General features: G+C 42.8%; 3 protein-coding genes and 1 long non-coding RNA gene across 9 annotated transcripts in view; 3 read left to right on the forward strand and 1 right to left on the reverse strand.

Annotated features, from left to right (window-relative positions):
- The window catches only part of asap1b (ArfGAP with SH3 domain, ankyrin repeat and PH domain 1b), a 103,644-nt gene extending 92,597 nt beyond the window's left edge, over window positions 1-11,047 (reverse strand). For all 3 annotated transcript variants that reach the window (XM_080752207.1, XM_080752209.1, XM_080752208.1), the window contains exon 1: window positions 10,231-11,047. In XM_080752207.1, the coding sequence (XP_080608333.1) occupies window positions 10,231-10,356 (126 nt within the window). In that variant the 5' untranslated portion in view covers window positions 10,357-11,047. The remainder of the gene's footprint in view (window positions 1-10,230) is intronic.
- A 5,115-nt stretch (window positions 11,048-16,162) lies between these two features.
- On the forward strand, window positions 16,163-22,548 carry LOC308307086. The gene is made up of 3 exons (XR_013963207.1): window positions 16,163-16,238; window positions 16,351-16,433; window positions 22,329-22,548. It is a non-coding gene; the product is annotated as an uncharacterized lncRNA (long non-coding RNA).
- Window positions 22,549-22,636: 88 nt separating this feature from the next.
- On the forward strand, window positions 22,637-38,190 carry nfx1 (nuclear transcription factor, X-box binding 1). Its single transcript, XM_080752210.1, has 22 exons — window positions 22,637-23,390; window positions 24,675-24,836; window positions 26,000-26,080; window positions 26,850-26,955; window positions 27,061-27,132; window positions 27,526-27,665; window positions 27,801-27,900; window positions 28,026-28,249; window positions 29,143-29,240; window positions 29,904-29,934; window positions 30,021-30,103; window positions 31,378-31,486; window positions 31,595-31,714; window positions 31,812-31,891; window positions 32,285-32,515; window positions 33,935-34,008; window positions 34,677-34,778; window positions 34,951-35,088; window positions 35,365-35,431; window positions 36,729-36,874; window positions 37,005-37,109; window positions 37,957-38,190. Exons 1-22 carry the CDS (start codon window positions 22,781-22,783, stop codon window positions 38,033-38,035), a joined length of 2,958 nt encoding a protein of 985 aa, XP_080608336.1. The 5' UTR covers window positions 22,637-22,780; the 3' UTR covers window positions 38,036-38,190.
- A 29,929-nt stretch (window positions 38,191-68,119) lies between these two features.
- The window catches only part of smarcd3b (SWI/SNF related BAF chromatin remodeling complex subunit D3b), a 66,074-nt gene continuing 64,085 nt past the window's right edge, over window positions 68,120-70,108 (forward strand). For all 4 annotated transcript variants that reach the window (XM_080752211.1, XM_080752213.1, XM_080752212.1 and 1 more), the window contains exon 1: window positions 68,120-68,782. In XM_080752211.1, coding sequence (XP_080608337.1) covers window positions 68,705-68,782 — 78 coding nt within the window. In that variant the 5' untranslated portion in view covers window positions 68,120-68,704. The remainder of the gene's footprint in view (window positions 68,783-70,108) is intronic.

Consider the following 70,108-nt stretch of genomic DNA (forward strand, 5'->3'; position numbering starts at 1 on the left):
GGCCAGGTCAGCCATGACTGAACTGTTTGGTGATCTCTTCAAGGCAAGCTTCAGGTAGGAATAGGAAACAAACCTACAATATTTTTTACCAAAAAGCTTGCCTTGATATCAATATCGTGACCATAATATTGTATTGCGACCATAATCTAAAAGTAATATATAAACAAAAACATTGTTTTAGCTACTTTTGGAACATTGGAAGTATATAATAGGGCTTAAATTATAAACACCAGGAAAAGACAACACTTAGTTCGTGCCTTTGATATCTCAATATCAATGTAATATCGCTTCTGCCATGCCCCATTAGCCATGCCCCATTTCCATTACCGTACCAAATAAAAACTAGTAAGCATGGCTCCAAAACCGCGAAAACCACACAGAAATGCTGTGTACTGTTACACCACTATTGGCCAGCTCTTCAGAAGGAAGGAGCTTCATTTAGGAGAGAAAATAGAAACGCCAGGAGAGCACAGAGGTTGTCTATTTCCAGGACAAAACTCCACCTCAGAGTAGACCAGAAAAAACCCACTCCGTTCTAATAATGACACAGTGTGTTAGCGTGAAGACATCTCTGCCTCTCTCATTACTTACTGTCTGACAGGCAAGACATGTCGGGTCAACAGTTTGACCAAGAGCCCCAAACCTCAAATCTATTCTTAATAATAATCAACGTAAGGTCATCGAAACCCAACAAGATGAAAGATTACGAAAGTCAGGTTTACCAAAACCCCCTCTGACTACATGGTATTCAAAGGAAACGTATCTATATGCACATCGACTAGTGTGTGCTGGGCTGTAGAGGCTTCATTTCAAAAAGATTGAGCCTGCACACCAAAGCAGGTAAAAAGGTAGTGGTACTTCTTTATTACGAAAAAAGATGACCTGAATAAGATCCACAGCGGATCGAAACTTTGTCAGTTATTTTAAAGAAGTACAGTACCTTTTACCAGCTTCGGTGAGCGGGTTCAACCTTTTTGAAATTTATTCAATAGCAGCCGACAAAACATCAGGTTTTCTTTTCCCTGAACGTTTGAAAAGATTTGTCACATGATGTTAATCAGTAACTATACTGTAATAACACAAGGACTATTTTCTATTCACTTTGATCTCCCTTTGATCACTGGCTATTTTATTAACACTTGACTTTAACAAAACACATTTGCAGAGATTGAACCTGTGACCTTTGAGTTACAAGGCAGGCTCTGAGCGCTGTAGTGTAAACCAATGGTTCTCAATCTGTGGGTTGTGACCCCCAGGGGGGTCTCCCACATGAATTTGGGGTCCCCAGATGATTGTTTTATTGCTCAACAGTAAACAAACCAACAGACAATATAAGTGTATACATACAGAGTATCTGCACATTTATAAAGTTGTAATTAAATTACTTTTAAGATCTTTGTAATACCAAATTGGCCAAATTGTCAAATATTATGTAAGAAAGCGGCAAACATAAACAAGGCATTGTGAGCTTGTAAATCTGTTTTTCACAATATTTATCTGTGGAACCGATTCCAACTAAATGTAATGCCTCAACTCCTACATTCTAAGTGCTTATCAGGGTGTGTGTGTGTGGGGGGGACGGGGTGCCAGTACAAATATGATTATTTTGGGGGGTCACTCACAGCCTGAAAAGGTTGAGAACCACTGATGTAAACTGCTCTGCTGCCCCTCAGACAGCCATCAATTTGTCAAAAGGCAGCTTACGAAAGAGACAATCTCGCATAAATATAGACATGTATATCAATATACATCTGATCTGAGTAGAGCCTGCCACCTCAGCTTCCTGACAACCAACCACAGAGTTGAGTTGTAACTTAAGTCATGCAGCCAAAGAATGGAGCTTACCTTTGATTAAAGGGATATTTCACTTTCAAACATGTTTGGGATGATTTTAACGTCTACTCAGGCTTTTGTGTTTCACCCCTGGCAGTTTTTAAGTTGCTTGATTCAGTATTTAGATATTTGATATTCATTTTATCAGACAGACCCCCTTCCTGTACAAACTCATTGTAACTTCAAACTCCATTTCAACCATGTTAGATTCAGTGAAAACACACATTGTCCTAGTCCTTGAGCTCTGTTCCATTCCAGGCCATGTGGCCCTGAGCCCTCTCTGCCAAAGTCACAGGCCACCAGATTCCACTCAGCAGCACTTTACAACATTCCTTTAAGGTCTCTTGCGGACAACGTGTCTAGAATGTCATAGTTTATATGGGATTGTGTTCGGTGAGAGAGCAACGATTCCAAAACCACAGTATGTAAATAGTACAGTGAAGTATAAAACAGTTCATCAACTGAAACATTCAAAATGTGACTGTAAATGAAATATCATCATGTGATAAACGATGTGGTGTCATAATGGCATAGACTGACATACTGGCCGATAGCCATACCAGCATTTTAGGCAGTATTGTCAGATTTTCCGACATTGGAACGACAAGTTATGAGCTTATAGATCTGCAATTTTCAAAGGATTTTTATAAAGTTTGAAAACTTGAAAATGAGTCGCGGTATTAGTGCCAATACTTTTGTACTCTTACTCAAGTAAGATTTTGAAGACAGAACTTGAAACAGACTATTTCTACAATAGATTATCAATACTTTTACTAAAGGAACAAATGCAAGTACCATTTCCATCAGGGATATAAACTAAGCCAACACACAGCACAGTACACTGACTGGACAAAAATCCAGTGCTGCACACTATCGAGGCTTACAGACAAATGATGCACTGTGTTGTTTATACCTCAGGCTAATACAGAGAGAATCATGCATCGTTGGACTACAACCCCACATCTAAAAGTCCTCCAACACAGTTGTGGAAATAATGCCACCGACCGCTGCACTGATAACATGATAGAAGAAGAAAGGAAGGCCTCAATGAATGTTACAAAAAGTGGTCCGTTTGTTTGAGCACATCTAGGTTTCTTTTGTCTCAGCCGAGGTCCAGACACAGATATAAATACGAAACAAAAGAGCAAAAAGACAAACACTGTTTTGCTGACAATATGCATTTTGAGCTTATATACATAGGACTGAAGTGCTTAATGTATGTTTTGAAATAATAAGCAGAATCTACAAAATAACCAAAGTTTTCATATAATTGTAGTGGAGTAAAAAGTACAATATTTGCCTCTGAGGTGTAGTGCAGTAAAAGTAAAAGCATTGAACATTATAAAATACTCTTTAGTAAATTACATTTACTAAAGAGTAGTTCACCCTTAACATTAATTATTTATTTTCTATCAATTACACACCACATTAAGCCTTGAATGGGTGAACTACTAATTTAAGTACAGCACTCCAGTAAATGTACTTAGTTACTTTACACCACTGTTGGTTTGTCTTTTTTCCCCCCCTCTGAGGGAGAAATATGATAATCGGGGCTACGGGCCACAGCTGTTGGCCTACCTTCCTGCCCGCAGCTGCACGGCATATATCATCAACAGGAGCTATTAGAGAGCGGATTACCCACTATGACCAGGATCAGCTCTGCATGGCAATGCAGCTTCTCAGTCTCTGATCCCCCGGCTCTCTCCTGATTTAGGAAGAGAGAGTGAGGGGTTCACATCACATCTGTCTGGGCCCCAGCCTCCAGAGAGATGGATGGTCATTCTGCCGCTGGTGGACAGTAATGAAGTACATTTACTTTAGAGTACTGAACTTAAAGGGGAGAACCACCCATTTTCAACATTGAACTGTCATTAATATATTCTACCTTTGAGTTGTTATGACATCATCAGGGTGTACTTTGCAAGCCAAACCCCAAAATCAATCCTCCAGTTCTAGGCATTTTTTAAAATTTCCACATAAGAACTCAAAGGTATGTTGAAAATGGGTGGTTCTTCCCTTTGGCTTTAAGTACCTCCTGCACTTTAGTTCAAGTACAAATTTGACTGAGCAGATAGCTTTCAGTCATAGTTGGGTAATATATTTGACCGAGAGTATCTATACTCTCCTTGCATCTTAATCTCATGTACAATGAATGAGCTGATAACTCTTATGTACCTTAATGTCTAATACCATGTATACCTGTTGCTATGTTTATGCACTATACTATGTCTAACCCCATGTACACACTGTACTGTACACTACTCGGGAACGATACAAGTTGGAAACGCATGCCCCACCCAGTTATGCAAGGGTTTTTACGCACATGTTACCTATATATGGACATTCCTGATGTCAGCAGTATATGCCCATATATGGCTATACCCCCTTTTGTGCCCATATGTTTGCTGATGCCATGACGACACATTGAGGTTAGACAAAAGACTCCATATTTGGACATAGCTGCATTGGGAACTCCTAATATGGTTATGGCTGAGTCATGGTGACATGAATCAGAGGTCAGCCCGCTGGGCCGGCGCTTAGGCTGGTCTTGCCATGGCAATCAATTGGCTCATTTGGACCACAGCCAGAGGCTTTTCTGGTGGTTCTGGAATCTGGACAACCGCCTATCCGACCCCTCTTTTTCTCTTTCTGAAAATAACAAATGCATTTTATTTTACACCTGTAAACCTGTGATGTGACAATAATATACTTGATTCTGATTTTACTTCCAAATGGACCCTTACACTTACAGGTCTGTAACTTTGAGAGTGTACAAATGGAACCAAATGGAAATTCCATTAATAATTGTATAAGTGTAGCTACAATTTAGTAAAATAATAATGTATGTAAATAGCACAGCAAGCACTATAAGAGAGAGAGTTCTGCAGCTTTTCCAATACTGGTATTGGTATCGGAACAACTCTACTGAGATGTGCCATCAATGGAGCCATCAAGTGTCACTTTAACCAACAGAGTTTGGAGAGTTTGTTGTTTCTGTAGAAAAAAAGTGCCTCAAGGGATGTATGAGTCAGAGCTAAGACAGCCAGCTTAGCTAGCATGTGCATTTTAAATGAATTGTCGTCATGCAGTTCAACTGGATTTGGAAAGACAAAAAGTGAAACTGCATGAACCCAAGTGTGTCCTCGTTCACTTGTATCATACTAGAGGTTCGTGGGCCTTCGGCCCGCTCACATCTAGAGTCCACGCCCGCTTGAGCACATCTGAATATATAAATATACATTTTCAACTCAAATATTTGATTCTGGGGGTCGCTGGAACATAATATTTTGGGGGTCCTTGACATGAAAAGGTTTTGAGAACCACTGATATAGGGAAAGAAAAATCAGAAAACTATTAGGATTTAGAAGACATCTGTAGAATAAGAATAACATCAGGAAACTTGGATCCATTGACTGAAAAGAATTCCAAAAGCAAATGACTGTCTCTTTCTCTCCGCGTGAAGCGAGTGCAACTATGTGTCCCATGGCTGTCATCAAGCTAAGCTTACTGGCCTGAGGTATAGCCTACTCATGAAAACAACCGGAAGCAATTATAATTTACTGTCCATTTCTAAACCCATAGCAAAAGCAAGTTATTCAATGGATCACAAGTAATCTATCTCAGTGGTTCCAAAACTATTTCAAGTAATGGACCCCCAAATTTATGTGTATTTGGCCGCGGACCCATATCTGAAAAGTTTTTTTGCCAGGGACCCCCAGAACACAAGATTTGTGTTGAGAAATTCTACCATATTACAAGCTGAGCTTGCCTTGTACATCTGCTATTTTTGAATAGCCAACGTATAAATGGATGAAATGGTTAAAATGATTGTGATGCTATTGCAAGGGACCCCTGGAACCCCCTCAAGGACCCCTGAAACCCACTTTGAGAACCAAAGATCTACTGTACATAACTGGAACTAGAACTATTTTAGAGCTATTCAGTAATAATAACTTTTAAATAATGTTTTCTTTTAATGACATGGAGATGCTTTGCAACATAAGAGTACCAGGCGTATTTCCATTAGGTCAAGCCCAGGAGTGGTTGAATGAGATGACATGAGAAAAGAAAATGTCCCTGGTCCGGCCCACGTGATGTGAGAAACACACTCAAAGGAATGCCAGTGCAATGAGGGCTTCCCTTGTATTCCTGATATGGTTCTCTTTCTTAGTGTGATTTAAAAAGCAAACTCAGCAACACAAATTACCGTCTCTGGGCTACAGACAGACACTGTCCTCATCACTGAAAAAACACACAAGCGCCTGAAATACAAGGCCAAGTTAGCCCATACTGCATATTGTCTGTGGAAACCGCATTATGTCCACAAACTGTTACTTTTCAGGATTCAAATTAAAAAATAAGTAGCAGATCTTATAGAGCTTGTATATCTGCTACTTTGTAATATGCTTTTGTGTGACACTGTAGTAGTATGATCTAGTAGGGCACTCATTTATGAAAAGAAGTTAAAATATGGAGATACAGCCTGACAGAAATGTTTCAAACACGTTTCTGTTATTAGTCAATTATTTCTAATCTCATCATTCTCCAGCACACTCATCCAAGGTATCGTGTATAGAGTTGTTCCGATATCGATACTAGTATCAGAAAAGATGCCGATACTGTCTAAAAAGGCTGGTAACGGCATCAACTATGCCAGTCTATGCCATTCCCATACCACGATAGTTATCGACATCTCTAATTGTGATATATGTAGTGCTGGATCCAGGAAGAGGGGCTACCTCACACCAGCTTCCATGTCTGCCCGGCAATCCACAAATAATGATGTCATCTCCTGTTTTGTTTTGTAGCGGATAAGTTAGCAACCAAGTGCTGTTATTTTTAACTTTGTGTCTTCCTATTCCTATCTGGCCGTTCATTGTTTTCCACAACTTCTTGTCTGAAAGCAACTGATCCAAATATAAAACAGAAAATACCTCACAGCATTCCATTGTGCTATAATAATAAAAAAAAGGAAATGCAGGCGATATCTTGAGGAGGAAAGGAAAAGAACATGCAGGTGGAGGAACGGAGGAGGGAACAGAACATCTTTGTGTCATTACGCAGTAATAATCAATAATTGATGCGTGGAGCTGAATTAAAAGGCTCTGATGTTGCAGCAATAGCTCTCCCTCTCTCTCGCTCTCTGCACCTTTTGGTGACTCAGAGGAAGCACGCAGGGCATGACAACTCTCCCGTGGGTCAGCTTTCCCATCCCTCAGGTTACAGCATTAAATATTCAGCCTGTACCTTTTGCATAATTTACTGTGTCAACATTACTGGGGAAATAACTTGGAGACATTGGGAGACACTTGGTCATCATGATCATGAACACTCTAACACTGAGGGTTTGGAGTTCTCTTTGATGATGTGAGTTTTGTTTCTAGGTTTGCTGCTGTAATGCAAGAACGATGCGGAGGGGGATTTAAATAGTGTTGTTTAGGGTTGTGTCGACATATAATGTCAACGTCTCTCTCGAGTCTCGATGTCACCCACGTATCTCAATGTCACGTCTCTCTCTCTCTCTCTTCTAGGTTGTGTTAGAAATCGGTGACTACGTTTAATTTGTCTGTGTTTGCTGTGAGGTAACAAATTCGCTTTGTTTTTAGCATCAGCAAAGAGGTAGTTTGGGTTTTTGTTTATTATTTTGCATTGGTTCAAGTTCCCCTAACATTAATCTGCTTCACTATTTTTTTGTAACTATGAAACTAGATATGATTAGCAATACATCACACATCTTCCACTTTTTAGTTGGTTGCACCTATAATTTAGGTGTACATACACACTGTAGACAGACTTGCTAAATGTGAATAGACATCGCTCCCAACATTAGCATTGTCAGTTCAGTTCTTAAAATCATCACAACAAAAAAGAGCAACAGGAGGACAAAATAGCAATAGACTGGCTGATATGCTGCACTTAAAACCACATGAACTGCGCATCTAATGGGGTGGAAACTACTAGTTTTGGATACCAGATAGGCATCCTGCTAAATAGTTAGACTAACATGTTGATTCAAAGGTAACACATTTCCTATCTAAACAGCAAACAAATATATTTGCTGGTGGTTTTGGTCCCAGCATAAATGGTCTTCCTCGTCATGTGATCTCTGCAGAAATTCCAGAGTGGCTACCGAAGCTCCAGCGCACATGGCGGCCTTTTTCTAACAGATGTTTTTCGTTTGTGCTGCTGCACTCTCTGAGTTTCGGAGGCATGGAGCCAGCGAGGTGATTCCTGAAGTGAGCCTTTCCCTTGTTTCAGTGAATGGAAAAAAAGTGCTCTGCATTGAAAATAAACATATCAGGAGTCAAGTACCATTTTCCAGAAATTCCTATTATTACACTATAAATGTACACAGAACTTAGGGATGATTTATAGCACACATACTCTACTCTAAGCCCATAGCATTTGGAATGCCGAAGAGAAGAAGAATGTGCACTGGGCCTGATCCAATGTGCTTTGTGCACTGCATGACTCACAATAGCAAGCTGACATTGGTTATTGTCCTGCTCCTTTGAATGTTTATCTTTTGGCAGAGGACATGATCTGCTTTTGGGGCTTGTTAACAACTACTATCAGCACAAAAATAACACCACATCCTCGATAGATGGCTGTTTAGCTAACGTTTTCATCAAGAGCGACGAGCAATAAAGCCTTGTGGACAATTGTAAATTGTCTACATGAATTTACGGATGGATGGCATGTCACATAGGCCTCCCTTAATTTTCCAAAATCCAATTCAAAAGTCTTTTAGAGGACTGAGGACACAAAATACCATTGTAGTGCTGTAGTGCAGTGGTTTCTAAACTTCTTTTATGTCACTTTTTTCTTTTTTTCTTTTGTGGCAGGGACCCCCAGAAGAGAAGATATTGTAGTGTATATATGTCTAGAAAGAATGTACAAGCTCACGGCACTGTGATGCTGTAGTGAGCTTAAATCAGTATGTTTGCACGTGTCAAAGGGGGGAAAAGGAGGTCACATCCCATTTAGGCATTATAGACAATAGCAAAGGTGCGTGGCCTGCTTCCCGGATTTTACGCCCCACTTAACCATGAGCAGGCAGGGGCAGTGGTGCCAGCCAGAACCATGGATTACAACTGTGTGGTCACTGGTCACCCACCCTACTCTCCCCCACCTGCCTGACCTTATTACCCTTGCCCCACTGATCAGAGGTCATATCAAATGAAGGTTGTGTTCACACACAGCGTGTAGTAGGGTGCTCATGTTTACCCCAAAACCATTTCAGCATCACACGCACGGCATAACAATAGATGTTGTGGGCTGTGACAGATTGCTGTACATTTAAAACACTGTTATGTGCTGGACTGTGAAACTTTTGACTTTCTGAATCATTCCAAATCCTGATGTTAAAAATAAAAATAAAGTAATAAAATTAAATGAAAGATTTGGCAGTCTCCTGTGGTATCACTGAGGAGAGGACCTCCTAAGGGTCCCAGACCCCCTGTTGAAGACCCATGGGGCTAGCTCTCTCTCTCTCCATCCCTCCCCCACTCCAGTGTCCAAAGCCAGCACTTTGCTAGAGCTTGGCAGCCCTGCTTTGAAGCTGGGGGAGTTATGTAATTGTGAACACAGTAAGCTGAGGACCTGAAAGCACATCATCTCCCTATTTCATATCACCACCCACTCTGTTTGGCTACACTTGCTGCTAGAAAGAATAACAAATCCACAGAGGCCATCGTACAGATGCGTGCTCTATGAAGAGGCCATCTTTCTATACCAGTTCAGGGTCATTACAACAAGCCTTCTTCTGATGCATGGATGTATGTTCCTATGTATGCATGTAGTGTAGCTGTTCACCTCTTTCACTGGAGTGCAGCATTTTAACATGAGATATATATTTAATGACGTGCATATAGATAGATAGATAGATAGATAGATAGATAGATAGATAGATAGATAGATAGATAGAGTGTGTGTGTGTGTGTGTGTGTGTGTGTGTGTGTGTGTGTGTGTGTGTGTGTGTGTGTGTGTGTGTGTGTGTGTGTGTGTGTGTGTGTACTCCGGTGTCCATGGACACCCTTATTAAATATTCTCAAACAACATCATCATCATCATCATCATCATCATCATCATCATCTCAGCTTCAGGGCTGATAATCCTGATGATGGCAAACCTGCTTAATTAATGTCTCTCTAAAAATAAATAAATATTCAAAATAAATAAAAACAGGGTCTTTTTGTTTTGTATCTGGTTTACTTCCCTGATGATGATCATCAGTGGATGTTGTTGGGTGCATTGTGTCACTGTCACCACCAGTATACACTCTTTTGAGTCAGTGCACAGACTGCATACATTATTATCATGCAGAAGAGAAGACTGGTGCAAATAGCCTTGCATTCACTGTGGCCTCCCCCCCTCTCTCTCTCTCTCTTTCCTTACCTCCTCCAGAACGTTGACCGTGTTCCTGCAGCTCTGCAGTCGGGTGGTGAAGCTGGACGTGGTCGGAGAGTTGTAATCCTCTGTCGTTTCCGAAAGAAACTCGGACACCGATATTTGATCCGGCATCCTTTCAGCAGCGGCGGCGGCGGGGGGGATGAATAAGCCCAAAAAGCGGGGTGGCAAGTTAAATAAGCTCTAAAAAAGCCAAAACCATATGGTGGGGGAAAAAAGGGCTGTGCGGAGGGAATTGTTGACTGAGCGCGCCGAACGGGAATACGGGTTATCCGTTATTAAACTACATAAAAGTATTGATATGACAAAAGACGTGTTAATAATGTTATCTTCTTCTACCAGTGACTCTTCTTCTCAAATGACTTCACTGTCCCCGAGGGACATGGGGGGGCGAGGGGGGGGGGGGGGACAGGGAATGCGCGAATTTTTACGCACTCTTTTGTACGTATATTCCTTTTAAAAACGGGACGCCATCCTCAAAACAAAAACCTTGACGAATAAACGCCGCTTCGCGCTTTTAGCTGAATGTCCCGAGGAGGAGGCAGCACGAAAAAGAAAAAAAAGGGGGAAAAAAGAAAAAAAACAGCAACGCAAAGAATAGCGGATGCCCTGATTATGTTTTACAGATGTTGTCGTCCCCGTCCAAAGCCCTCCACGATTCACCAGTCGTTGTCTATCGGTTGTCTATAATAACCCATTGTCCGCGTGGATTGTCTTCAAACGCTGCTGCGAAGGAATTCGTGCTTCCTTCTTTTTATTATTATCGCAGTTTGTCGTTTTTAATGCATAACGCTACCTCTGACATTCAGCCCCTCTCTCTCTGTATCGCTCCCGCTCCCTCTCTCTCTCTCTCTCTCTCTCTCTCTCTCTCTCTCTCTCTCTCTCTCTCTCTCTCTCTCTCTCTCTCTCTCTCTCTCTCTCACCCACCCACCTCGTTGGATGACGGACACAACGAGGAAGAGTTCTGCGCATGCCCGATCAACTGCAGAAAGGTACCGAGAGGCTGGATCCCATAGCCCGGAGTGGTGGTGCCGTGGTGGTCGAACTCCGATTGGCTAGCTGGGTGGTTGTCTCATGGAGACGGCATTGTCCATATATTTATAATAACACAACTTGATGTTACAGTAATTGCATTCTCAGCTGTGGCTCCCGCTTGTTTGACACTGTGCCTCGTTTTATTTATGGGAGATCTTTCGAGCTATGGGAGCTAGAGCCTAGAGGCAGCAACACACTGCAGATGCTGCGTCAAGTTCCATTAAATACGTTGCAGTTACACCGGAAATGGATTGATTCTGCCTTTCAAAATACAATTTGGCCTTCAAAATAAAAACTAATGTCATGGATCAGGGAAACAGAATTTTCATATCAAACCAAATAAAAATAAATATGTGGCCAAGGCCAAACCCATTTTTTAAAATTTTGTGCCAGGGACCCAAAGATTAAAAACAAACAAAAAAACAGCAGATTTACGAGCTAGCAGCCCCTCGTGAACATGTAGTTTACTGTAGATTGACTATTTTTGTACACCCAAAATTTAAATAGGGGTAGTTAAAGTAGGCCTATTTTCTATTTTTTTCTAAAGTAAATCTTATCTTACAATAAATGCGACAAATCTCTATGTGAGTATCTGCCCCGCGTATCTCGAGAACCATTCGTCCCACCGGCTTCAGATTCGGCACGCACGTTCCCCGCCGCGGCGTGGAGTGCGGTACCCGGCCTCGACCCGACCCGATGCACGGTTTTCCGGAACCGGGGCGAAAGGTTCGGAATCTCCGTTTGCGGAGATGAGGTTGGCGGAGCTGAGGTTGCCATGGTTACGTATTGAATGTCATCAGTATGACGTGTTCTGATGTCACACATCTAGCTGCTGACATCAGTATGACGTGTTCTGATGTCACACAGCAGACAGATACAGATATCTCCATATATGGGCATAAATGGATGCAGGCAAACAGATGGTCAAAACGGTCCTATGACAACAGGTATAATGGGGTTTGCATTAAAGGGTGGGGCATTCATTCCACATCAGGGTGTTCTGGAACCGGCACAAAAGGCTCTGACATCACGTATGCCACATGAGTCAACACAGACTTTGGCACGCGCGTTCCCCGCCGCAGCGGGGAGTGCAGTGCCCGGCCTTGACCCAACCCAATACACTGTTTTCCGGAACCGGCGCAAAAGTTTCAGTATCTCCGTATACCAAGCTGATGTCTGACATCAAGGTTTTCCGGAACTGGCACTGTGTCTGCAACACAGTCAGAAGCACAGACAGATTGTCAAAACGGATTCTGACAACAGGTTTAATGGTACTGTTAGTCCCACCGGCCTCAAATTCGGCACACGCGTTCCCGTCCGCAGCGGGGAGTGCAGTGCCCGGCCTCGACCCGACCCGATACACGGTTTTCCAGAACCGGCGCGAAAGGTTCGGAATCTCCGTGTGTGGAGCTGATGTCTGAAATCAGGGTCTTCTGGAACCGGAACTGTGTCTGCAAAATAGTCTGACAGAGATCTCCATAATGGGCATAAAGGGACACAGACAGACAGACACAGAGATCTCCATATACAGGCATGAAATGGACGCAGACAGACAGATACAGATATCTCCATACATGGGCATAAATGGACACAGGCAAACAGCTGGTCTACTCTAAACAGTATAATGGAGTTTGCATTAAATGGTGGGGCATTCATTCCCTATTTACATCGTTCCTGAGTAGGCCTGTCCTCGACTAGACGCTCGGCCGTCATAAAATGGACGCAGACAGACAGATATCTCCATATATGGGCATAAATGGACAAAGGCAAACAGATGGTCAAAACGGGTCCTATAACAACTGGTGATCACCTATAACTTCCAAACGGAACATCCACTTCTCACAACAACAGGAGGTACTGCTCTGAAGGAAGTCTTGGACTTCAAGTACCTGGACTCATGGGTCAACTCAACAGAGCAAGATCTTAAAGTGAGGAAGGCACTTGCATGGAGGGCCCTGAATGGCATGGCCAGTGTATGGAACTCCAACCTCCCCCGACAAATCAAACTCAGCTTCTTCTATGCGACGGTAGAGTCTGTTCTCCTATATGGCAGTGAATGCTGGACCCTGAAGCCAACTCTGCAGAAGTCTCTAGACGGGTGCTACACCAGAATGTTACGTGTAGTGCTCAACATCAGCAAGAGTACACATGTCACCAACAAGAATCTGTACGCTGGAATATTAAGGGTGAGCGATAAGATAGCAGCCAGGAGAATGAGACTTGCAGGACCCTGCCAAAGAGTTCCAAGAAAGCTCCAGTACAAGCCATATGTTTGTTATCCAATACCCTTTATTTATAGAACACATTTTACAACCAAAGTTTGCAAAGTGCTGCACAGAAGAATAAAAGCTATAAGGCTACACTGTTAGTGTCGGGGTAACCTCATGTGTAGGGCATTGGCAAATGATATACTTTCATAGCCAACCCTATATGCAGTTCTGTCAGGTTCTCCTCTAGACTGTGGAACCATTGGCAGTTTGGCACACATGTTTGTATGAAGTAGAAACTGAAATTTATGGAAGATTTGACTGTCTCTTTTTACGTTATTTTTCTTTTCTGTATTGTGCTGTTTTTTTATTGGTATAAATATGGATCTCCCCTGGCCCTCGGTCTGAAATAAAGTATTGAATTGAATACCTGCTGGCAATAAAAATAACTGTAATTCCCAATGCAGGACTTGGTTTTGTATCATTGTGTGGACAAACACAGACAACACAACTTCACAATCCATCTTTTCCTTTGCTAAACCAGCTCAACTGAATTCCTTCCATCAAAATTACAGAAGAGTGAATCTTTTTGCCTTTGGTTACCTTCATTATTTAACATTCTTCAGTCCTTTAGGTGTCAACGGGTGTTTGAGTCAGCTGACACTGACATCAATCCTGAACTTCACATTTTCTTCTTTAAAGCCTCATTTTAAAACCCCACATTAACATGTTCGTTTCATTGGTAACATGCTTTCATAGTCTAATTCACTAAAGTCCACTGTTTCCCAAACAGTGGGTCGGGACCCATTTGTGGGTCACAGACCAATTTTTTGGGTCATTCTTTGGGTTTATTTTCCTACAATTAAAAATATATATATATATTTTTTTTTATATAATTATTTAAAAAAATATTTTATACATTTTAAAACAAACAAATTTAAGACATTCCATATAAAAATATAATAATTCAGAAGTAGACTGAGTCTACCATTTCACTTCCATTCCCAGGCCTGCATGAAAGCAGTACACATGGAATAAAGCTAAATCAAATCTCACAACTGAAACATTTTGTATAAATCAAGTCTTAATCTGTGATTTATGAAACAGCATGAAAGGACCCCTCCACCACCATCACCAAAACTAAGCACTATATAGAATTATGATGTTTAGGTAGTTCTAATACCGAAAACAGAAAGGCCTACTGTATTCAACAATCCAGATTTGCTTGCCAGGAACTGTCCACCCCCCTTTTCTCAGACCAGGTGAGTGGTACATTCATCCATCCATCCATCCATCCATCTTCAACCGCTTATCCGGAATCAGGTCGTGGGGGGAACAGTTCCAACAGAGATTTCTAGTCTTCCCTCTCCTGAGCAACATTATCCACTTCCTCCGGGGGTATCCCGAGGCGTTCCCCCCATCTGGTCCTTGGTCTGCCATGGGGTCTCCTCCGTCCTCCCAGTGGTGGGACGTGCAGCGAGGACCTCCCCAGGGAGGGAGCCCCTCGGGAGGCATCCTAGATGCCCGAACCATCTACATTCATATAGACATAATTATTATCATGAACTTCAAATGAAAAGCACAAACATCTTTCCCCTTCTCTCTTCCTCTCTTGTATGTCCTGTAATTTCTGTCCTTTCAAGAGACATCTCAAGCCTCATTTATACTTCATTAGGGTGCATTTTACTATTTAAATTACAGACATTAATGATCAACAATATAAAAGTAAAAATGTACTTATTAACTAACTCTTGCACTACAATTATAACTGTCATTATACCACTTGTGACCAAATTGCTTTATATAGGCTACTACCTCCAAAAAAAAGGAGGGGGGGGGGGCAACAACCAAAAACAGATTTTTTTTATTGGTTAATTACTGCTAATTAACAGTGTTATCAACCCCTGAATAATGTGCACTTGTGTGTATAACACGTTTGTGTTATTAATTCAACCCTCGGCCTCTACTGTTTTGAACCATAAGCATATGGCGTCACCTTGTGGCCATGTATGCCATTGACATTTCTTGTAGTTTCGGTCCCTGTCTTTATTTTTTTAAACTACCCGTTTGAACTACACTATTTTAAGATAATTCAATGTGCTGTTTGTCTGCTACAGCCATCATGGATGAAAAATAAATGAATTCAGGACCATAGAGTTATTATGAGACCTTTCATGATGGGACCTTTATATTGAAACAGGACGGAAATCCCGTCACAGGCCCTTGACGTGCGTCACCCATAGGGCGTCACCGCCATGAGAGGACCAGCGTTGCCATGCCCGTTTATTATAATAAGCAGATTTGGGCTTGTTTTTATGTAAAGTCGCGTATAAATCATTAGTAGTAGCGGGTTGCGGGTTTTTGGGCTTGTTTATAAATGTTTTAATTATTATTTAAAACTGTGGTTCTCAAATATTTTCGACTAATGGGCCCCCAAATTAATTGTAACCTGAGCTAGCTGAGCCTCGTACCAGCTTTGTGTTGTTAGACTAAAATGTAAAAACAAAAACAATCAAAATATTCAAAATTTTATTTCAAGATTATTTTGAAAATATCAGATCTACAAGCTTTTAGATTGGATATTATCAAAATGCTGATGTGTGTCTGTGTCTGTCTGTCTCTGTCTGCTCTGCTCATTCTCGCCTTGCCTTTTCTCTCTCACACAATCTGGCAACGCTGGCGAGGACCTAGCTAGCTGTATCAGCTCCATGGTATGGCGAGTTGGTGGTGAGGAACGTGACTGCTGGCAAAGAGGTGCAGTGACTTCTTTACAGTGTATTTGTATTAAATTAAACTGTAAGACATGTTACACACAGTTAACAAGGTAATATGGATATTAATTAACCCTACGCTTCTCTTATAACAGTCTTCCAAACTTCTCGTTCCCGAAATCCTGACTATTATTGGAGTGTCTTCGCACAGCTGTCTCCATGGCTGAGGGCTGCTCAGGTAATGCACTGTAATGTCGTGTTATTTTAGAATAACGGTATTTAGTGGGAAATATGTATGTTTCTACGCACTGGGGTGTCTATATGGACAGTGACACTTTTACCCTTGTTGAAAATACGACATTACGTTGAGCCACACAGTTTAACGTGGCTTAATGCAACTTTTTCCAAAACAAAACATTCTCGAAACGACATTTACAAGACATTCGCCATGATATCCCCACCGCTGTAACTTTGAGAACCTGTTTTATAACGGTTTGTCCATGTGCCAGCAGGTGGGCTGGAAGTTATTGTTGGCTAAACCTATTAGCAAAACAACATTATATTAACATGTCAGGCTCACACACAGCTAGCAAGCTAACCTGTTTGTCTGTACTTGCTAATGGCTGCATGCTAGCTTTAAGGTTTTACAGAATTTCACCTCAAAGTTAGGGGAATTTGTTTTAAAAGGAGCATTTGATTTCGGATTAAAAAGTTAACCCGAGTTTTCAGACGGATTTAGTTTGCACACATGAAAAGGTTTGTTTTACTTTTTATTAGATTTAGTCGCCCAATAATCTCTCAAGACCGATATGGGTTCCCAGATTGGTCGCCCAGTGGCTAACAAACTGCTTTGTGCCAAAGGCACACGGTTCAAGGTTTCTTAAGTTGTTCTTGAGTGTTACGTCTTGCAATACCTGTTACAGTATAGGCCTACATATTAAGAGTCTTAAGAGCAGTTCCTCAGTCAGATATTGTGTCAGTAATAATAATAGTAAACATACATCACCAAGGAGAGTACCAGAAAATATCATTAAGAAAAGAGTCAAGGGAGAAAAAAAAAAACATTATTAGATCATAGCAGCAGCAATATCAAAAACAGTTTGACTAGCTAGCTTGAAGGTGCTGTGTGCAAGATTGATTTATTCATTGATTGAATGATTGGTTGATTGATTGATTGAAGACTTTATTAGAAGTTTGCATAGGAAAAGGTAGTTTCATGACAGTACAGTTCACTGGTACAAGGTCAACTAAAATGATAAAGCTTTTGGGCTTGTTTCAATTGGGGTCCCTTTTCTAACTCATATAACAGACTCTTAAATTATGAACATCTATCTCTGAGCCAGTGTCTGGCATTTTGGACTTAAAGTTGGCTTTGACCTCACATTGACAGTAGTTGAGTGGGGCGGGGTAGGGTGGGGGGCACACTGCAGGTAAAGAAAGGGAGTCACAATCTCAAAGCATAACTAACATTCTCTTGTCGTCCAAGGTAAATAAAAAGAAGGCACAGTCATCTAGGCCTTTTTCGCTATCCAGCAATTCCAGCCGGCAGATTCATCGTACTGGGAGGCAAACTGCAGCCGTGGAATACAGTGAGAGCCTGATGGACCACTGGGACCAGTTTATGAACAAACACTATTTAAATAACTGCAACCTTTGTTAAATACTTGGCCCAGGAATATAAAAGAAGACATAATTACACATTGTTTTTTGATGTGTACACTGTACGTTTATTGAGCTATCTAAAGAGCACACAGTACGTTTCTGAACGTGCAAGACTGTTCATCATTGACAGCCTGACAGCCAAATCTTGTGATACTGCCGAGCCAGAAACTATGTATGCCGCAATGCCCAATATACAGTAATAATACAGTGTGCAAAAAAACAACAAAAAAACGAGATTAGAAAACAACATGTGATATGTCTTAGTCTTCTTTTATATTCCTGAACCGATTAACTGTCAAAGGTCTCAGTATTTGTTCACAAGCTGATCCAACTGTGCTCTCATTGACTCCAATCTATTTCACTGAACTTCAGATCCAGTTTTGCCTCCCATGGCGCCTGACTGTCCCACGGAACGGCCCTACCTTCTTATATCATAGCCTTGTTGTGGCCTTGTCCATTACACAAGGAAAAAAGGGAGACAACAGAAGACTCAAATTACATCTCAATTTAGATTACACATAACATTATGGTGACGATTCCTCATTTAATGCCAAAAGCTCAACTGAATTCAGGGTGGTAATCCAATAAGCTTTGCTTTTAAGAAGTTTGTTGGTAATGTCTCACCCTGTGTTGATAAGAGAGACCCTGTTTCAATTCCCCAAATGTTAAGGTAGCAAGAGAGCCACTATTATGATCATTATTGACATATTGATGTGCTATTATTACCATATTTTTGCGATGAATAGCAGCGTTGGGTCCCCAGATTGGGTCATAAACAGATACAGGCTACAAGTGATTTATTGACAGGTGAGAGGCAAGCAGTCTATTCCCACATTGTTGGTCATCTGCCCTAAGTGTTGTTTTTTATTATTATTATATAATAATATCTGTAATAATTGTATGTGCAGTTGTACAGTGTATATTTTATTCATCCCTGCAACAGCTAACATTCTTATTGTTTTACTGGCCACATCTTCTCCCTTTATATTATTGGTATTCTACTGTAATGGTGATTCCTCCTAATTCAGTCACGCTAAAGTTAGTGAATCTTCCACGTGCAGAAAGGTGTGGCCATTTTTGGACTTTGGACGTTGACCAATTGAATGGCCTGTCTCTAACCCTCCTAATAGCGTATATAAAATGTAATCTGATATAGGAAAGACCTAATTGTCCTTCCTGTCTTGCACCCTGTTCCATATAGAGAAAGATGGAGTTGCATCCCGTGCCTTCTTTATTCAGCTTTGTGTCTGCTCCTGAGATGCACTGGACCAGCCTGATTTAGGCTTGAGGCGCGATGGAACCTCCCTTTATTCCCGAATAGCAGAGACATTTCAGTAGATAAACAGGTGTACTATTGCAGTTAATAAATAAATTGTCTTGTGTTGATGCCCCCTGTCTAGCAGAACTGTAATGTAATTCATGTTGCATCTTGAATTCTGATCACCCCATAAGGTGTTATATGGCCTGGTGGGAAAAGGCAAACTGTGTAGAATAGACCGTATATCTGACACCACATAAAAGCCCCATTCTATAAGATCAACAATAATTATAATAGGACACAGGCACTGGAATGTTATGCAAGCCACACCCTAGTAACACATTTTTCCATAACGGGTCAAGATCGTGGTGCAATACTATGGTCACACAATGCTGTCTTGTGAGCATCTCATTCAAGATGACGCGTACTGTATCCTGATGTAGATTTGATCTGTGTAGCTTGATGAACATCTAGGTCAATAACAAATCAATGAATAAATGAATGCAGGTTGGGGTGATTATGAAAGCTCATCAGTCATCAGGTAGCTTACAGTATGCATAAGTTGATTGATAGATGGATCAGCTTCAACAATACATGAAAGGACGAAATTCTGTTCCACTGTTACTATAATCTAACACTACTCCCATTCTCCAGAATGCTAAAATACAATATTCTGTTCATAACGAGACAGAAATATTGCACAGCAAGGAGTCCTCGGCAGCATAATAGGAGAAAGGTTAGGGGATATTACACTTAGTGGGGATTATTGTCCTTTCTTAGAGTTCACAAGTCTGATGGCTTTAGTAAAGAAAAACTCAAGGAAAATCCCGTCTGTTCTGCACCGGATGCTGCGGAACATTTTCCAGTGAAGTCCAGATCATCATCTCTGCTTTCCTCACCACTCTGCACAGACTTCCAGTCTGATGCATTGCAGCTTCCAGAACAGACAGAGATGCAGTTGGTCAGGATGCTCTCTATAGTAACCCTGTAGAATGTAGTGAGGATGGGAGGGGGAGTTGGGCTGAGTTGCTAACCGTAATGCCACTTTTCTCGTTTTCATTTTTTAACCCATGCATAGTCTTAGCTTGTTGTTACCCTAGTCTCATGTGGCCAGACTGTTAACTCCCACAATTTGCAAATGCTCCCGTCATACAGTCTGGGAGACGAAAGTTCTGATCATGACATGAGTATGGGATAAAGCTTGAAGCCTCCTCCCCACTTCTGTTTCGTTTTTACCATCACGCACATTTATCCTAAATATAAATATTAAAATCATCTAAGCGTATTTAGCTTGCTGCTTAGCAGAAACTATATTTTCGTGAACGGAAATGCCAGCTTCCATTACTCGGATTTCAGGAGATGTAGTTCCAGACTCTATATAGCATTTGGAGATGGTGGAATAGTTGTCTGGCTACGCAAGACTATTGTTACCCTAACACTGGGTTATGGTAACAACAAGTTAAAGGGATATTTCACTTTAGAAAAAAATACTTTTGGTCTTTTTATTGTCTAATCCGGCTTTTGGGAACACCAAAGACAGTTTTTAAGTTGCTTGATTCAGTATTTAGATATTAATTTCATCAGACACGCCCCCTTCCTATACAAACCCATTGTAACTTCAAACTCCCTTTTAACTACGATAGATTAATCAAACACCTGTTCTTGTTCTGGTAACTCATACGGTCCTCCTAATACTTGAGCTGGCTGTGCTTTTTCAATTACTTTTTTTCAGACTTTTCAGTTTGTATGTATTGGCTGTCAAGGCCAGAAAGTAGGCTTTCCCACATAACCTCCGGGTATGATGATGATGTCACGTTCAAACCCTCTATTCCCAAAAGCCCAATTAGACGATAAAATGACTTTTTTTTTTAAGTGAAATATCCCTTGCGTGTTATAATTGTTAGATAAAAATCACACCCGTGTGAACTGAGCGGTGGTCGTGGAGGCTGCGCAACAGCAAAACAAACATATAATAATAATTATAATTATAATAAAAAAGATTAAATAAATATTTTTAAAAAATATTTAACTCATTGAGTGCCAATCCCGAACTAGTTCGGCTTTATTAGCGTATCGCAGAGTGCCGATCCCGAACTAGTTCGGCTTAAAAAAAAAGAAATTTTTTTTTTTGGACCCCATCAAATCTGGTGAACATGATTTCAATCGCGATTTTGCATGTTCCACCCCCATACAACCCCATCTAACATACAGGGCAGCCATTTTTGTTTACATAACATGTAAAACATAATGGCTATTATCTCAAGAATGCCTGAATGGATTTCCAATCGGATTTTTTTGTTTGAAAGCTGTGAACAAACTGCACAAATCCACTCCAATGCAATCCAGGATTGCATTGGATTTTTTAGAGCTCATTCTTCTCTGTTTTTTTCCCATGCATGAGGTGTGCAAGGTTTAATCGTGGCTAAATTGCAGAAAATAGATCTTCTAAAATGCTTGGTAGCCAATAGCTAACTTCAAGCTAACTTCATCCTCTTCCTGTACATGCACAAAGGAAAGTGTTCAGGCATGTCATGGCTGCAGGGCTTGTGCATATACCAGCACTGTCTAAGTAGAATTCTCTGGTCATTGGGGCCCTCTAGTGGTGAAAAAGGGGGCACTCAAAGAGTTAAAATAATAATAATAATAATATGGGGGGGGGGGGGGGGGGGGGTGCTTGCTTGCGTGTGTGTGAGAGAGAGAGCCATCCATCCATCCATGTCACTCAGGCCACCACTGGTATTGCAGTTGATGCTCAGGGCAGACTAGACTCAACAGCACCTCTCTGGTCACCAGGGGTACTTAGGCTACATACGGACCCACCCACCCACCCACATACATAGACGGATACACACACGGCCACGCTATGGAGACGGTGTGACCACCGCTCAAAAAAACAACAACATAAAACTATACTAAAAAATAACATCAAACTATACTATGACCCGAGTGACTTTATTGGTATTTCAAGGGTTAGCAATGTGACACGTTCTTCAGTTGAAAATACATTTTACATTGAGCTACAATGTCATACGATGTGGTATAAATTAGGCCTTAATAATTACCCAAAGTAGCTCAAGACAACAAAGCAAGACAATTGTGAACACCCCAGCATACTGTATCTATTTCATGTTCAGAGATAAGTTGTGAAAAATTTCATTTTGTTATTATACTTGTTACATACACATACTGTAGCTTTCTTTATTGGTTCCTCAGACCCACCAGACCTCAGCACAGATGGGGCAACTTCACAGCAGAGACGGAATCAGCAGAGATCCGGGAGAGGTCGGCCCAGACAGGACCACGACAGAAACGTGACTGGCTACAGTAACACTTGCGACCCACCCCACCAATACAGACATGTTCCGCACGGGTACCAACCACCTTTAGCCGATGACCATTCAACTTCTGCAATGCATTACCCGCCTCCCTACCACCGAGGGGATGTGGGAAGGGGGAGAGGAAGGGCGGGGGGAGGCAGAGGAGGAGGAGGAAGAGGGGGGTGTTGGTCAAATGGAGGAGGAGACAACAGAAGTTTAAATGGTGGGCCTGGTGGAGGTTCAGCTCCAGGGTACCAGCCTCCCAGGTGGCAAAGACCCGAAGCTGACCGAGGTCCGTACTGCGGCGATGGCAGAGAGGCCGGTGGCCACCGATCAGGTACCCCTCCCATGGAGGGACCGGATAGAAACGGGCCCAGTTGGCGAAGAGAGGCAGGGAGCAGGGACGTGGGGCATGCTGGTGAAGACCAGGACACCCGGCCCAAAAAACCAAGGAAGTTTAACCAGGAGCAAAGGAGAAGGGTACAAAATGTAAGGCTGGAGAATCAGGAGAATGGGGCAGCGGGAGAAGGCTGGAGGTGCGAGAACAGAGGAGAACAACACTACCCTTCAGAAATGAGGGAAAGGAGTCAGAGGGGCAGGAAGGGTGACTGGAACCTGTGTCAAATTGATCCCCAACAGAAACGTGCAGAGCCAAGACATCGCCAGGGACCGATCAAGCCACTCAAGCCGTTGCCTCTAGAAGAAACCGACTCGGAGAGGGCACGGACCGTAGAGCCAAAATCTCGCCACGGACCAATCAAGCCACTGCATCGAGAAGAACCCGGCTCAGAGAGGGGAGCCAGTGGCCAGGATGGCCCGGCCCGTGGCAAGGAGAGAGACCAGGGACGACGTGCACCACCCCCACAGAACAGAGAGCACTGGAGAGCCCCCCACCAAGACCACAGGCCTGGCCAGAGGAAGAGGGAAAACGTGCCCAAGAGCAAGGAGACACAAACTGGTAAGAAAGACTGCAGCTGATCTACTGTGTATTTCAGTATCAGGAAGTAACCTTTGTTTGCAGGCCACAATTGCTTTGTTCCTCAGCCACTTCCACTGATTTATCAGCCAAGCTAGATATTTCAAGCATAATGTTTGGATTGGTTACTGGCAGAATGGCTTGGAAATAAAACTAACAAACCTGTCAGCCATAAACTGCAAAAGTGTTCCCTCTCTCAGTGAATCTAGTTTTATGAAACACAGGCTCTATTATTTCATGCAGGAATCTGTGGTAGAAATTCTGCATTGGATTTGTAAAAGAAAGAAAAAAATACATTGTGTTTTGCAGTATTCTGCAACCAATTATTTACAAGTAGATGGCATAAGTTGCATTTTCTATAGACCCATAAGATCTATCCATAATAGGTCCTGATCCTGCTCATGGACAGTTTCTTCCTACACTCGTCACACACACACACACACACACACACACACACACACACACACACACACACACACACACATACATACACACACACACTCGCATATCGGTATACTTTTTATTCTGATTTGTTTGTTTTGTCTTCTTATTGTTTTTATATCATCTCTATTTCACTGTGTTGAGGAATGCTTGGAGTACAAGAATTTCACCTGCCTGCAATGTTGCTGTGCATGCGACCATAAAGCAACTTGAACCTTGATAAGATCATACTGTGTAAGACACTCCAACAACAAATGTTGTTGAACTCTACCCCAACAAATGTACAACTGATGTGAAGAGTTTGACAATTTGTTTTATAAAAGTGGATAAATAAGGCCTGCCTTAGTTTAAGAAACACAAGTGTTGTCTTCCTGAACCCCTCGAACCCAGTGGTGTAAAGTAACTAAGTACATTCACTCAAGTACGGTACTGTACTTAATTACAGTTTTGAGGTATTTTTTACTTTACTGTAGTGTTTCCATTTCAGTACTATTACTTCTACTTCTACATCTCAGAGACAAATATTGTACTTTTACTGCACCACAATTATTAGAAAACATTAGTTACTAGTTACTTTTGTAGATTTAGATTATTGTTACAAAACGTACATTAATCTCTTCAGCCCTATTTAAACTTTGGCTATTTGAAAATAGACGATCTACAAGCTCGTGATTTTATACACAATGTTACCTTGTGAAACAGGACCTTCTGGATAATGACGTTTTGGTACTTACTTGGTTGTAAATTTTGATTACCGGACTTTTACTTGTAGAAGAGTGTTTCTACACTGCAGTATTGATACTTTTACTTTTACTACTTTTATAGGATGTCTGATTGAACAGCTGTCTGAAGAGAAGTATGAATGCATGGTGTGCTGCGACGTCATCCGTCTCATGGCCCCTGTGTGGAGCTGCCACAGCTGCTACCACGTCTTCCATCTCAACTGCATCAAGAAATGGGCCCGGTCCCCGGCCTCACAGGCAGAAGGTAGAATCCTAATTAGGAATGGGACAATAATCATTATTATTATCGTTTATAATGATAAAAAAAAACACTTGCAATAATCCTACCTTGGAGATTTTAATTTAGCGTGAAATTATCCTCCTTCATTCACTGGGATCAATGCACGAGCTGCATATAAAACCTCTATAATTGGTAAAACGGACCTGGAAAATAGCTGATCTACAAGCGTCACAACGTGCCGCGTTGTGTGCTTGTAGATCTGCTTTTTGGGGGGGCAAATGTTAAGCCCCATGATAATGGATGTTGGGGATATTTCATATTTGTATTATCGAGATAATATTGTAAATCGCAATGTCTTTGTTCACAATAATCGTGACATGGGATTTTCATATTGTCCCATCCCTAATCATCATTATGTACACACTGCCTATTAGGCTGACCCATCCCTAATCATCATTATGTACACACTGCCTATTAGGCTGACCCAATCAGTCTTGTGTTGGCTATTGCAGTAGATTTTCAAACTTTTTCCCATGTCAAGGACCCCCAAATATGTATTTGGCCGCGGACCCCCCTTCTGAAAATGTTCGTGCCAGGGACAAGAAACTTCTGATTTTATTTGATGCTGTAGTATGATCAAGTATGTGATTTATGGGGGGAAAAAATTACACAAAAAGTTATATGTAGATATAAGGTTTCTGCCCGACCGTGACATTTTCAACATTGCCTCATATTCTGCTTAGTGCAGTCAGCTCTGTGGATTACGGCACAAACGTCCTTCATAGAATAACGCACAGTAATCCATAATGTTGCTTTACAGACAATACAGGGGCAGGGCACAGTTTCTGAACAAAAGATGGCAGCGGTGACCCCATAAACAAAAAGCAATGCAGCTAATGCTGCATTCAAAGTCCCATGGTGCTGCATCAGCAGTATGTTGAATTGCTCAGCAGTTTGGATATGTGTAGGCTTCTTCTTAGAATGTCTGCTGTTCAATGTTTAAAAAAGTAAGAGCTCATGACTAAATAACTATATTGGATCTATTGGAACACAGGTTATTTTTTCCATCTGGTGAAAAGTAGCCGTTTTGGACATTTTGATTTTCAGGGTTTCAACGCGATTTTTAATTGTTACAATTAAAATGCAAATTGTTGAATGACTTGTATTGAATTAAAATGTCCCTTCAGCAGATTCAACTGATGGTTGGCGTTGTCCAGCTTGCCAGAATGTTACGATGAAACCACCAACCACCTATACCTGCTTCTGTGGTGAGTGGCATGTCAACAGACTGCCTTTGTTAACGGAAAAGATGACGGAAGTAACATTTTCCTTAGCCTCAGGGGCCAGTCTCTTGTTTCACTGTCACCTCGTGTTTGTTTGTTGTTGTTCCAAACACCTATTGTATAGTGTCAATGTTGAACTACTCCATATTCAGTATCTCTGAAGCATGCACTTGCGGCGAGATGAGAGAGTAAAGCTGGTTGCACACTGCTGCGTTTTTTCGTTGCGAGAAACGTTTTTTAGGGCAAGGGGAGAGAGAGAGAGAGCAAGGGACCCAGTGGTCCGAAATTAAATATGAAACAGGCGGCAGTGTGCCAGGTTAATTTCTTGATTTACATGCTCCGAAATTCGCTCCTATATTCGGCCGAAAAAACGCAGCAGTGTGCAATAACCTTTACGTAATGTTTTTATACATTTATTTTTTTACTTAGCTTTTGCTCTTTCAGCTGTGTATAGAAAATATTTAGAACTTAAAACAAAGCAGAAATAAAAGCAGAAATCAAGATGCATAACATTTTGACTGTAGTCATAGTAGACCACTCAAGGGTTTGAGTGGTCTTAGTATGGGCATAACAGACCTCCCATCTTTTTAATAATTACATCTGATTGAAGTCTTAGGGCATATGTAATTTGTTCCACCTGATACATTTACCATACCTCTTCTGTCTACTTATTGTGTGTCGGTGGGTCTGGTTTCAACCACTTAATTGAGATACAGTGATCCATTTTTTTTTTTTTTTACCTTTTGACTGACAGGTAAAGTAACCAATCCGGAGTGGCAACGTAGCGAAATCCCCCACAGTTGTGGTGACATGTGTGGGAAGAAGAGGAGTGGAGTGGACTGCAACCACCCCTGTAACATGTGAGCCTAGTACTGTACATGTCATCAACCCCAAACACATCTTCGTTCTATGTGAAGACTTTGTGACTTTCTGTCTATAACTGATGTATTATGTTTTACCTTCAGCTTGTGTCATCCTGGACCTTGTCCACAGTGCCCTGCCTCTGTAACAAAATCCTGCGTCTGCGGTAGAACCAGGTTAGTATAGGGTGGATGGGTTATTCACCAATTTCACTGTCCATGTCTGAATATCATTTAATGTTCATTTAATGCAATACTTTTTATATGCTAGGACTTGTAGCTATCCCTGTCACAATTATTACATAATCGTCTAATCGCCATTATTTGAGATATTCACATTATTTTGCATAATCTGGCAAATAGAAATTATAAATTTTTTAATTTTATTCAAATGTTCCAAATAAAACACAATTAAATCGTTAATTGCAATTGTGTTATGACAATCAATCGTCAACTTAAGTTCAGTAATCGCGACAGCCCTACACAATACAATACAGCATCTCCCTATATCCGCCTCTGTGTGGAGTCAACAGCAGCCCCAACACTGACCAAACCTTGTCTCTGCTGCAGTCAACCCATGCGCTGTGGCCAGGCTGCCGTCGTCCAGTGTGGCCGTGTGTGTGGAGCGCTCCTCAACTGTGCTGAGCACTCCTGTGAACAGGTGTGCCACAGTGGAACATGTCAGCCCTGCCAGCTCCTAGTTCAGCAAGGTGAGTCTCACGTAATAAACCTAGACGGTAATAATACTACTGTGTTTGTCTTCCCAGTTGTCATGCTGGTCTTAGATAGTCGCTCTTAAAAGGAATTAAACTAAACTTACAACATTTTTTTTTTCTTCTTTATAGTTTGCTATTGTGGTGTTACTTCTCGCGAGGCCCTATGTGGCACTGACAAAAAAGGATATGATGGTTCTGGGCATTTCTCGTGTCAAAAACCATGTGGGAGGTAAGTCTGACCTTCCACAAATAGACAATTTGGCAATAGTCCGTTAATGCATTGGCTTGCATCTCTCCATGAAATTCATATTTATAAATCCCCATCGCAAATTGAAACGCCTTGATGTTTCTCAGGATGTTGGACTGTGATGCCCACCGATGTGAGCAGGTGTGCCACCCTGGGCCGTGCCAGCCGTGCCCTCTGTCCCCCAGGTTGGTGAAAAGCTGTCCCTGCGGGCAGACACCCCTGGCTAAGCTCTTGGAACTGGGCTACTCTGATGCTGAGCGGGAGACGTGTTCAGATCCTATCCCCTCCTGCGGAAAGACGTGCAGCAAGCCACTGGCCTGTGGCTCCAATGGTAGGAGGAGGGAGGCTGGCAGTATGTTGTTCATTAGGAAAATTGTTGTTTTGGTGCACTCTTATGCTGCATTCATACTAGTGGCGACAGACCACAAGTCATTTTCAATCAAAGCCAGTCTCAAGTATTACAATTTATGGGGGGGAATGTGTTTAATAGCCCGCCTGGGAAGCAGAAGGCCCCAGGCTTGATTCTGGGGCCCCGGCATTGTGCCCATGTGTCCCTGAGCAAGACACTTAACCCCTAACCCCCTCCCTGCTCACTTGAGAATTTCCCCTGTGTGATTAAAATAGGTCTTACTAAATTACTAAAGTTTAAGCACATTAAGAGATCTGGAACCAATGGACAGACTGATTAGAAAATGCTGCTACTCTGTGATTTAGCTCTTCTCCTTTTTGTACTATTGCTGCTACAATGACTGACCATAACACATTTTACTCCTACTGTATGTACTGGTGTATAATATATAAAAAAAGAAACCTTGAACCTAGATCTACTCTCCTTCTCTCCCCATAATTCCTGCTCCGTTCCGTAATTGGATGAAAATCCATTTCTTGATGTTTCCTGTGCTCTTTACTCTTTGTATGTACGCGTCGCAGTGTGGCTTGAGAAACACTTAAGAATCTTGCAACGTAGCTGGTCACGCTTGGTAGTTTTGTAGCTTTGTTGCCACTAGTGTGAGCACAGCATCAGTCTGCTCCTATATGAAATTGGTTTCCTATTTTCTATGGGTTCACTTCAACAAATTAATTGATCAATCCCACAGAATAAAGTTGGTATTTTCATTGACATGTTTCAACATGTTTATCTTGTAGTGGTGTCTTATATGATCTTGCACTTTTAATACTGTTCATCTGGAAGATGAATTAATGTTGGCATGATGTTATTTTCAGACACTGTTCATATATGTGAGAAGCTGTGCCATGAGGGACAGTGTGGGCCATGCTCTCTTACCTCTACTATCGCATGCAGATGTGGCGCAAAGATTAAGGTGGGGATAAACATGTCATGGTACTATACATCAAGGGTTCCCAAACCTTTCAGGCCACGACCCCCTAAAATAATCACATTTGAACTGGGGGGACCCCCCACCCCTACAATAACGTGTATGCCCCTCCCAAAAAGCTTTTGTCCAATGCTAACTTAGAATTACTTCCTGCTTGCCAAGGCAGGCAAGCTTTTGTCCAATGCTAGCTTAGAATAACTTCCTGCTTGCCAAGGCTGGGAGGGGCATAGTGAAGGGCTAATTGTAGGCATTACATTTAGTTTGACTCGGTTCCACAGATAGATATTGTGAAACTAGCCGAACTACAAGCTACAATGATTGACTCTTTCTTGCTTAATATTTGACAATTTAGCCAATTTGGTATTAAAAAGGTCTTAAAAGTCATTAAATAGTAACATTAGAAATGTGCAGATACCCTGCATAAACTTATACTGTAGCCTATGTTGGTTTGTTTACTGTTTCTATATCATCTGGGACCCCCCCAGTATAATTTGGGGACCCCCCTGACGGTCCCGACCCCCAGTTTGGGAATCACTGTTGTACATCTTATGCACTTAAAATACAGTAGCTTTATAAAAGTACCACTGTATGTTCTTTACAATTGTCTTGCAAAGAAAATTATTTACATACTCCTTCCAACCTTTTCAGGAGGTCCCCTGTGAAACGATTCACAATGAAGGTGAGATCTATAAAGCCGTTCTGTTTAGATGGTAGTACAGTACATGTGCACCTGTACTCCAGTAAAATATTTCTCTCTTGTCCTAGACCAACTTGTCTTCACTTGTGAGAGACGATGCAATAAGAAGCGCACTTGTGGCCGCCATAAGTGTGGGGAGCTGTGTTGTGTTGTGAGTACTACTGACAGAAGATGTGTTTTATGTGTGCATAAGTTTGATTCAACTCTGTCAAACATCTGTTATAAGGGGCTGCCATGCCCCCATAGTCTTGATGCAAGTAAAAGAAATCCTGAAATGGAGGAGGAAAAAAATCAATCTATATTGATACCTCTGACTTTTAATACTATAGTCTGAGCTGTCTAAAAAGTGAATGAAACAGCTCATGGATTGCTTGGAACTTAACTAAACCTTCATAGAAAGGAAAATGACAAATCTATCAAGAGGGTAAATGAAAATGCATTCAGCCCTATCGACTGTAGACAAGTTTGTGTGATTATTAAAATGTCAGCATTTTTGAGCCTATCAATCATCAGAGACTCGATACAGTGACTCGAAACACAACATGTTGCAATTAACAAGCCGGGGTCCAATAATTGCGTGGCTGTCATGTGGATCTCTGACGACGTATTGATTTAGAAGGCAGATCGAGATGTCAGCTGTCCATGTTGCATCCACGTTGTATCTATTTATCTTCGCTTGCCTCTTTTTGTTTTGTAGCTAGGGCTGTCACGATTATAAAACTTGACATGAGGATGAATGATTAATGAAAAATATGACCAATGAGATTCTTCAAAAAAAGAAAAGAAAAAAAAACATGTTTGTACTCCTAAGTCGGTGGTTCTCAAACTTTTTAATTTCAAGAACCCCCATAACTAACGGGTCCATTTGGTTCCATTACAGAGCTGTAAGGGTTCATTTGGAACCCCCTCACTGCCTGGACCCCACTTTGAGAACCACTGTCCTAGATTTATTTTGAGCATTTGCGGTGCAAACCGCTCCACCATTTGACAGTGTGTATGTCTGTGTGAATGTACGGGGACGGCCTCAACAGCTGCAATACTGCTGGATGACCAAGTGGCGCTGTTGAGCAGCCTTGAAATTAATGGACAACAACACGAGTGTACAGTATATGAAATTAACTACTTCAAGGCACCGCTCACTTCTTACTGGGTGTTTTTTCTTTTCTTATTTTTAATTACACTCTGTTTCCAGATCAGTACTGTGGAACGACCGATACGCAAGTTGTAGGTATCAGGAAGGGAAAAAAAATCCATACATCTCTAATTGCATCCTGATGACATTCAACTGTAGAGGACATTTTTAGAAACTCTAAAATATACTGTGTGTCTCCTCTGTATAGTGTGTGTGTGTGTGCGTGTGTGCGTGCGTGCGTGCGTGCGTGCGTGCGCGCGCTCTCAGTATACTAACTGTGTCTCTCCTCTCAGAATGTGGAACACAGGTGCACTCAGATCTGTGGCTACAAGCTCAACTGTGGGCTCCACCGCTGCCAAGAGCTATGTCACCGTGGGAACTGTCATCCCTGCTGGCAATCCAGTGAGTCCCATGCGTGTACTAAAGGCCCAAATACATGCTCCTTCCCCCGTCACAACAGTTGTCTGAACATACTTGTTGCCCATATTTTCTCCCTCTTGTCTATGATAGGCTTTGATGAGCTGGCGTGCCACTGTGGGCAGACCGTGTTGTACCCTCCCATCGCCTGCGGAACTAAGCCCCCAGAGTGCAAGAATCTGTGCACCAGGAGGCATGAGTGTGATCATCCAGGTACAAAATAAAAAAGCTGTTCTTACAACATATTCTTACTTCCTGCTATTTCCCATGATGATGTTCTTAAAATTCTTGTTTGATGTTGTTTCTTTAGTGTTTCACAACTGCCACAGTGAAGAGAAGTGTCCTCCATGCACGTACCTCACTAAGATATGGTGTATGGGCAAGCATGAGGTAACCTCATAACATATCCAATAACCCAGTGATTCTTGGCCTTTTTCATTTCAAGGACCCCCAACTGGAGCCACATTTGGTTCCATTTTCACACTCTCAGAGTTAATATCATACTACAGTGTAGATTAGGGGGTCCCAGAGAGAAATGTCTGTGGTCTAATGCATATCAAAACGCTGGGGATCCTTGAAATTAAAATGGTTGAGGATCTCTTATATGGGTCCCTGGCATATCTTTTCAAATGGGGGTCCGCGAGCTAATATGTGTCAATTTGGGGGTCCTCACCATAAATTAGTATACCTGTTATTGTGTTGCCAACTCTTAATTTTCCATGGCACATTCCCTGGTGTACATTTAAAGTGTCTAAAATATGTCTCCACTTTTTACCCACACAGCAAAGGAGCAACATTCCTTGCCACTTGCAGGACATCTCCTGCGGTCTCCCCTGTGAGAAGGTGCTGCCGTGTGAAATGCACCGCTGCAGGCGCATCTGCCACCGGGGAGACTGTCTGCTGGAGGCCGCCTGCCACCAGCCCTGCCTTCTACCTCGTGCAGACTGTGGCCACCCCTGCTCTGCTCCGTGCCATAAAGGCAGCGGCTGCCCTCGCAACACGTGCACTGCCAAGGTACAGCAGTACAGACAGAGTCAGACACACACTACATTGAGTTCAAAATGGTGAAGCCACTGTTATAGTAGTGGTGCACGCATCATAGTGAAATACAACTAGATTGTACCAAGTCCTGGAAAAGATGCGCTGTGATTGGCCATTTGTCACTTTGAGGCACTTTGAGTGACAGTTGGGGCAAACGCCCTCCCCTACAAAGCTTCCCCTCCCCTACTGGGCGGGGCTAATAGACAGAATGCTCTATCTTGGCACTGACCTCTGTGGCTTGGCTCGCTAATCACTAGATTCCCAATCCACACCTCCCGGGTTCGCATACTGCTTGTGCCACTTGTTTTCTGCCCACCGCAGATAACTCTTTTTTTCTTTTTTCTTTTGTAAGACACCGCCGAGTGAGCGAAAGCGAGCGAATCGCGTGTGTCGAGCGTTGTGAAGGTCGCTTGAGCCGACTCAGCGCCGTTCAAGTTGTAAACCATGGGGCCAGAATTGTAAATATTGTTGTGGGGACTACTTTTGCGACCGACATGCAAGGCTTTCAGCCAATCGAACACAGGCAGGGTGGTGCTTGGCAGAATCTAGTTGTATTTCACTATCATGTTGTGCACACATCAAGGCACTGTTTCCTGAATAGTGGGTCGGAGGCGTTATTAGAATCGGACAAAAAAAGGTCTAAATTTGTTAATTAAAAACAAATTCATTCAAAACATTTTTTTTTAATAATTACATTTAAAGAAAAATCCATTAGCGCTCGGGTGTCGGCAAAGTCCCTCCCCACAACCATGGAGGTTGTGAGTTCGAATCCACCACAGTGCATCCGGCTTTGTTGAGCATCGAGGAGAAAAGGGTAAATTATTGGCTACTCTAAATGTATTTATTAAAAAACATTAATTAGTAGTGAAAATAGTAGATCTACAATCTCACAACATCTCACAACGTTGCATCATGAACTTGTAGAGCGTCTATTTTCACTAGTTCGCGCCCCGAACCATTGCATCAAGGCAACTAGAAATTAAATCCTGTGTACAATGTACATGTACATTTCCACTGGATCCAGTGTAGGTGTTATGTAACACCCAGGGGAAGCTTTGGTTCTCAACGTGGGAAGAAGCTACGGTAGATGTTGGCTGCACAGAGGAGGCAACCTGCCGGAGCTGGAGTGGGAGGTCTTCTGGTTAAGCGTGTAGACAATGACACTGTGTTTAGGGCCTGGACACAGCAAGTGGTGCAAAGGCCCTATTGACATGCAATTATTATTATCTTTAGGCGTTTAAATGTGATCAAAAACCCACAAAACCTTGAGAGAAACATTATATATTTTTGGAGGTGTTTGACATGGGTGTGTGCAACAATGGCTCGACCTACAAAATGTAACCATTTTCACAAGGTCATTGTTATCAAGATATTCTTCCTATCTTTTCACAGGTGGCTCTACAGTGTCATTGTGGCAGAAGAAAGGAGACTGTGGTGTGCACAGATGCTACGAGCTCATATCAGAAGTAAGTTAATTGGAGCATGTAGCTGATTTCCAACCTCATATCTCGATCTGCGATAGAGATAATGTGGAAAACAGCTGTAGTTGTTACCCATCTTCTCTGCATCTCTGGGAAGTCCTGCAAAAAGGCAGATGGAAAAACTCTATAGTTTTTGCCTCTAGGTAGCCAAAAGCTTGTGCACCACCAGGGCATAATGGTACGTGTGGGCTCTCGGTGAGCCCACACGTACCAGTGAGCTGGTACTTGTGAGCTGGAGAAAGCTGAGCTGGAGAATTCAGATTTCTACACTGTGAGTGAGGATCTTATTGTTTCAACTGTCTTAAATTAACCATCTTTAATGATTGCATATCGTCTCTGTCAGGTGGAAACCTCATATGTCCAAAACCTCATTATGTCCCAAACTGTTACAATATCTACTATCTACAATCTCAAAACGCGTCACTTCGTGCTTTGTTTCGAGCTTGTGGATATGCTACTGCTACTTTTGTGTGACGCTGTAGTAGGATCGAGTAGGGTGTTCTTTTATGAAAAAACACAAAGTTAGAATGTAGAGATAAGAGGTTTCTGCCTGATGGCCTGATTTTCTGCTTGATTCTGTATATGCCTTCACATAAAGAAGGCATATTTTACAGTGTGATGAAGTCAAACATGTATGCATTTGTGTACTGTAGGTATGCAGCCATTGCCATGGCCAGCAAGCTGTCTGATATGCAGCTGGGTGAGTCTGTGGACATCGGTCAGCTCATCACCAAGAAGGAGCCAAAGCTAACCAGGTAGAGTAATTTAATAAACGTATTTGTCGGACAAAATTATACAGACTGCAGTGAGATGATATAGAGCTGCATAAAATGATGGAAATTGAGTTGAGACCGTCGATGATATATTTGTATTACCGATTTTAAAATGACAGCTGTCATAACCCTGAAATCCTTCCTCTGCCTTTAGGCTGGAGTGTGACCAGGAGTGTGCGACACTGGAGAGGAACAGGCGCCTGGCCGAAGCCTTGGAGATAGACTCCTCTGTGGACCCCTTCAATGTCCGCTCCACCTGCAAGTACAGTGACAGCCTCAAAGACGATGCAAGGTTTGGACCTTTTAAATTGAGTAATAACTCACTCCAGGCCATGGTATATTGTCCTAAGGGGAGTTATTTGCAGAGGGCTGACAACCCTCTGCCTTTAGCTGTGATATAAGGGCAATCTATAATGCGGTTGCTCTTATAAAATGGTTACCAAATATGGCAACATGAAAACCATAGCCGATCAAAAGTAGCAGATTCGCTAGATGGAAGCGACAGGTTTTGAGCTTTGATCTGCTACTTTTGATATTTTTGAATGCTTTGCATGTTTTGCTTTTTCAGAAAAGACCTGAAATTTGTCAGTGAAGTAGAAGAGAAGATCAAGAATGTTGCTGAACTTGCTAATAAGGTAAGGATTAACTCAAAACAAAAGAAATAGCATGGCTGGCTAATAGAGTTCAATAGTCCACAGATGATATACCAGACCAGTGTATGGACATTATTGATGGTAGAATTACACTGATGTGTGCCATCTAATTAACAAATACTGAACACACAGTTGGCGTGGATAAGCAAATTAAACCAGACACCCAGTTTTGTTTTTGCATCTGCATGGATTAAAGTTCAACTTCTCAGTAGCCACAACTGATTTCAGTATTTTAGTTCCATAGAAGTCAGCATGTCTTCTATGAAAGCATGTGATGGAAAGATTATTATATTCCATATAGACAGTTTTCCCCCAAAATATTAAAGTACTCTCACACAAGAAATGAGTCCACACCAGTGTAATTCCGTTTTCTGTTAGTTGTATTGAAAGTATAGTTCAGAGTTCAAATTGTACGGTACACCCATCGTTGCTTCTCTGCCTAATAGACAGTTGACATGGTTTTATATAGTTACTTTAACAGTATGATGTAATAGGTGACCGTGGTCACCTCATCGGCTGACCTGACCTTTATCAGTGGTCAGAACACAACAGAATTGTTGATTAAAGATGGTTTGCCAGTTACATACTGTATCAGGCCCTTGTACAGTGTCAAGGCTGTAGGAACAACAAAGTTAAAACAACAGGGTTTGTTTTGGAACACAGGGTGGCAAACAGCACAATCAAAGAATTAAGATATTACCGTTATACACAAATTGGTACACACTACTATATTATATTACTGTAATAATATTAACCCATCAGCATGTTGTCATGCACTGAAAATATGATATCGACAAGATTACAACGCGTCACACGTGCGACATGTTGTGATCAGTGATCTTGTAGATAATCTCTCAAGAACAGGAACAAAACAGCACTATTTTTCCCTTTTCTTTGACGATGGCTAGCCAAGATTGTCTTTACACACACACACACACACACACACACACACACACACACACACACACACACACACACACACACACACACATATTGAGTGTGCCTGCTTCTCACCAAAATTCAACACGGAAGGAGAGAGTAGATCCAGGGCTGCAAAAACGACACAGAAAGGAGATCAATCCGCCATTACTGCTTAGTTTTCACAATACAGGCAACTGTGTTTGCTGTGGCAACGGCAGACACACGCCCCTGCCCCCTGTGCTCAGTCTGACACCAAAACAGGATTTGATGAACGCTCGCCATGGCGTTATGGGGCATGAGACGAGCGCTCGTCATTGGCATGAACAGAGTTAATGGATGCATATGCCCATGTCTGCAGGGAAAACAGACAAAAAGGAGCCATTGCTTTCCACCCATGAACCGGGAGCATCGGAGGATTGTCCACGAGTTGGCCGAGGTCTACGGCGTTGAAAGCATGAGCTACGACAGTGAGCCCAAACGCAACGTGGTCATTACCGCTCACAAGTACTGTACATTTTTCCCCCCTAAATCTCCTCTAACAGGCAGCAATAGTATGCATGTACCGTTTTATTTCTATCTGGTGGAAGTAGACTTTGAGCTCACGCTGTGTTTTTTTTTTCTCCTTCTTGACTAGGGGGAAGGCTGTCTGTCCAAACTCGACTCTGACATCTTTAATAGAGAGAGAGACAAATACGAGGGCCCCTCCACCCATTGCCCACATCAAACAGCACAGCAGCAAGCAAGTCATTTTTTACACACATGATTACTGTAATAATAGCCAGTTTAAGCAACGCAACGGCAACGGCAGATGACAACGGTAACCGGAAATGATCCGTGCTCGATAGATAAACCTGCCGTCGCCGCAGCCGTCTCTACAACGCCAGAAGGTCCCTTCCCACGTAGCGCCTACTCCGTCTGCTGCGTGTACGCGTCGCCATGGGAACCAAATCGTTCAGTGAAAGGAGTGGGAACCTGCCGCCGCCGAGGCTTTGCTTAACCATTTTGATCGCTACGGCGATTACGTCATAGCAGCCGTAGTCCGCCTGGCGTTGCCGTCCTGAAAATCATCTAGCTTAAACTCGCTAATATGTCTAAACTACTGGTGCATCTAGTGTCCAGTCCGGTGCGCCATCTGCTTTAAATAACTTCAGAGACATTGTGAACCAGTCTGTGACCTACCTGACACCAGGGTCTAAATATCTGTGGATGACCACCTCCAACCACTGCGGATGTGCTAGTTACAGTATATTGTATGATCACACTTTCTTTAAAATAATGTTTTGTTGATTAACTTTGTTTGCTTTGTGCTCTAGTCTTCATGCACGTATTTGTCAGAAATGTTCCCTATACATGGATACCTAGATCTAGGAAAACCTTTGGTTCATCTTTATAAAACAGACATAGGAAAACATTAACTACACTTATATTCCTTGTTGTGTGTCAAATAACGAAAAATAGACAAAAATAAAATACTTTATGTCATCATACATGGCCATCTGTCTCTCTATGTTGTCATTCCATTGGTTTTCAGACTTGGAATTGTTAGTTGGGGGTTTGGCTAATATTGTTTTTGTCTCCTTTCCCAGGGCTGCTGACAGCGGGAGCTGCTGGTCAAAGATGGTGAAAGAAGAGCCTGTTATAGATTATTTTGATGTTCAGGATTGATTCAAACCCAGAAGAAGAGTCGTCCTTCAGGATCGTTTTGTTCACAATCACCACGATACACTGGTCCTTGAATCATTTCTGAGTTCTGCACACACATATTCATATAGCATAATCTTTTGGTTTGGTAATTAAATAAAAAGTGAACATCTTTGGCAGATTTCTTGGATGTTATTGTCTCCTTACTGTCATATTGCCTGTTGCATTGTGTCAAATACTGATGTATGTCCCTATCCTGTAACGTCATGCTGGGTCTCATCATCAGCACCGCTCACTTCACGCGAGTGTGATTTATTTTGTTATTAATTGGTTGAATATACAGTACTTTATTATTAGTCAGAAATGTACACAGCATGTGGTACAGTCAGACATTATGGCTAAAAGAATAGGCTAACAAAAAAAAGTCCTGGGGACTTGTTTCCATTGTATGTATTCAATTCATCAACATAGCATCAAATAATACAATATGTCATTAACAAATACAAACACTAGGCCAGCCAGGGATACTCAAATAGCTGAACCTGTGGGCCACATTACAAAAATGCCAAGGGGCTAGTTGCTAAAATGACAACATCAATAATACCTTGATAACTTTTGTCTTTTATTTTCAGAGGGTTACAGGAAAAAACATGGGTCAAGGAACAATAGGTAATTCTCTTGTACCCATGTTAAGTACAATTTTGGGGAACTTCTTTCAGTGTTACATTTTTACTTCTAGGCCTACCCCACCACAATGTTTTGAAGACTTTAATTACTATTTACAGATTTGGATTATTATTACAAAACATAGTTTGGCTTTTTGAAAACGGATGATCTACAAGCTCACAACACCGTTTGTATATGTGCTATTTTCAAAAGTAAACTTGGGACATTTTGCATAATGATAACTGTTACTTTTGGTACTTAAAGTATATTTTGATGCCAATACTTTTGTACTTTTATTCAAGAAGATTTTGAATAGGCCTTCCAAATGTTTACTTGTAATGGAGTATTACATTGCTGTGTATTGGTAATAGAATACTTCTTCCACTACTAGTTGTACAAGCATAACTGCTGAGTAAAAGCACTGCTCCTCTGAGTCCTCAGTGGCAACATCAGTGTCCCATCATGTATCACCCCCCACTGGCCTTGAGAACGAAGTTAACACAGTTCAACCTGCCAAGTTGCTGACTCAGACTTGTTTTGCAGAAATTTGCACTCAAAAGTCTGCTGACTTTAGCATGCTGACTGGAGACTGAGCTCCAGACAGCTGTGTGGAAGTTTAAGACATCAAATGAGATGATAATGTGCTATGTAGAGTAGACAATGTTCAGGGCATGCCCGTTTCCAGGTGTGCAGAGTTAATTAATTGGCGTCAGAAGAGTTCTATAACTCCTTCTAACGCTATGATGGACCAGAGCTAATTAATCAATTGCTAGTTGTGATTATTACTCATGTTCAGCCCAAGAAAAAGTGGCTGTCAGGAAACCAGGATGCTTTATTCTTGACCCATTTTCCCCCTCAGAAATCCTTGAAAATGGGGTTGTGTCAAAAAGCATGTTTTTTTCTTTTTTTTTTGCGTGCTATGGGAGGAGGAGGAGGAAAAAAAGTATCTACAATTTCCTCGTAATTGGTTAGTAGGCCTACATCCTACAACATATGCGACTCATTTCGTTTTTAAAGATTGGCGGGGCTCGGCTAGTAATGCTATCCGTGTCATTGCAGCAAAGTATAGTAGAGTTCATTGAGTGCATCACCTATTGTAGGCTATGCTATAAAATAAGGATTTTCTTTTAAACCATTCCCGTTGTTCTCGCTTGTTGATATGATACAGACTACATCCACTTGTATTTTTAGTACCTCTTTTAAATGACAAGGGTAGGCTATATGCCTTTTTTTGTGGCCAGACTAGTATCAACAGATTAAAAGTAATTTGATGACACTCCCTGCCACAGCCAGTCGGTAATTTTTCATTCCACCGAGTCTCCAGTAGAGACCGCGCCTGCGCCTCTACACCGCTCTCTCCCACCCCGAGCGAGGCTTCGCCAATCCCGGCTCAGCCTCCATCCTCCACTCGGCGTCCCAGCAGCCAGCCAGAGCCAGCCGACCAGCCCAGCACTAATAAGTAGTCTCTCTAGTAATGGGGAAGTGATAACTGAAGATCCCAAGTTGAGGAGTGAGAAAAGAAGCGGACCGGACAGCAGCTACAGCAGCGCCACAGAGAGGAGAGACAGACATTCTACAGTTGCTGTGTTGTTGAGTAGAGAGACCCAAAAAAGCCTCTAAAAGGATGGAGAGAAAGGTAATGAACTGGTTCTTGCTGCTGTTGTAGCCTTCGTGTTGTGGTTGGTTTGTCATATTGTACATTGATTGTTTTATTATGCCTCCTTGTTCTCTCTTTTCCCCCGTGGACGTTGTGTCTCGTTGCAGTGCATCCACCATTAGAACAAACTAATCAGTATTTTTGTTATTTAAAAAAAAAAGAAACCCTGCCTGCCCACGGATTCTGTAGGCAGCGTTGCCCACAGTACAGACCAGATTAGTGCGCACGGGAGTTTTTCCCCCTGTCTGGCTCTAATTTTTTATTGTGCTTCCCCCCAAAAAAAATGCCGGATTTAGGACTGTTCCAACGGGGTTTGATTCATTCTCATTCCGCAGGCAGTGTTGTCGAGTAACGGTGTTCACGAGCTATATGGATAGATAGATAGTAGCCTATAGCAGCTAGATGGCGGATAGATACATGTATACTGTAGAATATTTATGGACTGTAAGGGCTACAGTAGCAGCTACTGTCTGTCTGCATCATCACACACAGACACTGTGTGTGTGTGTGTGTGTGTGTGTGTGTGTGTGTGTGTGTGTGTGTGTGTGTGTGTGTGTCTGCATCTCACACACAAACACACACACACACACACACACACACACACACACACACACACACACACACACACACACACACACACACACACACTACAGCGGCTGTAGTTGCACCACCAGACCACCTCACCCTTCCCCTCCACCTCTCCCAGCCCACCCTCTACTCTCCTCTCCTCTCCTCCTACCCCACGCTGTCCAGCAGCTATAGACGCAGGCAGACACAAGCCGCTTGTTAACCTTGACTGGTGTGGGAAACAGACACTTGAGAAGTAATAGAGGGGATGCACACGCACGGTAAAGCAAGAGAGAGAGACCACTGCCCAGTGCCCTCCCATCTCCTCCTCTCCCCTCTCCTCTGCTCGCCTCCCTCTTGACGCATGTAGCTACAACAACCCCATGGCGATAAATTATGTTTCCCCCCTGCATAGCATGCCACGCCATGCACTCCCCTGCCCATATAGACAACCATAGATGTGTTTTATGGAGTTTTGTGTTCCGATACAAAAGTAAAAGTCAGACTCGATAAAAATACATCTATGATAGTTCTTGATCCGAGGCTACCCCCTGCACCCCACATCTCCAACGTCCATAACACGATGGTGTTATAACCCAGTGGTTCTCAACCTTTTCAGGCCGTGAGTCCCCCTGAAATAATCATTGGGGGGACACTCCACGCCACCCTGACAAGCACTTGGAATGTAAGAGTTGAGGCGTTACGGTTTGTTTGACTGTTCCACAGTAAATATTGTGAAAATACCCAATCTGCAAGCTCACTGTGAGCTTGTAGATTACAAAATGTTTGCCTCTTTCTTATATTATTTGTCAATTTGGCCAATGTTTGACCAGTTTGTATAGTATAGTTTCTTGGTTACTTTTGATGCAGTAAAGACCTTTTTTATTTAATTTCTTTAGGTATTAAAAAGGCCCTCTCAAATAATGAGTGGACCCCCCTTGGGGTCCTGACCCACAGGTTGAGAACCACTGCCCTAACCCACTCCAGGTCCATTAAAAACCTCAGTTTTACGTTAGTTGTGTGCCAGTGTCGAGCTCAGTAAACGTAAAAAAAATTGCAGATCTACAAGCTTGTATATCGGCTATTTATGGCATGCAACAACAAAGGTGCGGCATAACCAACTACCAAGTATAAACTAGAAAGGTGCAATTCTCTGGAATTGCAAGTGTGGTTGCACTGACGCGAGTCTCGAGGACCATTAAGTTAGATATTGTGATGTCAAGTGAAGCTTGACCAATCCTGTCTGATTGGACATTATATTTATTGTCCAATCAGAAAAGGGACAGTACTTTTGGTATTTGGGGATTACAGAAAAAAAATGGTTTACTTTTGGTGAACAAAAAAGGTTAACTGAAAACAGGTTTACTTTAGGTGACAAAAGTTCTCAGACCTAGAACAATGGTCTGGTTGCCTATAGCAACCACACTAATCAGGCTTTATTTCGTCGGTGCGTTTAGATGTTTTTGTTGGAAAAGTTTGTGTCTGTGCTGTTGATTCAGTGCTGCCAGGCAGACAGAGTAGAGACAGGGCTCTCCTCTCTTGGGGAAGTGGTGTGGTGTGGTGTATGGTAGCAGTTTTAACTGCTGCTGCTACTTACTCCTGGAATGGAAATTATATTATGTGTGCTGTGCTAACCCAATATCAGTTTCACTTGAGTGAAATCCAGGCTCATCTGGTTTGTGTCCATCTTTATATGGAGAGCGTCTCCTGTTACATTTTGCTACAATAACGATGCTGTTGGTTTCCCCCAATTCAGTGAGTTTTTGAACAGGTGTTTTCGTGTTTGAAATATTTGGGAGTGATATATTTGTTTGAATAATTTTATAATTTCTATGCATGTGGTGGTGATGGTGAAATGGAAGGCTTGTTGCTGACGCAGGGATGGGTAACCGGAACATTCACCCCCATTTGTTCAGCGGATCACTCGCCCCCCAGCGGTTCTTGTATTCTTGCCTTTTTTATCCCCTTTTATCCTCAGTTTTACTGATAGGAATGATGAAACAATTTGATCGTTCTAAATTTGGCGGGTACCAGATCATGGTCGTGGAGAAGTAGTTAGACAGGTATGAGGACACTGTCCCTTGATTATCTTAAAGACATTGTGCCATGATTCTTTCCCCCTACAACATAATCATCAGGTATTACTATTATGATTATACTTGGAGAAAGATCTTTTCAAAAAAACAGAAAGTGTACAGAAAGTGGCCACACCCACCTGTTCATTAAGGGCGCGTTCGGAAATGCATATTAGACTGTATTGGCCAGTGCGCTCAGTGGTGAATATCCGAAAGCACCCTAAGTATCCGTGGTTGTCAGGTGGGTGGTGAACGAGCTGAAGTTAGCCACACCTACAGATGTTGCTGGATGGTGAAAAGGGGAGGGGATGATTTTATGATGTAATTATATCTGTGTATTTCAATTGGGCCTTTTGACTCTGAGGCTTTCAGCTTTCAGGAAATAACCAAACATGCACAGGGAAGACATATTTGCATATTATAACCACAACTGGGGGTCTATTTAGAGTAATGTTAACTCCATAGACCAGGGCTTTTCAAAGTGGGTGACGGGGAACCCTGGGGTGCCCCTACGGCAGTCCAGGGGTGCCGCGAGATAATTTGATAATATTTGAAATTTATTTGGACATTTAAAAATACATTTAGTTTCATTTTAAATGTGCTATTATATGCTATAAATATAGGTGCTGGGAGTGAAAATTAGGAATATAATAATGTAGGAGTGCCTCGGATGAAAAAAATATTTATAGGGGTGCCCCGAGCCAAAAAAGTTTGGGAACCCCTGCCATAGCCACATACAAAACAGAAGAATTACAAAACTATGGCACCACCTCTTTAAATACCAATCCCATTGTTATTTGCTTAACGGCTGTGTTCTACCCTGAGCCACCCCAAACTGGCATAGTGTGTGGTGGGTCATGGGCTTAAGCAGAGAAGTAGTCAATCAGGTGAAAAAGAAAAGTATAGCCTACCAGCCAGTATTAAGGATGTAGAGTTTTCCATAGATCTAGTCTCTTTAATCTAGGGCTATATGCCCAGTGTTCATTCCATTCCTCTCTAGTGTGTTCTTAGGTTCCACCCAGAAAGGACATACGTTGAATTTCCGTGCCTAATGGTACAAGAATGTGTAACTTCTGCTCTTTCTCTCTCTGCTGCGTTTTTATAATAATATATACCAGCCCTAAGGGAATAGACCAGGGGTCTTCATTGTTTTTCAGGCCAACAAGGACCCCTTAGCTGAGAGAGAGTTGAAGCAGGGACCCCCATTACATATTGTATAAAATTGTGTTGCAGATTAAACCTTTTCATAGATTTCATAGATAGCTTCATAGACGTGTTTAATAGCACTGACATCAGTTTATATTGGATTCATGTTAATGTGTATTTTCAGATATTTAACCACTTAAACCGGCAATACTTAGTAAACTTGACCTTTCACTCGGTACTTAGTCTGCTCTTTTTCCCCTCTTTGCCGAAAATAGCTGATCTACAAGCTCACAACGCCACAAGCTGCAGGGCTTTGTGAGCTTGTAGATCAGCTATTTTTGGCTCAAGTTCTCCTCCGAATAGCGATGCTAGGGTTCAAGTGGTCCATTCAGGCCGGGAACACATTTTGCTGTTTGGGAGGGGCTTACAGTACATGTACAGTATGTAGCAACATATTTGTTTTGTAGGCTAATTTCTGATTTAGCCCTATTCTATAGGTTAGGCCTAAATGGGTTAATAAAATAAATTATCCTTATTACACAAAGATTTGGCGGCCCTGCCTATAGTAACTCTGAGGACCCCCTAGGGGTCAGGACCCCCTGTTGAAGACCCCTGTAGGTGTAGCCTACTCTTTGGCTTGCAGAGTACACATTCATGATGTCACTGATCACATGACCCCACAATCAATCCTCCAGTTCTAGGCAACACAGAAGGGAGGGACCTTTTTCTTATCTCCACACAACAACTCTAAGGTATATTAAAGGGGAAGACCACCCATTTTCAATATTGAACTATGTCATTAATATAACTTAGAGGAGTTGTGTGGAAATAGAAAAAAAGTCCCCCCCCCCCCCCCCTTCTATGTTACCTAGAACTGGAGGATTGATTTTGGGGTTTGTATTGTAAAGTACAATGTGTGATGTCATCAAGTTGTAATTTGCAATACAAACCCCAAAATCAATCCTCCAGTTCTAGGCAACACAGAAGAGGGGGAACTTTTTTTTTATTTCCACACAACTCCTCTAAGGTATATTAATGACATGGTTCAATATTGAAAATGGGTGGTCTTCCCCTTTAATGACATAGTTCAATGTTGAAAATGAGTGGTATTCCCCTTTAAGCCTCAATCTGCAATGTCTTCAATTGGTTGGTTGTATGGCTACTAAAACATCATAATTCTACATATTGTGTTAACGGTTTATGAAAAATTCACACCCACTGTGAAGTGAGCGGTGCTATTTACTTGCGCCAGCAGAGCATGCAAGCACTGCGTTCGTCTGCGTAGCTAGGTAGCTGGTCCCTAATCAGGGACCAGCATTTCTGGCAACGTCATCATTAACAGCCAATGAGGGACCAACATTCCTGGTGATGCCAGTGGTGATGTCACTGACGTCGCCAGTGGTGAGCGCACCTCATGGCTCACTCTGCCAGCTCAAGTTGGCACCTCGACAGAGTGCAGTTCTAGTTATGGGTTCATTTAATTTAGCGTCGCGTGAACCTTATCCAATGTGACCAAAACTTTGAACAAACTTTGGACAAATGGACAAAGCCAGATGTTCCCACCGCTCTAAAACAGCGCTATTATGTGGGGTCTCCTCTCACGCTGTTTCACTAATCACATATTAGGACTTGACCAAGTTGTGAGATTTTATTTTGTTTTAATCCATGAATTATGTTAAATACTTGATATTATTTTTTAAGAAGCCAGGCCACTCTGTGTTTAGTTCAGCTTGAAACTGCCTGCTGTTTTTTTCTCCCGACAGTCAGTGGCATTGATTAGATTTATAATGGACACATTTGGCACGTCCTCTGAAAAAATAACGGGTCATCCAATTAAATGTTCCATGGCTTTGTGTTTTGAGTTTTTTCACAGGGCTAAATGGACAATGGAGCACTTCCTTATTTGGCAGACGAGGAATGTACCAGAGGAGTGGGGGAGAACGGGAGGGTATATGTTACCCAGGAAACGAACTAGCCTAATGTAATATTTGGCCTTGATTGGAACTAAAGTATAATGTTGCTAACTGTGAAAGTTAAATACATTCTGGATTCAAGCTGTCAATGCCATTTTTACAGCGATACTGTGCTTATGCTGTATTTTATGTAAAAAAATGATTATCGATTGATTGATCGATTGAATAGTTAATTAACCATAAAGTACAATTTCTGGAGAATATATAGAAAGATTTCGGATTTGCACTTTTCGGAAAAATAGGCTTCAATTACGGTTAGGGGGCAGCAGTGGCTCAGGGGAAGAGAAACCGTTATTAGAACACAGAGGGTTCCCGAAGGGTTCCCAGTTTGATCCCGGACTCCCCCAGAGTTGGTGTCGAAGAGTCCTTGAGCAAGACTCTGAACCCCTAGTTGCTCCCGGTGAGCAAGTTTTGCATGGTTACCTACGCCATCGGTGTATGTGAATGGGTGAATGTAATGCACAATCTATGTAAAGCGCCTTGGATAAAGGCGCTATGTAAATGCACCATTTACCATTTACGGTCTGTAGAAACTAATGCTGTGGCTCTGTTCATTTATTTTTAATGGTATATATGGTGGCATTAAAACAGTAGAACTAATTTAACCTTGCGTTTGTGCCGAATCTGCGTTGAACAAGATCGGTGGAGATCCCAATATTTTACTGTCAGTACAGAGGATGTAGTAAGGGGATTTTATAAGATATTTGACCAATCTGCGAACTGTGCGAAGTAAATCGTCGTTACCAAGAAATTTCTTCACCAATGTGTTTCTAAAGTTGTGTAATAATATGTACTAAAAGGTTGAAATTCAACTCCTGGGGGAAACCTCATAAAAAAACTGATTTGTGTTTGTGTCCCATTAATTTACTATACAGGAAAAAAATACAAAAAATAAATATGCCTTAAGTAGCACGGTTTTGTAGGGGCCATTTGTAGCCCACGGAATGTTTTTCGTGCAAAACAATGCATGAAGAACCCCTAGTTTGACCCCTCACATGTTACTTAAAGCATTCTTTTCCCCTTTTTTTTCTCTGTATAGTAAAGTTAATGGGACACAAACACGAATCATTTTTTATGAGGTTTCCCCCGGGAGTTGAATTTCAACCTTTTAGTACATATTATTACACACGTTTAGAAACACATTGGTGAAGAAATTTCTTGGTAACGATTTACTTTGCAGATTTTCTTATGTTCCCCTTACTAATGTGTACTGTATGGAGGTATACCATTTTGAAGCCGTAAAAGTCTATTCTCAGACATTCCCTCTCAGCCAGTGTGGTTTCCGCTTAAAAGAGAATATGGATTTATATCGTTTTAAGTGGTGCGTCTTGTAGCCTAATTACACATGGTGCCGGGCCCTGCCTGCCAAATGTTTACAGTGATATGCTTTTAAATCACTGTTATCTTTACCCAAAGAAAGTGACCCAAATCAAAAGTAGCTGCTGCATCAAATTCACTGACTCGCTGATCCCTTTCAACGCTCTACAGTACAGTGTGGTTTGATGAGATTCACTGAATCACTGATCCCTTTCAATGCTATACAGCAGTGGTTCTCAACCTTTTCAGGCCAGGACCACCTAAAATAATCATATTTGAACTGGGAACCGCCCACCCAGATGAGCACTGGAGTTGAGGGAGGCATTCGATTTAGTTTGACTCTGTTCCACAGATAAATATTGAGACAATAGCCGATCTACAAGCACACAACGCCTCGCAATGTGAGGTTTGTTGATGCCTCTTTCTTATATTATTTGACAATTAGGCCAATGGTTGACCAGTTTTTGTGAGCATGTAGATCTGCTATTTTCACAATAGAGCCATGTTTACAAAATGTAATTCCGCAACTCTTAGTGCTTGTCAGGGTGTGGGGGTCCCCAGTTAAAATATGATTATTTTGGGGGACGCAGCCTGTAAAGGTTGAGAACCACTGACTTAAAATGTAATTTCACCTTCTTCTGGGACCCCTTCCCCCAAATCATGTGGGGACCCCCTGACCCATATGTTGAGAAGCACTGCTTTTAATGAGATTGACTGAATCACCGATACCTTTCAGGCGATACAGTGATGTCTGATGAGATGAGGGTTGGGATCCGGAGGAACCGGATCGAACATTGATTGATTGATTGATTGATTGATTGATTGAATACTTTATTAGCAGTTCACATAGGAAAAGCACTGCACAGGAGTCAGGACAGCACACTGATACAAGGTCTGCTAATAGGATTTAAACCTAAGAAAGCACAATGGCTTGTCTACTTGGGGTCCTTTTGTACTCAATTCATAGAGAGGAACCAGGAATCAGTTCCATCACATTTTGGAACCGTTTCTGGAACCGGTTTTATTATCACACTGTCAGAGCTGGTTATGTGGACTTTACGTCTGCTATACTGTACAATAACAATTACAATACCGGTCTCAAACTTCTTTTTATTTCAAGGACAATCATAACTCTGAGAGTGTACAAATGGACAGGTCCATTTGGTTCCACTTGTACACTCTCAGTTACTGACCAGACAGACATAATGATATACTCTTTAAAAAGGAATATATATAGGAATCATTAAAGGGAGGAATCGGACCGTGAAGAGGGAATCGTTAAGGAACCGGAATCGTTAAAACCCTAAAGGACCCCATGCAACCCTAGACGAGATTCACTGAATCACTTGATTCCTCTCCATGCTTGTACAGTGATGTCTGACGCGATTCACTGACTCTGAGACCAACTGTCTGGCTTGTAACAGCTCTATGGTTCACCGAGGCTGGTTGACCCATTTAGATGTAAGCGCTCAATACTGCACCACACTCAGTCAGCAGAGCAAGGCAACACATACAGAGTCTACAGAACAGTGTAGTGCAGTTGAATATAGAAACTCGCTCACAAAGCCTGTAGCGATACTGTATAATAAGCTGACAAGTGCAGCAGTGGCATTTTTTTGTGCATTGTGATAATAATGCCAGTGCTGGGCTGGCACATTTTTATGTAACTTTTTTGTCGTTGTGAGAAACTGCCCTTTCCGTCCATTTAATTATTTATGCAGCTGCCGTTGGTGTAAAGTTCAACAGCACAAGGTTTTTAGTTCGTTGGGTTAATGAGTTCTGCATCGCAGTGTCTGATCTCGGACTGTCTTGTCTGCGTTATCGGCTTAAGTTTCCCTCCGACTGCTCATTCTTTCGCATCACTTCTTCCCTAGTTTTGTCATGTTTGGGGACGTCATGAATTAACAATGGAGTTCTTACAATCACACTGTGAATTATTTTCCTTCTTCAGACCTCCGTTTCTTTTTACCCCATCCACCACACCCTGCTGAGTACAGCATACCCTCTGTCTCCAGCCACTTTTCTCCAGGATTTGGTTTTATACTGTAGAACAGTTTTGATTACAATCATCTTTCTATAAGTCTGATCCTGTCCTCGTTCTGTCTGATCTCTCTACACATTCAGCCCGGGCAGAGTGGTGCTGAAAGATCAGGGCTAATGGTTTGGATGCAGACTAGGAAAGACTAGGGGAGGGTGGGGGGAGCAAGAGACTTTCTGCAACCCAGAAAAATGGGGGTTTACGGCAAGGCATATTACTCAGAAAATATTCCGGCAGTGTAATTTTTAATAGATGGGTCTCGTATGGTTTATTCATCATGAGCGCCGCAGGCTGTGTCTCATTGTAGGGCTTGAGTCAGAACTTGACGTCAGCTTGGGGTTAACCCTGAGGCCTGACTGCATAACGCTGTGCTGAGTGGGGGAAGGTCACTGACCACCGTGCTAACTAACATGGCTGCATGCATATCATAAAGCTGTCTCACCACGCAATATAGCCATTCATTTTTTGAACAGTTATTGTGAGCTGTTTTCCGATACCAATACCACAGTATCGGGAAAAGCTGCCGATATTGCCTTACATGCTGTTATCGGTAACGGCGAGTATACCAGTCTGATACCACATGAAGATGTTTCATTTACAGTCATATTGTGAATGCTTCAGTTGATGTTGCACAACTGATCTTACTATACTACTTACCGTACTATTTATTATTCATTTACTGTTTTACTTGTTACTGTACTTTATTCTAGCTGCACTTGAACAATTATTAATGGGATTTAAATGTATTCCTAGATCAGTGCTTCTCAACCATTTTTTCAGCTCTATTTGGTTCCATTTGTAGACTCTCAGAGTTACAGACCTGTAAACTTGTAAAGGGTCCATTTGGAACCGCCTCAAAGAACCACGAGGGTCCCTGGACCCCACTTTGAGAACCACTGTCCTAGATTCTTCTTTATTACATTACACACTGGTCTTGGCTCTGCACTCAGTATTGGATTTGGTATTGGGAAGGAAAGAATGGTATTCTCTACTTTTTGGGGCTGGTGCCCGTATCTTGAGTCAGGATTCAACAGGTGAGCAGGTGGATGCTGATGACTATACTGCTCGAAGACATAATACAAACTCATTGACTGTGGATGGATTCCGAGGCTGCTTTGTAGCGTTCAACCCCAGTGACTCTGTCAACGAGTCTAGGTCATCCTCTAAGGACTATTAGTAGGGCAGGAGAGAGGGGTCTACCAGCACCCCAATGACATGTTTTCGAAACCTGTTTTTTTTGGACCGTTATGATGTCTAGTTATGATTTCTGCTTGTTGCCGTCGCCAACTAATACCCCATGGGGTTCATTTTTAACCTTTTCTCACAACTATTCCCGATCTGAACCATACAATGGTCATAACAGAAAATGCCATAACGCTTGATGTAAACAACCTACAGGGACAAATGAACACACTTTTCTATATGATTTTGACCCAGGGAATTCATTAAAGTGGTTATTTTTAACATGTATGCACATCTTGACCCTATTTCAGGACAGAAACGGTGAAAAATAACCCAAAAATGTTCAAAACACGTCTATACTTCTCTTTGTACAGATAAATTAAGGTGTATTCTTTTGATACCACAGGTTTTTTAGGACCCTTATGATGTCTAGTTATGATTTCTGCTTGTTGCCGTGGTCAACTAATGTCCCATGGGGTTCATTTTTAACCTTTTCTCACATATCCCCAATTAGTGTGGGGATTTAGGGGAGCAAATGCTAATTTCGTGCAATTTTGACTTAAAGCGCGAAATTTTGCACAGATGTAGCCCAGGGCTTGCTCTAATGATTTAGCTAGGGCGCCCGAGTCTGCGACCTTCGGGGTCGCCACAGCGGTCAAATCAAGTTGGGCTTCCATTGACTTTCTATACAGGAGGAAAATACCCAGAAAAAGATTTTTTTTCTGGGTATTTAAGGAGGATCTGAGGGGTCTAACTAGGGGTTTGTCATGATGCTGAATCCATTGCAGGCATTTGTTTTGCACAAAAAACATTCTGTGGGCTAGAAATGGCCTCAGAAAACAATACACGTATGGGTGAGTATTCATGTTAGTCGGAGGCCTTAGGGTTTTTTTTCTTGTGCTAATCAGTCTAAAAGTTCAAAATTTTGCACAGATGTAGCTCAGGGCATGTTCTAATGATTTAGCTAGGGCGCCCGAGTCTGCGACCTTCGGGGTCGCCACAGCACCCACACAACTCTGAAAAGTGATGACTCATCACTTTTCATCACTAAAGTCGATGGGAGCCCAACTTGATTTGGCCGCTGTGGCAACCCCGAATGTCGCAGACTCGGGCGCCCTAGTTAAATCATTAGAGCATGCCCTGAGCTACATCTGTGCAAAATCTTGAACTTTTAGACTGATTAGCACGAGAAAAAAAACCCTAAGGCCTCCGACTAACATGAATACTCACCCATACGTGTATTGTTTTCTAAGGCCATTTCTAGCCCACTGAATGTTTTTTGTGCAAAACAAATGCCTGCAATGGATTCAGCATCATGACAAACCCCTAGTTAGACCCCTCAGATCCTCCTTAAATACCCAGAAAAAAAATCTTTTTCTGGGTATTTTCCTCCTGTATAGAAAGTCAATGGAAGCCCAACTTGATTTGACCGCTGTGGAGACCCCGAAGGTCGCAGACTCGGGCGCCCTAGCTAAATCATTAGAGCAAGCCCTGGGCTACATCTGTGCAAAATTTCGCGCTTTAAGTCAAAATTGCACGAATTTAGCATTTGCTCCCCTAAATCCCCACACTAATTGGGGATATGTGAGAAAAGGTTAAAAATTAACCCCATGGGACATTAGTTGACCATGGCAACAAGCAGAAATCATAACTAGACATCATAAGGGTCCTAAAAAACCTGTGGTATCAAAAGAATACACCTTAATTCATCTGTACAAAGAGAAGTATAGACGTGTTTTGAACATTTTTGGGTTATTCTTCGCCGTTTCTGTCCTGAAATAGGGTCAAGATGTGCTTAAATGTAAAAAATAACCACTTTAATGAATTCCCTGGGTCAAAATCATATAGAAAAGTGTGTTCATTTGTCCCTGTAGGTTGTTTACATCAAGCGTTATGGCATTTTCTGTTATGACCATTGTATGGTTCAGATTGGGAATAGTTGTGAGAAAAGGTTAAAAATGAACCCCATGGGGTATTAGTTGGCGACGGCAACAAGCAGAAATCATAACTAGACATCATAACGGTCCAAAAAAAACAGGTTTCGAAAACATGTCATTGGGGTGCTGGTAGACCCCTCTCTCCTGCCCTACTATATGAGCTGTTAATGTGTTTGTGTTGCAATAATCCAACCTATGCCATTTCAGTGACTATACAGCACTATCAACTAGAGGGGTGGGCAACTTTGATGATGGCGAGGGCCACTATATTTCCACCTTCACTCCAGAGGGCCACATTGCATATTGCTATGTCCTACTTTGTCATATCTCATACAAAAGAAGCAAAAATAGCAGATCTACAAGCTCAAAATGTATCGCGCTGCGATGGGTTTTGAGCTTGTAGATCGGCTATTTTTGCCTCTTTTGAATTGGAATCCAGATTTATTTTTATTTTTAATCGGTATCCTGAAATGTAACATTTTGATTCAATTTCAAACGCATTTAGTTATATACTCATGTTAACTTCATGAAACTAAATACAAATACATTGGACATTTAATACTACTATACTAGTCATTAAGCTACTAAGATAGACTGACGGAATGAAAGCAGGTCATGTTTGGAATTACAGCTGAAATCAATTATATATCAGTATTCTGGTATTAACCTGAGGGCCACATTAAGTGAAGGTGGGGGCCGCATGTGGCCCCCGGGCCGCCTGTTGCCCATGTATGAACTAGAGCATACACGAATAACTGTACAGTAAAATATATCATTCCGCTGATCCAGTTTACAGTGGAGCAGAGCGGATATGAACTGGCTATCTCAGACCACCACCACCAGCTGCTGCTCCAGATAGATTTTTTTTCCCTCTGCAGTATGAGGCTTCTCCTTGGTGATTGGTGGGTAGAACCTTTTGGAAGGGGAGGCAGAACAGCCATGTTGCCATGGCTACAGCAAACAGGAAATGCCCTGCAGCAGGTATATAGTGCTCTGGGCTTGTTCCGGTCGGTGTTGCTGGCTGGCTGTGGCTGCTGCTGCCCGGGGCTGCAGGCATGCAGGGGAGACTCAGCTCATTGTGAAGGCTGCTGGGTCTTTCCATCCATTCCACCCACAATGCCTCCTTTTCAGGTCGACAGGATCAGCCCCGGTGCCTGCCAAGGAGCTCAACTGTAAAACGCTGCCTGGGATAGAGATCCTTTGTCCCCCAAACAAGCCCTCACATCCCAGGGTTTTTTACCCTGCTGCAAAGCCTGATTTACTTACTTAGTTGCATGCTGGTGTTGTGCTCATATCGGTAAATGTCAGATCTACGAGCTCACACCGCGTCACAAACGTGAAATGTTGTGAGCATGTATGTCTGCTATTCATGGCGTGCAACACCAGCGCGTGACTAAGTATAAATCAGGCTTAAGAGCTAGGAGACTGAGGCATTTCAGGTGACGTGCTACTCTACAAGCAGAGCAAGCAAACACCCTTCTCTTTTTACTGTTGCTTTTATGGATTAAAGTTCTCAGTTGCCACGACTGATTTCAGTAATTTGGATTCCTTAGATGCCAGCGTGTCTTCTATGCAGAGATGGATGACTACTCTTGAGTAAGAGTACAAATATTCCTGGTTAACATTTACTCCACTACAAGTTAAAGTAGCTCAGTCAAAGTAAGAGTAAAAAAGTACTTGCTTTTAAATGTGTTCAAGTATTCAAGAGTACATGCTTTTAAAAATACCTAAAAGTAAAAGTAAGTGTAAAAAAAACATGTAGTAGCCATGTTGGATTCTGCTTTGATAACCTCTTGTGATCGGAAATAGATCGAGAGCTCTGCTGCCGCTGGCGAGCGGAGGTGAAAGCCATAGACACGGTTAGTTTGAGAGTGGGGACGGGTCTCCATTCCGACACATCCCCGTTCCGATCACCAGGTTAGCATTCACCAGCGTCGGCAGGTTAGCTACTCACCGGTTAGCATTCACCAGCGTCGGCAGGTTAGCTACTCACCGGTTAGCATTCACCAGTGTTAGTTTTACTTAGGTTAGGGTTATGGTTAAGGTTTGGTTTAGATGTTCGGAATGCCGACTTGTCAGAATGGCGACGTGTAACCTGTGAGAGCAGAATGGCCAATTGTATTATAGGGAAGAAAAAAGAAGACAGCCAACCTAAAAGTACTCAGTACTTCTCAGCCTTCCTAGAAATGTACTTGAGTAAAAGTAACATATTTGGCCTTGGAAATGTACTCAAGTAAGAGTAATAAGTATCAAAAAATGTAATACTCAAGTAAAGTACAAATCCCCAGAATCTCTACTTAAGTAAAGTACATTTACTCAGTTACTGTCCACCACTGCTTCTATGGAAGCATGTTGAGCAGCTAAAATAGCCGATATACAAGCATTGAGAGCTTGTAGGTTGGCAGTTTTTTGTATTTTTAATCAGTGTTCTAACTAGCAATATGTTCAGAAGTATTTTACATACAATCTTAGTCTTGAATATTTCATACTTTTGTATAAAAGCAAAGGTTTGCCTCAGTCAGTGATTTCATCACCTGGTTGGCAGTACATAGAACAGCAGGAGCAATATTACTAAAACATCATAATTTTGCATATTTTGTTAACGGTTTAGGAATCAGTGCTAATGTGGGGGCCCCTTTCACCACTGTTCGCACATTAGGACTATACAAATATTTTCGGTTGTGAGATTTTATTTTGCTTCCATGTGCTTTGGAGACACCCATGCACCCACCTTTTCTATATTACATGGCACAGGTGGAACGACTCTGGCAGGGTTCGGTTACAGACTAGGAAGGGGTTAATAATATTGTTCATATTAAGAGATTGAGGCTATATGGCTAATTTATACTTTGTTATGTGACTGTTTTGCTCACCGAAAACAACAGATTTTCAATTTCTATTTAATCATCATTACACTCTCTGCACATATTTCAATTATTTATTTTTTACCTCCCACGTGAGACTTTTCTCTAGGCCTATAGCTGCTCTGGCTGCTAGGAATCCATCCTGAAATTCACTTCTCATCCTCAGTTAATTCAATTTAAAGGAGCCTTTTTGGCATGAGAAAACATATGTTTACATTGCCAAAGCAAGTGTCCAAAATTATATAAACAATTTAAGAAATACATATGAACTGTACGTACAGTTGGAGGCGGTACAGCATTGTGTTAAACAGAGCTAAAGCTATGTTACATTGCGACATTATATACATGTAATACATAAAGGGTATAAAGCTTTTTGAAATAAATAGCAGCAATCTTTGCAGTAGGTCTATGTCAGAGGTCCACTATGCGGTACAGATATTCTTTATGTGCAGTAGGTCTATGTCAGAGGTCCACTATGCGGTACAGATAGTCTTTATGTGCAGTAGGTCTATGTCAGAGGTCCACTGTGCGGTACAGATAGTCTTTATGTGTAGTAGGTCTATGTCAGAGGTCCACTATGTGGTACAGATAGTCTTTATGTGCAGTAGTCTATGTCAGAGGTCCACTATGAGGTACAGATAGTCTTTATGTGCAGTAGGTGTATGTCAGAGGTCCACTATGCGGTACAGATAGTCTTTATGTGCAGTAGGTCTATGTCAGAGGTCCACTATGCGGTACAGATAGTCTTTATGTGCAGTAGGTCTATGTCAGAGGTCCACTATGTGGTACAGATAGTCTTTATGTGCAGTAGGTCTATGTCAGAGGTCCACTATGCGGTACAGATTGTCTTTATGTGCAGTAGGTCTATGTCAGAGGTCCACTATGTGGTACAGATAATCTTTATGTGCAGTAGGTCTATGTCAGAGGTCCACTATGCGGTACAGATAGTCTTTATGTGCAGTAGGTCTATGTCAGAGGTCCACTATGCGGTACAGATAGTCTTTATGTGCAGTAGGTCTATGTCAGAGGTCCACTATGCGGTACAGATAGTCTTTATGTGCAGTAGGTCTATGTCAGAGGTCCACTATGAGGTACAGATAGTCTTTATGTGCAGTAGGTCTATGTCAGAGGTCCACTATGAGGTACAGATAGTCTTTATGTGCAGTAGGTCTATGTCAGAGGTCCACTATGTGGTACAGATAGTCTTTATGTGCAGTAGGTCTATGTCAGAGGTCCACTATGAGGTACAGATAGTCTTTATGTGCAGTAGGTCTATGTCAGAGGTACAGATAGTCTTTATGTGCAGTAGGTCTATGTCAGAGGTACAGATAGTCTTTATGTGCAGTAGGTCTATGTCAGAGGTACAGATAGTCTTTATGTGCAGTAGGTCTATGTCAGAGGTCCACTATGCGGTACAGATAGTCTTTATGTGCAGTAGGTCTATGTCAGAGGTCCACTATGTGGTACAGATAGTCTTTATGTGCAGTAGGTCTATGCCAGAGGTCCACTATGCGGTACAGATTGTCTTTATGTGCAGTAGGTCTATGTCAGAGGTCCACTATGTGGTACAGATAGTCTTTATGTGCAGTAGGTCTATGTCAGAGGTCCACTATGCGGTACAGATAGTCTTTATGTGCAGTAGGTCTATGTCAGAGGTCCACTATGCGGTACAGATAGTCTTTATGTGCAGTAGGTCTATGTCAGAGGTCCACTATGTGGTACAGATAGTCTTTATGTGCAGTAGGTCTATGTCAGAGGTCCACTATGTGGTACAGATAGTCTTTATGTGCAGTAGGTCTATGTCAGAGGTCCACTATGCGGTACAGATAGTCTTTATGTGCAGTAGGTCTATGTCAGAGGTCCACTATGTGGTACAGATAGTCTTTATGTGCAGTAGGTCTATGTCAGAGGTCCACTATGCGGTACAGATAGTCTTTATGTGCAGTAGGTCTATGTCAGAGGTACAGATAGTCTTTATGTGGAGTAGGTCTATGTCAGAGGTACAGATAGTCTTTATGTGCAGTAGGTCTATGTCAGAGGTCCACTATGTGGTACAGATAGTCTTTATGTGCAGTAGGTTTATGTCAGAGGTCCACTATGCGGTACAGATAGTCTTTATGTGCAGTAGGTCTATGTCAGAGGTCCACTATGCGGTACAGATAGTCTTTATGTGCAGTAGGTCTATGTCAGAGGTACAGATAGTCTTTATGTGCAGTAGGTCTATGTCAGAGGTCCACTATGCGGTACAGATAGTCTTTATGTGCAGTAGGTCTATGTCAGAGGTACAGATAGTCTTTATGTGCAGTAGGTCTATGTCAGAGGTCCACTATGCGGTACAGATAGTCTTTATGTGCAGTAGGTCTATGTCAGAGGTACACTATGCGGTACAGATAGTCTTTATGTGCAGTAGGTCTATGTCAGAGGTACAGATAGTCTTTATGTGCAGTAGGTCTATGTCAGAGGTCCACTATACGGTACAGATAGTCTTTATGTGCAGTAGGTCTATGTCAGAGGTCCACTATGTGGCACAGATTGTCTTTATGTGCAGTAGGTCTATGTCAGAGGTCCACTATGCGGTACAGATAGTCTTTATGTGCAGTAGGTCTATGTCAGAGGTCCACTATGTGGTACAGATAGTCTTTATGTGCAGTAGGTCTATGTCAGAGGTACAGATAGTCTTTATGTGCAGTAGGTCTATGTCAGAGGTCCACTCAGTACAGAGAGTGCAGGAAACACAGTAGTTAGTAGTCGTCAGAGTGGTTGTATTCCATTGTCTAACCATGGTGCAGTAAAGGTGCGGGGCCTGTTTGCTTTTGAACAATCCCTTTGATGGCCATGGAGCAGCTCTCCCTAAAGAGCTCTGTCTTTTTAAGCGGCTTTGAGCTGGGTTTTGTTTGCAGCAGCTCTCTAAACCTGAAAGAAACAGAGGGGCCCATGCTCCTAGGAGAGGGAGAGAGACGTGTTCAGCTCTCTCTTTCCTGGTCTCAGTCCCCCTATTGCGCCCCAACTGTCTGTGACAATAATGTTGAAGAGGGCAGGTTCCATGCTTTCTGCTGGTATGCAAAAACCTCTGGAACACTGCTGCAGTGAAATAAAACCCTATTACCCTATATATAAGCAGCACTCAAACCCTCTGGACCAGTAGTTACCAAACTTGGTTTTGGTTCAAGACCGAACATTAATTTGATGTCTACCCCGGGACCCAAACTAGTTAAAATAGCCGATCTACACGCTCACAAAACATTGCATCAAAATCAAAATGTCTTTGATGTATGAAGTTATTTTGAAAAACGAACAAAAAAAGGTTCCTGGAAATGTTTCAGGAATTTCACAATTGTGTGTCCATGACCCACAGACCCACCCAAGAAAAAGAAATAGCCGATCTACATTTTGCTACAAGATTGTAGATCTGCTATTGGTTAATGTTCCTTCCCCACAGAATATGGATGGATGCTGGGGTTGAAGTGGCTAATGCGAAAGCTAAGCCTACTATATCCTCTCTCCCTTTTCAAATTGCTTTTATAAAGCATGGCATAATGGCACACAGCCACACACCCCTCTGTCTGTCTGTCTCTGTCTGTCTGTCTGTCTGTCTGTCTGTCTGTCTGTCTGTCTGTCTGCCTGCCTGCCTGCCTGCCTGCCTGCCTGCCTGTCTGTCTGTCTGTCTGCCTGCCTGCCTGCCTGCCTGCCTGCCTGTCTGTCTGTCTGTCTGTCTGTCTGTCTGTCTGTCTGTCTGTCTGTCTGCCTGCCTGCCTGCCTGACTGCCTGCCTGTCTGTCTGTCTGTTCCTGGCTCACGTTCTCTCAGTTCGATACCAAGTTTTATTGGCACAATGAGGTAATCCTTGGGTTGTCAATGCATCAGGCACAATGCGTCACAGCGAACTGCACATGAAAACGATATACACACACACACACACACACACACACACACACACACACACACACACACACACACACACACACACACACACACACACACAGAGTAACACAGTATTCTTAAAGCTGCAATCTGGAATTTAAAACAATAATCTCTCTATGGTAGAGTATCGGGTACAGTAGAGAATGTAAGTCGGGAGTTAATGATTAGTACTGCCTGCAGGTCAAAAGCATAATATTTCTCCTGGCCAAGGGGAGGGATTGCCTCTCTTGGAAGAGGTGAACGTCTGTGAACGTTTGGTCTCATATGCAGGAGACCTGTGTTCGAATCCCAGGTAGGAGGACATACGGACCGCAGCTTTAACTTGACTCATTGTTCTACTTTCTACATCTCTCTCTCTTTCACTCTCTCTTGCTAAATGTTAAGGAAACGTAGACAAAGAGGCTGCACTCAACCTCTCTCTCTCTCTCTCTCTCTCTCTCTCTCTCTCTCTCTCTCTCTCTCTCTCTCTCTCTCTCTCTCTCTCTCTCTCTCCCTCCCTCCTCGGCCTCCCGTTTAAATGTTAAGGGAATGTAGACAAAGAGGTTGCAGTTGCACAGAAAAAAATAGTCATTGAATGGATTTCTCCTTTTTCCCCCCCAGACTCTCCCTGCTCAGGCTCCATCGCCACACGGCATCACTGACTACACTGCAAAGCAAACAAACTCTCTGCTGACCTATTTGAGAGGCATGCCGTGTGCTAAAGTCAATCATATCTTATGCGTATAAAACAAAAGTACACTAGGAGGATGACTCTGATTGAGTGGATTATAGTAAATTGGTTGTGTGTTATTTATAACTAGATTGCGACATGCGGTTTTTTGTGTTGTTTTGTGTCCATAATTGAGACTGTGGCTACACTTTAACCAGAATTGATGAAGCTCTGTATTTGCAGGGTAGACCAGACCTAGCTTAATGTGCCAGTTTTAAAATCCTCCCAGAATGTGCTGTCACCCTCTAGTGGCCTAACGGCAAAATGAAGCAAAACAAATCCAGTCCACCAGCAAACAAAACAGGTGAACAACCGATAGGAAATCAATCAGCCTCCCCCACAGACAAACACAGGGAATGTGTTTGGAATGCATAATAACTAGGGTTGCATTTCTCCAATTTCATCCATTTCTGTTCTACGCGTGCACACACACTCACACACACACACACACACACACACACACACACACACACACACACACACACACACACACACACACACACACACACACACACACACACACACACACACACACACACACACACACACACACACACACACACACACACACACACACACACACAATTACTACTTTGTGGGGACATTACACATAGTCTACTATATTTGTGGGGACATTCCATTCATTTTTAACCCTAACCCTTAACCTAACCCCTAAACACCTTGTGGGACACTAAAATGTGTCCCCACAAGGTTTTTTTCTCCGATTGTACTATCTTTGTGGGGACATGAGGTCCCCACAAAGTAGTAATTCCCTGTCCACACACACACACACACACACACACACACACACACACACACACACACACACACACACACACACACACACACACACACACACACATACACACTGCAGTATTGGTGAGATCCACAGTGTTTTTTTATTTCATTAAATCCATAGATGTGACCTCTGTGAATGGGTCTTTGCTCCCTCTGTTGGCTGTAAATAATACTACCGCTGCTCCCCCCCCCTTACCCCCTGTTTAGCCCCCCCTCCTCTGCCCCCCTGTCTGCTACACACTGGGACATTACCATTTGGTAAGACTCCACTGGCTTTGGGTTGAGGGAGAGGGAGACGGTGGGGGTCCGACAAGGGGTACCCCTGCGTGCGCTCAATCCTCCCAATGCCAACGCCTGTGCTGTGCTGTGCTACTGGATCTCTTTGTTATCTTTGAACGCCCCCGTGCCGTTACTGGAGAAACGGGGGACTAGCATATGTTTTATTTTTCTCCCTGAGTCAGTGTGGCTAGACACTGTGTTTGTGTGTGTGTGTGTGTGTGTGTGTGTGTGTGTGTGTGTGTGTGTGTGTGTGTGTGTGTGTGTGTGTGTGTGTGTGTGTGTGTGTGTGAGATTGTTGACCTTGCTCGAGATCAAAGCAGGCTTTGCAATGCAATTTCTCTGTGCATAACGCAGCAGAGCTGTGTCATACTGTACAATACTGTTCAAAGGGAGGTAATTAATGCTGATATGTTATTGCACCGTCACCGTCTGTCGGTGTGTAAAAGCTGCAGACATGGACCCACGGTCACACAGTGTGAGTCAACAGCTGTCCTTAATGTTCCTTGAAACATAAGACGAAAGCCCTGCAGGGGGGGGGGGGGAATGACAGCCGCGCAGTACGCTCTTCTGAACAGCAGGTGTCAGCACACCAAGAGGAGAAATACGTCAATAGAACGCTGGGGAGAGGGCAGAGACTCGCTGGTCAATAGATTGACTACAAATTGTCAAGACGGTGAAGAGAAATCAATAAGTATAGGGAGAAGTGGAGGGAGGTCAGAGGGGGTTTGCACTGGAATTATTATGGAAGGGTTCACTCCGTCCTTAGCCTACCATGGCAGAAAATACTCGGTGTGATCTGGGATAGATAGGCATGAATTCCTCCTACTTTTATCTTATAATCGTAGTGCGGGGGAATGCGTGGGTCAAGGGCTTGACCTTTGGACATGGAGGTCACACAGGCTCCACTAACCAGCTGCTTGTGCTGCTCTTAATAATTTCAGAGCAGCGGTCTTTGCTGTTGAAGTCGCAGTCTAAAGCCCCATTTTATACTTATAATATGACGGAGATAGACACTGAAATAGCAGATTGCATATCTGCTGTCTTCCAGCATATGACTTGCTGCAGTCGAGCGGTGAAGTATAAACGAGGCATTAAGACCTCACGTTTTAACCACTTTAACCATTATTTTAAGCTTTAACTAATTAAAAAATAGCAGATATACAAGCTCACAGCGTGGCACTCGGTGCCAGAGAATCACTGATGTAAAAACATGAGTTTTTCAAAAACCTTAGAAGGATTTAGGAGACATTTTTAGAATCGTGTCAAAAATATTCAAGGACTTGCACAGCGCGGCACTCGGTGCCGTATTTTTTAATAGTTAATCATGCCAAAGCCGTCTGGTCTAAGCTTGGAGCCGAGACCGTTTCATCTGACGTTCAGAGGCATTGGGATGGGGTATGCGAGACGGGTGGCCTGCTAGAGGTCAGAGCGCCCGCACCAAGCCAGAAATATTCCATTCCCACAAATAATAATAACCAGCGTTTGCTTTCATTTGTGAGATGTTGAATCTCACAAATGATGAGTGAGCATGAGTGATTAGTTACTCATTGGATGTCAGTGCAACTTGATTCGATTTAAAGGAGCTTTATATTGGCATGAGAAAACATACGTTTACATTGCCAAAGCAAGTGTCAAAACATAATAAAACAAATTGGCAAGGTTATAAGCTTTTTGAAACGAATATCAGCAATCTTTCAGGATTTTGCAGTCCCATTTGGGATCATGTACCAAAATGTAATACGCAATTTTACATTGGAATTGAGATCAGTTGGTCATTTTCAAATAGAAGGAGGGGGCACGGTGGCGCAGTCAGTAGTGCTGTCGCCTCACAGCTAGAAGGTCCTGGGTTCGATTCCCGCCGGGGGACACTGTGGGTGCTGGGGGCGTGTTCCCTCCTCCGCGTCATCAGTGCCCACACCCTAGGTGGGGTTGGCAAAAGGGCCTTTCTGTGTGGAGTTTGCATGTTCTCCCCGTGTCTCCTAGGGTAGATACCCTCACAAAAACATGCAGTAATCCTGGTCTCTATAAAGCCAGCCGGGGCGCCTGATGGAGGGGAATGGAACTAGTTGGAATAACGTGTTCCTTCCGAGTGCCTCCCTTTATCACCTATAGTGACACTATTCTCACCTCACACCCCCCACCCACCACTATACTGTCCATCCACCCAGGACAGTATAACGGCGCCAATTTGCCCTGACGTGTTATACGCCAAATCGCCTTTGATTTCCATCGCACTTCACTGTGCCGTTGTCATTTAAATCACCTCGTGAATATTTCACGCCGTCCGTGGATCTGACGGGTGGGGAAGGGGGATGGGAGCAGGAGGAGAGGACAGAGGAGACGTCCAGGGACAAGAGACGAGTCGTAATCCTCAATGTAGGGCGAGACTGAAAGAATGGCCGTGTTGTTGTTTGGCAGAACAAATTGAAGCTCAGAGACTACTAGTCATTGGACAGCGGGACGGCCCGTCACAGCCCAACCTTGGCCTCGTCGTGCGCAGTGTTAATTTGGCAGCAGATTTTTTATTTCGTTTTAGTTGCAGGTTTTGAATAAAATGCGATTTTGTTTTAGTCATATTTTAGTAATCTGAAATGTTTTAGTTTTAGTCTAGTTTTAGTTGACTAAATGTCATAATATTTTAGTCGACTAAATGTACAGTTGATTTTGTGAGACAAAACATTTTTGGCGGGCCTTGGTGGTGTCGTAATGGCTGATTTTACATGCTTGGCACGACGCGTTGTGAGCTGGTAGATCGGCTATTTTCAGTGCAACACCCGAGTGCAACCAAACAGAAAATGGCTTGTCTTTTAGTTTTACTAGATCTCTTCTCCACTAGTGCCTACCGTGAAATTTTAGTCTAGTTTTTATTTGTTGACAAAATTGTCAATATATTTAGTCATAGTTTTAGTCATCATAGCTTAGTTTTTATTTTGTTTCTATTTAGTTTTCGTCAGTGAAAAAAGGTAGTGGACGGACATTTTTCGTCATAGTATTAGTCGACGAAATCAACACTGGTCCGGCGTACACACACACACACCCATACACAATTGTCAATCTCTTGAAAATAAATAGTCTGATCTTACAATTGATTGACTGATTGAATACATTTGCCAAAAGTGTGAACAGCACCGGATGTACAGTAAAACCAAAAAGGTCCCGGGCCTCCTGGGGGCTTGTTTCTATTGCGGTCCTATGGATATCAACAGAGCATTGAATATTGCAACATGAATACATGGAAGCTCATAAAGCATCACAATGTGACATGTTGTGAGCTTGTAGAACAGCATTTTTTTATACGCGCCACAGTGTACAATTAAGTATAAATCAGACATAGGCCATACTGTGTGTGCGTGTGTGTGTGCGTGTGTGTGTGTGTGTGTGTATGTGTATGCTGCTGTAGGCACCACTGTAGCACAGTAGGGCTGATAGGTTAAATGTACAGTAGCGCTCTCTCTCTCTCTCTCCACAGTCAGTGGGTGAAAGGTAAAGCTAATGAGGCGAAGGAGAGGAGAACGTGCCCTTAACCTCGGCATGCACTCTTGACAAAAGCCAACCCACACACACACACACACACACACACACACACACACACACACACACGGAAGTGAAGATGCTCTCCCTGTGAGTGTTTTGTCTTCTGTGAGCTGGACACAGAGGGCAGAGGTGGAGAGGCAAATACACACATTCCATTTCCCTTGCTTTCCTCATGTTATTCAGATCACAATGATCTGAATAAAATCAGTGGCCTTGTGTTAAGCACAAACCCACTCCAGCTTGTCGATCGGCTGGTCTCTGCCAAAGCTTTCCCCACAATAACACAAAGCTGCATGAAAAGGCACTACTAGTATGGAGCCCTGAGGGACTCCGCTCAACCATATGGGGTTTTAGTTGTCAATTCTTTGCTTTTCTGAGTGCAGAGATGTACTAATAATAATAATACTCCCTCACATTTATATAGTGTTTTTTCTAAGTACCTGAAGACACTTTGCATGGGGGAGGACAAAACAAGAGAAAATCTACTTTATTAGGAAAAACACATAGTATATGTATAGGCCTAGTATAGAGTAGGCCTAATAGTAGGTATACTGTATGCACCAGCTTCGACTGCTCTCTTCGCATTCAATCCGACTTTTTCACCATTTCTCAGACGTTTGAATGCAGAGAGTATCCACTGGGTATCCACAGAGGAGTATCCACGGTATCCTGTTCTCCGTGCACTTTGAAGTACGCATGCGCCGATATCTGTCGCCTCGAATATTATTCCCCTCAGGGGAATCGAACCCAAACCGTGGGTTTGTTGCATCCGTGCTCTACTGACTGAGCTAATGAACAGATGATGTGACTCCTTTTTTGTGCATTTATCTTTGACGTGGATAGTGGGGTAGACGTGGATAGTGAGGGACTGAATATTTACTATTCTGTCCACGGTATCCTGTTCTCTGTGCACTTTGAAGTACGCATGCGCTGATATCTGTCGCCTCGAATATTATTCCCCTCAGGGGAATCGAACCCAAACCGTGGCTTTGTTGCATCCGTGCTCTACTGACTGAGCTAATGAACGGATGATGTGACTCCTTTTTTGTGCATTTATCTTTGACGTGGATAGTGGGGTAGACGTGGATAGTGAGGGACTGAATATTTACTATTCTGTCCATAACGGCACATATCTCGGTAACGCGGCTGAGTGGGATTGGGCGCCGTTCCCACCGCTCGTCGCGGCAACTCGGCTCGCTAGCGCTCGCCTCGGTGGCGACTCACGGGGGTCATCGGCGCCCAATACCGCGCCGCTCCGTCGGGGTCTGTGGCGTGGAACGTTACACCGGGGAACAGAGAATCTGGTTCGATGCTGGGATCCAGCTCTCTTTTTATTATTTGGCACCTCTGAGGTTGACCACTAGATGTCGACATTTTACTACTAATATCTCTGCATTGGTGAGATACTTCTCTGCATTGGTGAGAAACTTGGATACCCAGTATCCAGTATCCATGGATACCTCTGCATTGAAGCATCTGAAAGCACGTGAATATTTCGCATTAAGTGCGTTGATATCATTCGAAACAGGTGCTGTATGACAAATGGGCTGATTGGACTGCATTGATATAGCGCCTACTTTCTCCAAAGCACTTTACAATGTACTTCACATTCACCCATTCACACACCGATGGCAGAGGAAACCATGCAAGGCACCAACTTGCTCATCAGGAGCAGTTAGGGGTAGGGATGTGACGACATGAAAATTTCATGTCACGATTTTTGTGAGCAGAGAAATTGCGATTTACGGTATCGCCCAACATATCCCCAACATCTATTATCCTGGGGCGGAACATTTGCCAAAAAATAGCAGATCTACAACGCGTTGTGAGCTTGTAGATCGGCTATCTTTTGCCAAAGACATTTGAAAGTCTGTATCAAGTATGTTATTTCCAGGTCCGTTTGACCAATTATAGAGGGTTTACTTTAAATGGTTCCCGGAACCTGGAGCCATTCGGGTTCCAAGACGGCCACTCTACTTCCTGAGCCACTGCCGCACGCCCATGATCTAAACTGCCCGGGTCTCCTACCGTACTGATAGGGCAAAATGCAAATCTCCTTCTGCTGTCCCGTTAAGGCAAAATGCAACAGAGTAGCCTCCTTTTGTTATGGTGAAATGAATAAAGAATTTTGAGCAATACAATGGTTATACGGTATGTCACAGTTATTGTCCACGACATTGCAAGCGGCGCGAAGGCCAGCGGACCTTGGGCCACGCGGCCGGCGGAGCGCCGCGCGAGTTACGAAGCTGTGGTGGATGCAATCATTATATTTATGGCCTGGGCAAGCGCACGATAAACGCATGAATGGGATGAAACGCGATGCAGGTGAGCTCACATTTCTCCATAACAAAAGGAGGTTTAGTACATTTTGCCTTATAGGTACTTTGTCTTAACAGGCTTTTGCATCACGGGACGCGCCCGATCTAAATACACTAATGTAACGCCTTGGTGTAGCACACCAAAAGATAGCAGCGTTTTGTCAGTTCTCAATGTGTCATGCTGCGACGCATTGTGAGCTTGTAGATCAGCTACTGCCGGTATGTGACACCAGCGCTCAACTAATTATAAAACAGGCAAGTGGGTCAGTGCCTATTAGAGATGTAACAATAAAAAACAAATCCGATGCCCATAACTTGCACATCGGTCAATAGTGAGTACCGATCCGATTCCAGTAAGTAATTTAAACAAATCTAGGACAGTGGTTATCAAAGTGGGGTTCAACGACCTTGGGGGGGTTCCCAATAGACCCTTATACAGTAGGTCTCTAAATCTGAGAGGGTACAAATGGAACCAAATGCGGGTCCATTTGGTTCCATTTGTACACACTCCGAGTTATGGTGGTCCTTGGAAATTAAAAGGTTTGAGAACCACTGATCTAGGACTAAATAAAAATTCCATTAGTGATTGTTAAAGTTAGTCAAATAATAACAAATGAAAATATCATGTGATAAATTACATGGTATGGGATTGGCATAGACTGAGATACTAGCCAATAGCAGCATTTTTAGACCGTATCGGCAGCTTTTCCGAGACCGGTACCGGAACTACTCTAGTAGTGCATAGGCCTACATATTGTGGGTATTATTAATGATATGTTGTATGGTCCCTTTAAGAGCCCTGTGTCCCTTTTTGAGAATGAGTCCCAACTGTGTGTGTGTGTGTGTGTGTGTGTGTGTGTGTGTGTGTGTGTGTGTGTGTGTGTGTGTGTGTGTGTGTGTGTGTGTGTGAGTGAGAGAGTGAGTGTGTGTGCATGCTGACCATGGCCTCTTGGCTTGTCACCAGGGGGAGGTGGACTGCAGCAGACCAGTGAGAGAGGAATAGCTAACTGATTCTAACCTCCCCAACAAACCCCCCTGTTTAAACAGCAGCCAGTCCCGGCTGAGGCCACACCACACAGCATGTCCTTATCAACCAATGGAATGCAACAGCTGCGCGGGGGAGCAGCAGGGTGGGCTGGTCTGAAACCCCCCTGCCAGACCCCCAGCTGAATCCACTCCACTCCCCCCTCTCTCTCTCTCCAAGCAAGGCAAAGCGACGCGCCGGGGCTCCTGAAAGGCAGCTCAACTAAAAAGTGAGCCAGAGGAGAGACACACACAGCCAGAGACACACTGGTCTCGGCACAGAGAGAGAGAGAGAGAGAGAGAGAGAGAGAGCTGCCGCACATTCAAAATAGAGAGCGAGAGAGATAGAGAGAGGCTGGGAGAGAGAGAGGGGCTGTGTGTGTGTATGTGTGTGTGCATGTGGGAGAGCGAGAGAGCTAGAGAGAGAGAGGAAGACTGAGAAGGAGAGTCAGGGACAGGCAGCTGCTGAAAGGAGAGCACAAAGAGAAGGAAAGTGGAGCAGGGGAGGGGAACCGGAGGCTTGGGAGAGAAGAGGGAGAGAGACAGAGAGAGAGAGGGAGAGAGAGGGAGATAGAGAGCCACAGTCACAGAAGAGAAGGAGGGAAAGACAAAAGAAAAGAGAGGAAGATATTAGCCATAAAGCAGAGGGTGAACGGAGGAGGAGGAGGAGGGGGACGGAGGAGCTGCTAAATGGCTACGGAGGAGACGGCGGGGGGAGCCAGGAAAGCCACCAAGAGCAAACTGTTTGAGTTCCTGGTCCATGGAGTGGTGAGTGTCTCTCTGTCATTCTCTCTCCCATGGACGGACTGGAGCGAGCTGAGCTCCACCGGCCATGTGTGTGTGTTGTACCGTACTGCTGTATGGGTGGGTGTGTGCGTGCGTGCGTGTGAGCGTGCGTGCATGGATCGGCGCAGCAGCAGCGGTCTGTGTGTGAGAGATAGCTGGGTAAGCTGGCCATGTGAAGGTTATTTCCAACCCAGCCCCCCCCCCCCCCCCAATCCCAGCCTGTTAAGAAGAAGGGGAGAGAGAGAGAGAGAGAGAGAGAGAGAGAGAGAGAGTTAGCTAAGAAAGAATGGTAAATAGAACAACATGGATGAATGGAGCGGAGAGCAGGAACAGCCAGGGGTCTTCAAGCATGTAGTAAAGAGAAGGAAGATAATTGTAGAAATAGCGGCGGTGGGTGGGTTGTTGTAGTAGCCAGCCTGCCAGCCCCCTTCAGCAGAGAGAGAGAGAGAGAGAGAGAGAGCGACCATGCTTTCTCTCTGGGAGTCAAAACGACTGGCTGGTTCACACACACACACACACACACACACACACACACACACACACACACACACACACACACACACAAACACACACACACACACACACACACACACACACACACACACACACACACACACACACACACACACACACACACACACACACACACACACACGCGCGCGCACACACACACACACATACACACACATGCTCCCTAGTCGCCTTCCTCTGGTCAGCATGTCTAGTGGAATGGATTTGAGCATATATGGTCATTCGGTCGTCAAAAGGAGTGGAGAATGAATGAATGTGGCATGAGACGAAATGCAGTCAGGAAACCAAAGCATGCAGAACAATAAAGCCATTCATATTAAAAAAAAAGGAAAGAAGAAAAAAGCTAGTATGAAATGTCAAGTAGGGGCTGCTATATAATGCATGTGTTGTGTTTCTAGTGGGAGCTTGGGGAACTGTTACCATAACCTCATAGCTAGTGTTAATAAAGCCACCCGTGGGAGAGAGGACAGGACAATAGTGGTTTGTTTTAGTAATGAGCTGGAGTTAGACTAGATAGACCGAGGCTGGGGAGAGAAGGTTAAGAGGAAAAAGGTGAGGATTAAATCGTCGCTTCTTGGGTTCAAACTTCCATGACAGCCGTGAATGAGAGCTCAGATGTTTTTGAATGACTAAGATTTACCACAGGAAGAAGGCAGACTATTTATTATAACACGGTGTGTGTGTGTGTGTGTGTGTGTGTGTGTGTGTGTGTGTGTGTGTGTGTGTGTGTGTGTGTGTGTGTGTGTGTGTGTGTGTGTGTGTGTGTGTGTGTGTGTG

This window comes from Nannobrachium achirus (genome assembly GCF_963921795.1).
Source record: "Nannobrachium achirus genome assembly, chromosome: 21".
Taxonomy (NCBI): Eukaryota; Metazoa; Chordata; class Actinopteri; order Myctophiformes; family Myctophidae; genus Nannobrachium; species Nannobrachium achirus.

Bases quoted from the DNA above. Each gene is read 5' to 3' on its own strand.
- nfx1 (XM_080752210.1), top strand. From the start codon at position 22,781: ATGGAGGGACCGGATAGAAACGGGCCCAGTTGGCGAAGAGAGGCAGGG. The intron at 23,391-24,674 runs GTAAGAAAGACT...CTACTTTTATAG, and splicing joins GAGCAAGGAGACACAAACTG to GATGTCTGATTGAACAGCTG. The intron at 31,487-31,594 runs GTGAGTCCCATG...TGTCTATGATAG, and splicing joins TCATCCCTGCTGGCAATCCA to GCTTTGATGAGCTGGCGTGC.